This window comes from Phasianus colchicus, chromosome 2, assembly GCF_987193195.1.
Source record: "Phasianus colchicus chromosome 2, bPhaCol1.hap1.1, whole genome shotgun sequence".
Taxonomy (NCBI): domain Eukaryota; kingdom Metazoa; phylum Chordata; class Aves; order Galliformes; family Phasianidae; genus Phasianus; species Phasianus colchicus.
In genome coordinates this window covers 38,087,761-38,159,216 of record NC_143437.1, presented here as the reverse complement: position 1 = coordinate 38,159,216, position 71,456 = coordinate 38,087,761, and the positions used below count along the sequence as shown (strand labels likewise).

Here is a 71,456-nt window from a genome sequence, read left to right as displayed (position 1 = left end):
GATCTGTGAGCAGACTCTCCAGGGTGGGGCTTATTTTTCCTTAAAAATGAGTGGGATGCAGTGGCCAGATGCACAGTCTAGCTGGTGCTATGGGTTTGGGACTTGTCTAGCCAAACAAGGGAAGAAGAAAAGGGAATTTAAACACACCTCTCTGCCCTTTTCTAAGCATGTGCTGAAAGGTGTGAAGGTACAGCTGCGTCATTCCTTCCTGCTGTGTGCTCCGAGCATGCATTCTCAGCAGTAGTTCACAGAAGTGAACCTTGTTCCCCAAGCAGAGGAGCTTTGCCACAGGGTGCTGGGGTATCTGATTAGTAGACTTGTTCACCTCAGGGAGCAGCTTTGCCAGGTGAGCCCTCCAAGCAAAGAGCTATAACCCCTGGTTAGCACTGAGCCTGCGATCCCTCCCTCGCTTTCTGCTGGATTAATTGCTAGAAAGGTTGTGCAGCTGCATGGCAGCCCAGCACCCCATCTGGTTGGCCATACCTCTGCATTTCTGTTCTCTGAAACAGTGTTTCTGACCTGATTCTAGGGGCACGAGCCCCTCTTCCCAGAGTTGCCTTTAATCCAGGCTGGCTGCATGCTGCCTGCTGTCAGCGGCCCTTTTGTGCCTCCACGAGTGTTTGCTGGTGCAGGGCTGAGTGACTCAGCCTGCGCCCCTGCCCTGAGCACTGGAGAGCTGGGAGGGGCTGCAGAGTGCCTGGCTGCAGATCTCATCCTTCCCTTTTCTCATTTCAGCAAAACCGTTGCAGATTTCACGGAGCTTTCCATCACAGGCAAACAAAGAGGAAATTGATTCAGAGCGAGAGCATTAACATCACCAAATAGTAAAGGCATTGCCTAATGCTATCAAGCAAGCTTCCTCTACTGCAGAAGCAGAGGTGGGCAGAGTGAAGCTAAGGAAGTAAGGGGACAGTGGCTGGGTGAGGGCAAGGATCCTCAGCAAAGAAAACCCAGAGGATAAAAGGCAAAAAGAACAAAAGGACAGGTGTTGGGGAAATACGACTGAGCAGATGCAGTACTTATCTGCTTTTGCATCAAATAAAATTCCTATGTGTAAACAAAAAGCAATGAGTAACATCAAGTGAAGGGCCAACATGTGGGAAGTAGTTGTGCTGGTGTAATAAAAGGGCCGGTTTTAAACCATTTTGGTTAGAGCCCTGCACATGTGAGCTGCTGATGGAAGAAAAAGGCCTGGCTTTATGGCTTCCAAGGAAGGATGGCAAACACTGGGGCTTCCCAGTGCAAAGTGCTGATCCGTACGATAGTAAACTTCCATTTGTTCAAACATCGGTGACGAGTCAGCACTGTACTGGCTGCCTTTATGTAGGATAAGGCAAGGTCTGTCTTCCAACAGGTGGTTTAATGCCAGCAAAACAAGAACAACAACAAAACATCTAGAGCCAGAATAAGCACACGTACATCATTTTGGCTCTTAGTAGAAATGTAACTGGGAATTCACAAATAATCTCAATTAGTCTTGTCCTGGGTACTGCCACTGTCTAATTTTCACTTACATCAAGACTATTTTAGTCTAATTGGCTATTAAAATATATGTCAACGTGAAAGTTTCTAGCTCTTCTGCAGCAGTGTAACTCATTTTCCAGAGCAATGCAAATGCCAAGAGGAATGGTTCCCACCAGCCTCGGAGCGCTGACACACTCACTCAGCAAGCACCTGCCCTGGCCTCAGGTACCTTCCAGCCTCCCACGGGTTTGTTACTGCAAGGGGTGTGCTCACCTGTCTGCTCACCTACCGTCATCTGGGGTTTAAACTAGAGCACCTGACCCAGTATTTCAGATGACAGTGCGGTGACTCAGAGACATCTTAGCATGATGGAAGGAGCTCCTGCCCCAGCACCTGCCCTGCCACACTGCTGGGACACACGCACCCTTTGTATCACACTGCTGCTGCAGGGCAGCTGGACCTGTGTGGGGTACCTCTGCCACTAAGCCTTCACCAGTGTCTCTGCACATATTGTCTCATCCCCCTTAGAGTTACCCACACTGTGACCAACAGACCCAAGCATCCTCTGAATTGTCCTTCTGGGGCAAAAGGAGTATGGATATCCACATTTTATACCACTGGCTTGGTGCAAAGGAGCATGTAGATAGGGAGACATGAGCCCCACACGTCCTGCAGCTTCTTGAGGTTTTGCTTGCTCCTTCTCTCTGGCAGGCACATCAGACTGGCCTTTGATCACCAGAGATCAAGAGTATTTCCACCCATACAAGGTAAGTCTGTTGGTTGCACAGACAGCTCAGAGGAAATGGAGCTCCTGAGAAGACCTGATTTGGGGTGCATCAGTACGAGCATTTCAAGTGTTAGAGGACTGTCTGGATTTTAAATGTCTTTCATGCAGCACACTGCTCCAAAAAACTCTCTACCTTAGGCTAGTCCTCAGGCTTGAATATTAATGAAGGCATTTCCCTACATGAGCAACATGTACTATCTCATGTCTTATGCCTGCCTCGAATTTAAAGTGTGCAAGTGCAAGTAAGTCTCATGTCAGGTCACCTGCAACTACAGATAACCGCAGATAAGTGCTATGGGTAATGCTGCTCTGCTGGGATGAGCTCAGAAGTGGTTTCCAGCACTTCTTTCCCTTAAGCAATGAGCTGATCTGGGCTGAAGGCTGTTGCCCTCCTAAGCTACAAGACTGAAGGCTGGCCTGCCACGTGTGCTGGTACCTTTGCAATGCCCCTAGAGGTATAGTTATCCAGGACCTGCCATGGCAGTGGGGCTGAGATTGTGTTGGACACTACCAAAACTGTGACTGCTGCAACCAGCCTATGTCTCTGAGGATGCAAAGTGTGACTGCTTGAACAAACAGCAGTGGGGCTGCTCATCTCACTCTTTCCACACTGATGGCTTATTTTTGACCATGAGAATAGAGTTTCCCAAAAGAACTGAATTGTCACATGCAACAGGATATGAAATACAAGTTGCAGATTTCTGCAGTAGCTGCTTTTTCCCAAATCTCTACCACTACCATATCTCAAATCCTTTGAAAGGACATGTTTAGTGTCACTGCATTGCTCTGGATATCTGTCATATGTGGGGCAGAAAGCAGCACAAGATGGGACAGTGAGTGTTAGCCGGTGTCTGTGAGCAGATCTGCCTCTTATTCCTTAAATGCTGGTGATGCGGTGCTCTCCCTCTCAAAGCCCCTCTTACAAACCTCTCCATCACTTTCTGCATTTCTGCTCTTTGCAGGCACTTTCATCATTAGCAAGCCTCTGCTGTCCGTGGCTGTGTCTGCACTGTGAACTGTCTTTCAGAGATGTGTAAGGAAACCTGAGGCTTCTTGAAAGCATTCTTGCCCTTTCCTATCCCTGTGAAGTTGGTTATCAGTTCTACAAATTCTTACATACAGAAAATGCACTTGCCTGCAGCAGAGGAGGTAAGAAAACACTAATGGTGAGCAAACTGACCTGAGGGGGAACATTTCCAGTTCTTCTGTGGTGTTTTCCCTGCTCATTAAAGCCCCTCCTTGGGCCTAGGGCTGTGTTTGATGGCAGATGATAACGACTCCAGAAGTGTGTCCCATTGCCTGGAGGCTGCTGCTGTGGGATCCTCTCTGCACAGCACAAGCAATATCCCAGCTTCCAATAAGGAAGAGGCCAGCCTTGTGTTTCAGCATGATTCATCTCTGGTGGAGAAACCAGGCTTCCTTCTGCTAAGCTCCCCCTCTGTGGCCTTTTCCGTAGTTTTGCACGAGCTCAAAGGCATTGCAACAAAAGCACTGGGGAGAAGTTGCAGTGTGGATTTGTCATATACCAAAACCCACATTTCTCCTGTATCTCTCCAGCTTCTCAGGAAACTGGTATCCTGGAAAGAAACCAAGTTGAACATAATCTTATCTGTCAGCCTATTTATTTTAAACCCAAACAGGTTCCTTGATCCTCTCCAACTGAAAACACCCCTTGGGATGGTAGCAGCTGGTGTGGGCACAGGAGATCAGTGCTTTTCTGGCTAGAGCCGCCTTTGGTGATGCCATCTCCCCATGCAGAGGACAGAACGGATGCTGCTGTGCTGCTGCCTGCATCGGTTGGACTTTGGTTGGCAGGGCATTGTAAAATGACTCAATGGGGATCAGAAAGTGGTAGGATCAAACAAAAATCGCTTTGAAGCTGCTGTCAGTTGGCAAAAGAATAATTTAAAATTAAACCAGTTCTGAAACTATCTACCACAAGCGGTTACAAGCCTCGGTGTTGTAAAACTGGGCTGTTTCCTCTTTTCCTCACAACGATGATGTCCTTGATTCCTCCTTAGGCTTCTTTGGCAATTCTTGCACAGTAATAAAAAGGCATGACACAGCATATGTTTTGCGGCTCACCTTGCCAAACAAAATTACAACGTTAGTATAGCTTCTTCGCCTTTGCATAATTAACTCTACAAAGGAGATAGAGAGAGGGTAAGCATCTGTGCCAAGACAAAAGCAAAAACAAGAAGTACGGAAGTCTGTTTTAAAGTCATCTCTGTTCAAAGCAATTCTTTTAAAAATGACTTATCTTGAAACTGTTGCAGACAATTAGGGAAAGTCATACAGTTTCTAAATGTCTGTTATGTTTTACGTCTGCAGCTACATTGCTAAGATTCAAAAAAAAAAGAAGTCATTGCCTCTTTGAGAGCTCATGAAAGTTGTACAGGAGCACATCTTCTGTGCAACATGTGCTGGGGCCGAGAGGAAACAGTCTGCCCAGGAGTCACTGCCCACTCTTCAGGCTCAGCTGGCATCATTCTCATGTTTAATAGTGTTCAGGACAGTCTCTCTGTTGAACTGAACTACACAGCTGCCACAAGGGGAACTTGGTGCAGGTGGAGAGGTAAGTGGGGTGAGAAGTGGGCCAGGTCCTGCCATCTATCCCACTGCCTTACTGTCATCCTTGTGTCTTGAAAGCACAGCACTTGGGCATTCCAAGCAAAGGAAGGGATCTCCGGATACACAGGATGATGAAAGGGAAAAAGGGAAACCCTTCACTCTATGGATCCACCAACCCTGTTTCAGAAAAAAGGCACAAAGCTACCACAAGAAGCCCACTGTGCTTTTACCTAAACTAGTGTTAATAGTTGAATTAGGATTCAAGCAGCCTGAATAGTTCTAATATAGACCATTAAAGAGCAAATCCTTTTTCCACTAATGCCAAAGGCAAGACTCCCAGCAAAAAAGTCTGGCCCCAAGTTTCTGGCAAGTCCCCAGGCAATCCAACTAAGAAAAGAAGAAAAACAAAACAAAAACAAAAACAAACAAACAAAAACAAAACAAACAAACAAAAAAAAAAAGAAGAAAAAAGAGGCAAAATAAAAGGAAAAAGGGAAAATAGAAAAGAAAGAGATGAGGAACATTTTACAACCAGCTGTGGCAGCTGGCAGCAGGTCATCCAGGTAGAGCAGGGATCCTGCATGTCTGCTCAGTCTCCCTTACTTTTAGGCAGCCTCCAGACATGAAACCTTGTCATGCTCTGCTATCACATCCAGTGCAATGCCCCACTTGCACAGTGTTGTTCAGTCACAAAGATGTTGTCTGTCTGCTCAAAGTTCTCACAGAGACCTTTGCACAATGTCACCGCAGTCAAAACTTGTTTATTAAATGCTCATTTAGCAGAAATGAGGTCACATCACTTAATGGCTATTAAGATGTTAATGCATTAAACACACTAAAATATTGCCTGTTTATCCTAACCCTCATTTATCTAAATCACCTTTGCATTCATTGTGATGAGTGAGATTTGACTGTGTCTGCTAATTATGTAAGAGTTGAGCTAGCACCAGTTGGTCTTACTATTGCACCCAAGCACCTTGGTAACAAACATCACCATACACAATAAACTGGAGCTATTCCTAGATAACGATGACAAGAGAAATCCCCACATACAGTAGAAAAAAGTAAGTCAATGCCCGAAGAACAGCAAGAGGAAGTCTCTGCCTGGAAGGAACCATGACTGAAGCTGTGAAGTGTCATCCAAAATCATTGATCCCTATTGGTAAGCCAACCTATATCAATAGCACCATTCTGTGGCACAAACAATCCCACAAATCCCATGTAACGTGGAGTGAGAAACACCTTCATTTGTGTGCCACTGCCCCATGGTCCCCACACCCTTGTCTGTGGACAAGTCTGAGGGAACATCTCCATGGCCCAAGCCCAAGCCCTGGTGCAGTAAGTCGGGGTGCCTCCAGGCATCAGCATCCCTCTCAGGGTGGGCACCATTCATTTTATGGTGGTGCATGCTCAGCAGCCATAGTGCTGAACTCTGCTGCAGGGCTGAGCCCAGCTCTTTCTGCCTACGGAGATGAATGCACCGTTGGCTCCGAGCTGCAACTAATAGATTAAAGCTCCCAATAAATCAAGAGTTTTGCAAAAGCCTGAATGACTGATTTCACAAGGTGATTAGAATTATCAAGGGAAAACATTTCAAGTGCTCAATAATTTACACTAACCACCTGTACTTTTAAAATAACTTTCCCCATTCCCCTCCCTTAACTTTAAGGGATTCTTGCCATGTTCTTCAAGCCATTTCCTTCCTTCCCTTCAGCTCTGATTGCTGCGGAACACTCTTAATAAAGAATGTACCATATCACTGGAGATTGTTCTGGGGATGAAAAATGCAATGTGATTTATTATAACATGGCTTATGCAGGCAGCTGATCTTAGCCTGCACTCTGCATCCTTCCAAAATGAAAACAATTTGCAATGTAATATTGTGAAATTGGGTTTATATTCCAGTTTGTATTTTATGATTCTTATCCTTAAGAAAGCGTTTTCAAATGCATTTTCTGTTAGTTAGATTTTTCCATGCCTGCTTTTCGCTTTGAACAGTGCTAGCAAATTCATGCCATGGTTTGAAAGGCTTTATGCGTAAATTTGGAACTCGTATCACACCCTACTGAGCAGTGGGGACTGTTCATTTATTTGTTTATTAAGTAGGAGTTATTTTCTCTCCAGCATGCTATAAAGTCAGCTCTTTGACCTCATTCCTCAATGTGGACAAGAACTGAATTCCTGGAATAAAGAAAAAAATTGAGAAAATGCACTCCCATTTTGACAAAAATAACTGAAGAGATCCTTCCAACTCAAAAAAGCATTCAGGAAAAAATGTGGGACATACATATCCTTCACAGGTTGTCAACCTTCCATTGGAAGCAGAAGATCCGTAACAATTCATGCCACAGAGGTTTGCTGCCAGGTGGCGGAGGACAAAGTTCACTCTGGAGTGGTTTGCTGGCGGGGCAGCTGAGCAGTGGGTGGAAGTGCCAGGAGGGGAGGCAAAGAGAAGATGGAAGGCAGAGAACTGAGGTGTGCAGAGGTGGCTGGGAGGAAACATCACAGCCCCATCTCTGAGAAGGGCCAGGATGATGGCTTAGGAAAATGCAGGCACAAAGGGCAGTTGGGCAGTGGTACAACTAAGTGTTTAGTTGTTAAGAGTCCCGAAGGACTTTTTATGCAGGAATTTCCCTAACTGCATTTTAAGTCTGGTTATACATTGACAAGAAAAATGACCCACGGTGAGGTGTCCGCACAGCCTGCTCTTTCACTTTGATAGCCCCAGGCTTCTGTGCCATGAGAAGCAGTGGGTTAACATGCCACCTGCACCCTGTCTGTGCCACTCAGGACAGATCTCAGGACTGCCTGAGTTTATTTTTATTTTCTAATATTTCAACTAAAGAAAATATCCATTAGCTGATCTATGATAGAAAAAGTAAAAGAAGTATCCGTGCACGTGCTCTACACAAATAACTTACTTGAGAAACCCCTCATACACCTCTGCTTTATTGATTTATTTTCCAATGGTGGTTTTATGGTGTTGTGATGAAGCAAAAGGTTTGACACAAAGAGGTATTTACCCAGGTACTGGTTTCCAATAGGTCAGCTTGTTAAAACATATTGGAATAGAAATGAAGAGGGAAGGGGCTAGGAAGGGAAGAAGGCAGGAAAAGCTGGACAGTTCAGGGCGCAAAGAAAACAGCCACATTGCCATTAGACAAAGAAATAGCATGCAAATAGTGGGGTGAAGACCCACTTCGCATAGGGACTCCCATTCATGATTATATGGTAGATAAAAGTTCAGTGAAACAGAAGCACACCAGCTACATTCACTTGGAGACTGTTGGCACCATGTTGTTGACTGCAGCTTCTCTTGCAGATGCAAACATCTTTGCTGCTGCGACACAACCTGGGGTGTCCTTCCAGCTCCTACAAAAGTGCCAAGAGCATGACAACTGGGGTCCAACATACTGCTTTTGGTCAGCTCTCACCAAAGCCAACAGGAGCTTTGAGTTAGGCCACAGCTAGATGCAGGGCTTTGAGCAAGCAGGTATTTTCTGATGGGCAACGGAAAGCCTATCAGTTACAACATGTTTTTGCCTGAGGTGAATTACTTTTAATAGGTATTTTGTTTTAGGAAGCTTGAAATGATGAGGTGGTGCTGCTACTTTTGATTTTACTTCAGGAAAGATGAACTGTACTTTAAGGGGATTCTCTGCTTGGCAGCAGTGTAACTTCTTTTAACCCAAATACCGTTTGGTTAACTTAAGTCTGCCAGTTGCCTAAGCCTCTAGGTATGTTCTTAAAAAATAAATAATTACCCATCCACGTCCTCATGGGGATGTCTCTCAGATCTTCCCGCAGCTTTCTTCACAGCTTGTTTGGAGCATTAAAAGTCTGACCCAAATTCCAAGAGCACCATCTGAAGAGTTCTCCAGCAGATGCCGTGGATGCTCAGTTAGATTATGACACTACCACAGCAGGCCGTAAATTTGTTTTTCTTCTTTTCTTCTTTTCTTTTGGAATGATTCAAAGAGGAATCATTGTATGTCATATCAAACTTCAACTTCAAGATAAAGAGATCAGACTGTCTACAAGAATACCAGCTATTGTTATATCACCATAGTTCTTCTGTAACATTTTCTTCTCATGAGGTGATATCAAGTACATAGAGAGGAGTAAGTTATAAAGCTGTACTAATGTGATTGTTTGGGATGTTAAAACAAAGTTGACAATTCCTTTATAAACCATCCCAGCTTCTGGGCAAACATCCCTGGAAGCTTCAGGAGTTCTCTTTGGTCCTGGCTGCCCCATAAAGAAACATCATTTATGCTGAATTAATTAGCTGCCACTTAACCCTGGCGCCAAGAGTTGATGTCATGAAGCAAAACAAAATGGAGCTAATGAAATCAATAACACCATTAAAATAACTCTCAGCAGAGTTACTGACTGCCGTGCTGACTGTGCTCATGGACCAATCGCTTAGCACGTAAAGGGACTTCTGCAAGAACATGTTCAAGCTATGAATGGCAGCCAAAAGCCAACTTGACATCAGACTGCTCAGGTGGGCTTTTCCTGGACTGCACAAGGAGATTGCATGGGCACAGCCCTGGCCTGGAGGAGTCAGATTGGATTGGATGGATGGCAATAAGGAGTAGAGGGCAAGGAGCTCCTAAAGCAAATTTCTAAGTGGGAGTTTTAAGCAGGAAGATACATTTAGGTAGAGCTTTTCTACTATTAATTCAGCTAGAGTAAGATATTACCAGGAACAATGCACACCATGCACAGGAAGAAGCTGACTGGGAAAGATTAATCTGGCCCTGAAGGCCTAGAGTGTCTTGGTTGGCTGCTGAGAAGCTGAAGCCCTGTTCAACAGCACTTAAAGAACATGGAACATGGTGAGCTCTGGCTCAGTGAGGGTTTCTTGATGCTGTGTTTGCAGGCCTGAACCCCCATCATTGGAAACACACTGTAATGTCAGTTCGTAATTGAATGAAAGATCTAACTGCATGCTTCTTACACAGAATTTCCAAATGTTTGCAAAGTCTAAGCCCCCTCGTTGTGCAAAGATATAATAGACACCATCAGAAAGTCTTAAGACAGACAAACAGCAATGGTAAGTCTTGCACTGCTGAAGTTTTACACAAATAACAATGTTTCCATCGCTGTCAGCCAACCGTCCTGAGTTTAATGACAAGTTCATAGAAGGGGGCAGATAATTGTGAGCGTTAATATTAGTTTTTCCTGACACAACTAAGTGCTAAATATGTGGGGGCGTATCTGTTTAGCTCTGTGCTGGTGCTCTTTCTGTGCTCTTCCCTGAGCTGACCGCAGCTGTCATCTCTTTAACTTAGCTTCTAGTGACTAGATGCTCTGCAGTATTCGATTCTGACTTATACAGGAAACTTGGGTCTGCGGGCAAAGGTGAAAAGCAGCTGGGGTGAGAGTGACCTTCAAGTCTGGCAAATCTGAGGCAGAAAGGACATTTGAAGAGTTAATGGTGCTCTAAGGAAGTTGTGTGGAAGGCACAGTCACAGAAGAAATAGTAAAGAGCTACTTGTGAACTCCTTGGTAGCAGGGAAACTTAGCACAAGCCCTAGAGGAGGCCCACAAGGTACAAAGTGATTAAATAATGAGCTCTTCATTAGTTTCAGATGTGCAGAGGAAGCAGACAGAAAGTCAAACTAGGTCATGTTACTAAGAGGAGGAATGAAATGAAAAAGATATAGGTGATGCAACAAGCAGTGGGCGTGACGTTTATGTACTTGAAGTAAAAGCAGGGCCAAAGAAAGAGCTGAGTTTCACGAGGAGGAGTTACTCAGTGACGATGCCGAAGACACAAATGGTTGTTACTTTCTTCCTTTGGTCTCTACTCAAAGGTGCCCAAGAGAGCAAGCAGCTTAATTTCGATTCCTGGAAAATGCTGGAAGTGGAAATTGGGTAAGCTGTTTTCCAGCACCTAGATGACAGCAAGCAGATGAGGAACAGCAAGCGCTGATTTGACAAAAACAAATCACATCCAATCAATCTAATTTCCTTCTATAGTAGGTCTTAGATCTTGATTTTAGTAAAGCTTTTGCTATTGTCTCACCTGACACTTTCATAAACTAAGTAAAGAAACGTGGTTTAGAAGAAACTGCTATTAGAGGAGTGTACAGCTGGTTGGAAAACCAGACTAAAAGCAGTTATAAATGCTTCACTGTCAAACTGGTGGTACGTATCAAATGAAGTCTGAAGCCATCTGTTTTGTGTCTGACAGTGTACGGTATTTTCATTAATATCTTTGAAGAAATGAGAGGAGGGAACACAAATTAGCACAGGACACCGTGGAGAACAAGCGCTTTGGAGAACAGGATGAGAATGCAAAACAATCTTGACAAATTGGAGGAATGCTGGGGAAAACAAACGCCATTGAGCAGGAACAAAACAGAGCTCTGCAGTTGCGTAGGCGTCATCAAGTACTAAAAGACGGCTGGGAAACAACCGGCACAGCAGCAGTTCTGCAGAAGATCTAGGGATGACAGCTTAACATGAATGAGCACGGTCACGCTGCAGTAAAAAATGAAAGTGTTGTAATGAGGTGTACAAACAGAAGTTCAATCTGCAAGAAACAGGAAATAATTCTTTCCCGGTTGTCTATGCTGTGAAGACTTCATTTGAACTGTGCAGTTTTGGCCACTGCAGTTCTGGGAGATGGTGAGCTTATAGCAGAAAGATCAAAGGAGAGCAATAGTAGTTAGTGGTCCAGAAAAGGTGCCAAGGGAAAGGCTGAACAGTCAAAACCCAGAAGAATGTCGATAAGACTTTTCTACCTAAGTGTAGAGGCGAGGAAGACATAGCAGTGGTCATCTTATAAATCAAGAAGGGAGTAACTTCAGTCCCAACTCCATTTGGGGGTACGAGAGTAACAGCCTTAAGTTAGAGGAGAGGAGCTACATTAAAAATACCTTCCAAGAGCAAGGACAGGTAAGCACTGCAGTATGCTGCCTGGAGAGCTGTAGAGTTCCCACTGTTCTGAGAGTGCAATAAGCATTAGTCAGTTGGTCCTGCCTGGGGCCTGGGGAGGAGCAGATGGGCAGCCATCCTCCTAGCCCCACCTCTTAAAATTTCCAAGACTGGATAAGCCTGAGGATTCAACTCAGCCTGCAGTTGAACACCTAAAACATGGGAGACCATTCCACACTGAGGACAACTGAATCAATCAGAGTAATTGTATCTTTAGTTAATGAAGTAGCTTTGGTTAGAAAAAGAGGACAATAGGAAGACATAAAACCAGCATGAATTGATTCAGCTTAATAAAATGAGGTGGTTTTATTATTTGCTTGTAGCCATCTTGGTGTTATTCCCCTGACAGAAGTGACGTCTCATACAAGCTTTTGGGAATCTGTTGTTAAGGGTTTCCTCTTGCAGCTTACATAGCAATACCATAGCTATGCATAAATATCCACAAACTCACGCTGTCTCCTCTCTTACCTTGATGGTAACCTCCTCTCTAATCTCCTGGTCTGTCAAATGTTTCCTGTTGGCTGCTGTGGACATCCTTGATTGTGCCTCAGTGCATCTGTTAGCTGTGACAGCCACAACTAACACAACTCCCTGCCTTCCCCTAGGTACCTAGAAATGCAGCTCTGTCATCTTCCTGTTCATGTTTAGCCTGCCCCTTGAAGTCCCCCAGGCTTTCATATCATGCAGGTTTGTGTCCCTCTCTACTCATTAACCTCTTCCCCTCTAGCCTCATCCTTTCTCTTTGCTACATTAGACTTCTGCACTTCATCACATCAAATCTGCAGCTGACGTTTCCTTGGCTGCCCACAGACCTAACACTCAGTGCAAGAAAGGGGAACTCCATCTCAGTTGAAGTGAAACGCAAAAAGGGAACTCTGGTAGTCCTCAGCAATTCCATCTGAATCCTATCTCGAGTCTAGAGGTATTTCCTTTCTCTCTTCATGAGATTCATTCACTTCTCCTTTCTCATGACCCAGTCTCCTACTTGTACAGCAGAATTGATGGCTCAGATGGTGCCTTCTGACCTTAAATGCCTGAAGGTTAACTAAGAGTGGGGGCTCATGGCACAAGTAAGAGCACAGCATATTTTTAAAGAAATGCCTTGGACGTGCTCATGCACTGCCATAAAACATAGCAGCTTGGCTAGGTTCATTTGTTTTACCACTTCTTGTCTTCTTGCTAACTCTCTGTACTTCTCTGACATGAAGTTCATCAGTGCACTGACACAGCGACATAGTTATGTATGCCAGGCACATAAAACACTGCCTAGCCATATTTTTGTTAGAAGAGATGTCACACGTGTGCCACATGTTAGTGTGGCTGATGGTGTCTCCCCGGAGCTGGGTTTCATCACATCAGCAGGGAACTGGGCTGGTAGTGGACCTGGACCAGCAGATAGACAGGGACATGGATGAAGAACATCTTGTAAGGTTGATCTCTCGGAGGGGGAGGGGGGGAGGGGAGGAGAAGTTAGGATCCAATTCATTATACAGCAGCTGGGAGTCCCCTGTGCAGCTCTATGTCTGTAGAGGTGGATGTAGATGCGAGTTGCAGCTTGGAGCACAAGCATTTGAAGGTGAGGGTAGATCTCATCACTGTATGAGGATGATATTTGTCTCTAACTGCACACAAAGGACATTTCATCTTTCCTCCCAGCTCATCCACTTCCCCTCCCATAAAGGACATAAAAAGAAACCAAACAAGAAGAGCAGCCAATAGAAACTATCACATGTTTGGGGAAAGCTCGCAGTACAAATATTTCAAACCAGAACTGCCTGAGATGACCTTACAAGCAAAATAGACAACACCTACGTATTGCGATGGAAATGACAAAGCAGGGAAATTGTTGCAGACACAGCACAAATGGACACTAGCTGCAGATTACACAGATTAGCAGAGCATTACAAATTGTACAAAGGAAACGCACAATTTTTCTTTTCAGTATTAATAAAAGACACCTGAAATCAGCAGTACCAATGATTCCTTTTCTGAATTTCAGGCAATATGTTGGACAGCTACATGTTTCTCACTGGCATCAAGCAGCCTTGCTTTTACTGCAAGAGAAGAAAGAAATTCCATCAACGTCAGAGGCACCATGCAGCCATCTCTCTGTACTCATTCCTGAAATGATCTGAAATCTAACAGAAAGCATTTTATTGACAACTACTATGCCTGTTAGCTTTCATACGTTTTCAGGTCTTCTCAAAAGGAGCTGGTTCAGGACCTCTTCCAGACGGACATGTTCATCAGCCCACCCCAACTGACCATTGGAAGCTTTGCAGTGATGCCCACTTGCAGGGCTGCAGTCCCCCTGGGCATGAGGCCACTTATGGCCAAGAGCTCAGGCAGGAAAGCCAGGGCAAACAATCAGGAGGCAGTGCAGAGGCTGGCAGCCCCCCCAGCTGCTTGTGCTGCCTGGCGCCTCATGACTGCCTGTGTGCCATCCTCAAGTGAGAGTCTGGAGAGTGGGGCGATGCGCCTTGCGGTAATTTCTGCAGTGTTGCAGGCCAGGAAGCACCAGCAGAAGAGATGTTATGACAGTGCAAACAGTTACCTCCGCTGCAGGCATGATAGGAAGTGACACTGCAAACAGAAATGTAACCTGTCAAGGCCACAGCTACATGCTTGGGTAGATGAGCTTGTCGTTTGGCCAAGAGCAGTGCCACAGCTCCCTGCTTCCCAGTGCTTGAAGGCATCTGCATACAAGAAAGCCACCCCAAAGCTCCAACCTTTCCATATGAGTAAGGCTAAAGGACAGTGTTTCTGCTTCCTGGCAGCAGTCTGTGTGTGTGCATGTCAGCACTAATTACAGCCAGCAGGATGGTGTGTTTCAGATGTAAAAGCCTTCAGTGCCAGCACGGACCTTGCAGTGCTGCAATGGAAAATATTAAGAGAGGATTACCAGAAGGCCCAGGAGAAATAAAATCACAGCAAAAGGAAATTATACTGAGGAGCACAACATTTGACTTACAACTGTTGTGGTCTGAAACATAAATCCACACAGTACCAAGTGTCTGGAAAACTGAACACCAACTGTAATGAAAATAATCATTTTGCTAAAGTATTCTTTACGGAGGGTAACACTTAAAGACATGTGTTAAGACATTAACGTAAAATCTATGGATGCTGGCCCAGCACTGGAAGGACTTCTAAGATGAGTGCACATGAATGTGCTTTTTGAGATGGCAAGCCCCGCCAGGGTGAGATCCCATATACCTCTGCCACTGGGGAGAAGAGGAAAATGTGCCTTGCTTCTGCCATGAAACTGATGGAGAAGGAAGTGCTAAGCTACATCTTCCCTTCTGCATGCTGCTAGGGCATCCAGATGACAGCAGAGCCAGCCAGAAGGTGCAAATATCTGAAGCAGAAGGCAGTGGATTAGAGATGGTTTTGGAGGCCACTGGGGAGACAAGAAATGGAAAATGAAGAAAACAGAAGCCATGTCAGAGAGAATAACAAGTTCCAGAAAATGAGAGAAAAAAACAGGGGATTAAAAGAAGATGGAGGAAGGAAGGAAAGAGCTATCTAGAAAAAGAAGTGTGGAAAGAGTCAAGACAGAAGCAGCTGAAAGCAGAAAATTCAAAGAAAAAGGCAAATTATATTCAGGCTCTTTAGAGAAGAAACCATTTTCATTATCTATGACCAACAGGGTCCTGGTATTTACTAGGTATAGACATAAAAGATTTGTAGAAGAATTAAGAATTTGTAGAAGGTTAAAGATGTACAAAATGAAAACTTGGATTAGTATAAAATCCTGTGGACATGAAGAGCATTTTGAAGGCAGGAGATATGGCTTGTGAGACAGGCATCCCTTGTCCCAGGAGGTGACTACAACCACCTCTTCTGGAGCCAGGCCTCCTCAAGTATGGCCAGCAGAGCACCCATGAGGAGCATGCATCTGGCAGAAGGCCCTGAAAAACAGAGGACATCCCACCAGGGCTGACCAGTACTCATACAGAACCGAAGCTGGGATCGAGCCCCTGCCAATGCCTAACCTATGACAAGGGCCAGCTGTGGCCTGGCAAGACCATGGCAATACTCTGTGAACAGGGGTCTGCTACAGACATGAGAATCAAGAACCTTGGCTCATCATTACAAGGGCAGCATCCCCAGGTGGCCAGGGGTGGTGGAGGAGGACCCTTGAGATGGGAAGGCTAACACTGAGCTCTTTTGTACAGCATTCACCTCATCAGCACTGTGACAGCAGCTGGTGTGGTGGAAACCACTTGCAGTTAACCTCCAAATCAAATGGAAACATAATGACAACACTGAAGACCATGAAGTCAAAGACCACACCAAACTACTCAAGTGGTTCAAATGCACTGAAACCATATAATGGCTGAGCAATTGAAATACCAAAGGAGTATGTATGAATGTGACCAAAGAAGGTAAAAAAAATGTGCTGTTTCAGATGGAGGAAACTCTCTGTTAGGCAACTGAGCTAGTTAACAGCACATACAACATTACATGTACACTAGGAAAGAGTGTGGTCTGGGCATTGCCACAGTTCAAGAAAGAGCCCTCTCATGTATTTCCCAGGAGCCTGGATGGTTACTTCATGTGTGAGAATGTCAAGCTGTGACCTGCAGGAAAAGAGAGGGCACAAGGGAACCAGATGGCTGAATGACCCCACTGCTGTTCCCAGAAGAAGCAGGAGCAGGCAAGGATGGATCTGGTGGCTGGAAGGAAAAGTGAGCCCTAGGCAGGTCCCTCCATGCTCTGGGTCTCTACTGTTCCCTCTCCCACCAGCCCCCTTCTCTCCTCCGAGCCAGCTTCCCACCACACCAGACTGCCCAACTCCCACTCCCCCACCATCTCATCCACCACAGCTGCAATTTTCCAACCCTAGTAAGAAACAGAAGTATCAGCATAGCATATGCTTGTGCTTGCTGAGGGACGGGAGCAGAAACCTTCCCACCTCTCGGTAGTGCCTCCAGCTGCTGCCTTGCTTTGCCTTCCCAGTCTGCCACATTTTTTATGTACCACATGGCTGCTTTGGCACAACTCAAGTGAGTGTGGGGAGCAGCAGTGGCTTGTGGTGGCCATGGTGGCTCATACTGGCTCTCCAGCCAAGACAGACAGGGGATGCCCCATAAGCAAATGCTGATAACCCCAGCTCAAGTGCTACTCTGGCCACCACCACTGCCACGAAGCCTCTACGTCTGTCTTACACACAGGTTCTGTGCATGACTGATGTAACACACAGGCTCTCATGCAGTGATGAATTTTCCCACACAAGCACTCCCCTCCACCTCTCTACAGAGCAGGAGGCTAGCTTCTGCCCTTCACTTCAAATCCTTGGTTTATGAAATTGTAGGAAAACCCTGAGACAGCGGATTGAGACTGACACCAGGGAGAGAGTTACTCATTCCCATGGCTGGTACTTCTCCCTACCAGCCCACACAGAATCAAAGCATCTCTGTAAGCCTCAGCAGACGCCTGACCTGTCCTATAGGTGGTGGAAACTTGTAGTATATGGTGTAAAATGCCTACAGGAAGGTGTTTGTAACAGGGACAATGGCTAGTGCATATACCTGCCCCAAGGCAGGTTCTGTTGTTTTTCCACTACCACAGAAGTGATGTAACACTGGTTTTATTACAGTGTTGGAATCCAGCAGTGTTTTGCACCTGGGAGGCTGCATCTGACACCCACCTGTGAGGCATCAGTCCCTGAGGACTGGGGCTCTGCTTTGGTTTTGTGGTCACTGCTGCTAGCACAAGAAAATGGACAGGGCAAAAAAAAAACAACAAGATATAAAAAGCAGTCAAAGCACTGCTGAAAAAATACCAAACAGTTGTAACTCTTAGGACTAACCTTTGGTGTCAGAAGAGGCAATGCCTCTGTTTCGAAAGGATGAGCCATTTTGTGGGTATAGCAGCTATGCACTTCATAATCCCTTCCATATTTGGCTTTACTGGCTTATTGTGCAGAGCTATTAGAATCAGGATCATCTCTTATGAAGCTGTTAATGGGATGCAAATTGCATGAAAATTTCTCCGCATCAATAGAAAACAACCTAGCAATAAGTTATTGCATAAAAATCTGCATAAAAATCTGCTACAAAAGAAATACTTTGAAAGAAGCAAAAATCCTGCGTGACTAAGGAGGAAATATGCTTTAGAAAGTGCAAATGAGCACTGGTTTTAGAGGTAAAGGTGACCTACCACAAAAGTTTCTCAGATCCCAAAGAACAGATGTGCCCTAGCTACCCAGGTATAGTGAAACAGTGCTTCACACAACACCATGGCTACAGCCAGGTTAAAAAAAATGCAATGAATGTTTTATGCACTGAAAGATGCAAGTTCAGGCTGACCAAACCTGCATCTGTGCTGAATTCAGCAAAGAGCTGTGGTCAAAATATGTACATTTGAAAAAAATGAAAAGTCTAAGCAGCTCACTGCATGTGATACACTCCTACTTTTCATGCTGCCATGATGTTTTGAGAGTAGAATTGGGCTTTCAGTAAGCTAGAAACACCTAAAACTTGCATGAAGTGTTGATCAGTAAGTTAAGAGAAAGTCTGTTACATTGCTTTGCTGTTTGTTTTTCCTTTTTGGTGTTGACATCAATGTGACTGTGATTTCAGCTGTGGTTTCCAGAGAGCACTGCAGCACGCCTGCGGCTGGAAGGAGCCTATTCTTTTGCTGCTGTTCAGCCCATGCCACCTAGCACAACCATGGGGCATCGCTACTTCTCCCACGTGGCATACAGCCCTCTCCCACAAGCAGCAGAGCCTCCAGCACTGCCATGTACCATCAGTCTCCCACATTATGCCACAGAAATTCTCTTTGGTCTCTTGTTTTAATGTACAGCACCAGAGCAGTGGGAAATACCAGACCACACAGTACCCTGCGACCTGTCCCAGTAGAATTGAGCTGCCTTTGGTACACCTGCTCTGCAAAACCTAGAGGACAGAAGAGAAAAGCCGCAATGCTGAGATTCCTTTTTCTGCCCAAATTCCCTACATGCAACAAGAGCCAGGGGACTGCAGCCTGGGATGCTGCTCTGTCTCAAGCCCAAGGGGCCAGGCTTTTCCTGAAATAACATCCACCTCTTGCTTTGCTGCCTGCTGGGCTCAGCTGATGCACATGGAGGAACCTAAATAAAGAAACACAGAGCTCAGAGCCCAGGCTTTTCCTCTCTGCTATCTGCATTCTTTTGCATTCATTAAAAAACAAACAAGCCTGTTTCCTGATACCAGGGAGGAAAATCACAGGGTCGTGGTTTTTTTGTTTCAGTTGCAATGGCTCAGATATTCTAGGGAGAAGCACCTCTATGGGATTTACACATGGAGATGAGAGTGGTTGGTAACAGACATCAGAACAAGCAACAAATGTCTCCATCCCTCAGGGATGGGAGGAGGGAGAGGGATGGGAAAAGCCAAAAGTGTGGGCATTGCTCTATCAACCAGATGCCAGAGGGAGAACTGGACTATTCCCAGTCTCGCCCAGAGGTCTGCCAGGGGTGGCATTGATTGGAAAGGCAGAGGAACATGGCCTTGTATTTTTGCAGCAAGGATTGGCTTTCTGAAGGAGAGCTAAAAGAAACAACAGCTTCCCAGTGAGCACAGAAATTGAGAGAAAATAGTAGAAAATGTCTCCAGATTACAGGGGTATAAAGATAGCCCTGGAAGCGGCTACGCTCCTTGGCGCAGAGTCGCCAGTGCCGGGAAGTGCCTCACATCCTGTTCTTTGTATTGTTCTCCCAACTTGTCTGGTGGCTGGGAAAGTTTCTTCCAGCAATTTACCCCGTCCTCACCCTGCAGCTGGCCGGCCTGCCACTATTGATTCACTTCCCCAGGCATTTCTCTTACTGTCATGCTCTTGTGGCATCAAAGCAGCCTCTGCGCCCGGGGAGGGGGGTGGCCGCAGCCCTCACTGCCAAAGGAAACTTTTCCTGCATACCAACATTTTTTAACCGCAGGGAATTGCGGCCACGGGAGTGTGGGTAAATGAATGCTCAGCTGAGGGACAGGTGGATTTAGGAGGCATTACTGCTGCTTTATGTGAGAGGAGATGCATTTCAGTGCCCAGCGCTGCTCCATTATATATAAGGCTGTTTTCTCTGCCTCTGAGCACAAAATCAAACTCGCAGCACAAAGAGCCATGGGTTTAGATATATAATTGGATCAAATTGTGTGTAATGACCTTGGTCTGGTCTATTGTGCCTTTGTTTTCCACTGCAGCTTGCACCAGAGCAGGTACCATGTTTACATTGCAGTCAGGGTGACCTGACTCCCAGCCATCCTGGATTCATTCTTCGGCTAATGGAAAGAGTTTCTTTGCTCTGGAAAGAGTGGGTTCTTTGGACAAGGCTGCTGTTCAGCCTCAGGTTGGCTGTGCCAGCGCTGAACAAACCTTCTGGCTGCATACTCTGTGCTCAGCCCGGCAGAACGAGACTGCAGAGAGCTGTGGATGATTGCTCATATATTGAGATGAGTACGGGTGATGGGTTGGTGGACTGGAGGGTTACCAGAGTGGTATGCAAGCACAGAGCTCGAACCCCAAGGTTACAATTAAATCTCACCTGAGGCTGGCTGCATAAGTAAAGCAAGTTGTGTTTAACTGCAGGAAAGAACATCATGTAATGGAAATCTAATTGTGTTGAACAGTACCCAACATAAAGGTTATGGCTTATGGATTAACAGCAGGAACTTAACGCTATGAACTGGGAATTTGTCTGGAACCAGCACAAGGGAAAAAGGTGATTAATGACTTGGGGTACCCATGGGATGCAGTTATGGCAAGACAAGCATGCTTCCAGGATGCACTAGAAAGTATGTCCAGCAGAAGAAGTGAAATACCTAGACGATAGGATGGATCACTGGCATATAGTAGAACTGGCCCATATGATGTGACAGCCATCTCCAAAAAGCAGACTCAGGGATGTTCACATACAGAGGAACATGCTGGAACACTGAGGGCCGTGGGTGGCCTCCCAGAGGGCCAGAAACAAAGATCACCCTTTCGTAAGGGAGAGAGCTACCTGAGCTGAATAACAGTTTTCACACAGTATGTCACAAGAGAAGCTGGACTTGCTCACAGTTGTGATGCAAATGGTTTCTCTTGGGCAGAGGAGTTCTGATGTAGCCCAACAGTCAGAGCACAGGTACAAAATCCATAGCAAGCTTTGTGACAGTCAGGTCAGACCAGGACAAGAACACTGTGAGGCAGTGTGTGATGGGAGAAGCCATCCTTCTCCTGTGAGACTAGAGGAAAAAAACAGAATCTTAATGGAAAATGTGCATAGCCATTTGAGCCAGTAAAGAAAATTTCCCTGCTAATGTGCCACAGGAACTCTTCAAGCACAAGAGGTAGCCAGCCTTTGATCTCATGCCCTTAATGCACTCTGTAAAAGATACAATGGCTCCAAATCCTCTCTTGCGTTATTGCTTGGTTGGCTTAAAGGCACGCCACACTGCCAAGGGCATCTCCTGATGGCTATGAGAGAAAAGGAAGAGTGAAAGAAAATGAATGATTTCATGGCAAAGTCCATCAAGCTCTGTGGTGGGCAGGCAGGGTGCAGGCAGAGCACAGAGGTGACCTTGTATGGCACATTTAAAAACACCAGATGCCACCACACATCCCACTGCGCCGGCTTCACGCTCCCTTCTTTGTCACAACCCGACACATCCCCTACAGCATGATAGAAACTGTAAGTAATTTAAAAGCACAACTAATTACCTCAGAGAGCTATTTAAGTACCCATACCTACAGCAGCCGCAGGACACTTCCCAACGCTACAGGCATCCAGAAGTGTAATTCAGAGCAAACCATCACACTGGAGGAGGCCCGTGAGTGCACAGTGCCAAGGGAACCCGCACATTTACGATTTGCTGCTACAGCCACTGGGACGCAGAGCAAGGAGCCTGCATCTCCAAAGACCAGAAAGCCAGTTGCTGCCTCAGCCTCCTGATAACCCAAGGAAGAAGCCACATCTGCACAGCTTTTGTTAAATGTCTCGAGTGCTTCATTTTGCAGGAGCTGGGAGGAAGCAGGGAGAGGCGAGAGCTGGGGGCCGTGAGTGAGGCATGGCGGCCAGCACAGCCTGCAGTGCCTCCTGCCAGCAGCCCCTGCACGGGGAGGTCAGCGCCAGCAGTCACCACAATTGGAGTCTTGTGTCAGACGTGTGAGAAAACTCTCCCTTTCCTGTCGCACGCTGCTGCCACCACAGCTGCGGGCCCCCTCAGACCTGAATAAACAGAGCCGCGCTGCTGCCAAGGAGCATCCAGATGTGCGCAGGGTGACTCAGGATTTACTGGCACTTCATATGTGAGATCAGATTCAAGCCAGGACGGTGCTGTTTGGTAAATTAGCTTTTTACAATCTAATTTCCTTACTTTAGCTCTTTTTTCCCCCAGCGTCTTGAAAGGAAAGAAAAAAATGATCCAAGATGCCAGCGTCTCAGACCGCTTTAAAGGGCCTCTGTGAGGTGTCTGCCCTCTGACTCGCCTTCCTCACTGCAAAACTTCCCCAGCACTGTGATTTAATACACACACCACAACAAGCTGGCAGTTATACCGGTATTCATGCAAGGTGACTGTGAAGATGCTGTCGTGCAAGCAGAATAAGGTCCTCTTTAGCAAATAGGTCTGTGTGCAAGCTCAGAGATGAGCTGAAATGATGCAGCTTTTCCAGGGGACTGTGGAAATCACAGCACAGCCGGGCTGTGAGCTGTGCTTCTCTGCCTCCAGGACCCACAGCGGGACTGGCAGTATTCACATGTACCAGGAGGCCTTGGCTAAGCTATGGAAGGCAGCTTCAGGAGAGCACCAGAGTGTGGCTTTTTGACCGAAGGCACACTGCATCTGTCTGGTTTACTGGTCTTCTGATGTAGACCTAGCTTGGAGGGTTGTGGGATCCTCCTGTGAAGTGAGATTTTTATAGCACAGCCATATTTTGCAACAAGCCTCCAGCCTGCCTAGGATCCCCCTGTCAAGTTCCATTTTTCAGGCTCTTTGTGCAAAAATGATACTTAATGGAGGAACCTTACTGGTGTGTGCTCAGGCAAGGGGGAAAGAAGACGCAACATGCAATCCATAAATAGAGACACTTTAGAGGCTCTTTAAACATTCACGCTTTTTGCATAATTGATGACTTTCCATAATAGATATGGATGATAAACAGCCTTAAATAAAATGAAAATTTATCAGTGTCATATCATTTATCAGCATTATGTTAAATTGGAAAGTATGGGGAAAATATTACCATGTACTCGAATGAAATCAGTGAAAGGGAGAATAATCTGGGGGCTGCATCATTGCATTCATCAAGGCTTTTAATGAGACAGCCAACAGCTAAGAAGCTGCACTGAGACATGGGAGACAAGCAGAATTTGGAGCATCCAAATACAAACACTTGGGCTCAAAGAGGGCAAGGGAATGGATGAAATGTAAGGTCCATGCAGCCCCTTGGACCTTAACATCTGGCAGCATATTCACTCTGTGGGCCATACTGTGAAGGGTGAGGGGAAGCAGAGGGCAGGCTCATTCATATCCATGGTATGTCGCTGCATATCCACAGCGGGTCATGGGGAACAATCTCTATGGCTTTGAAAGGTCAGAAGCAAGTTGGCTCTCCAGACCATTCAGTGCACACCTTCCCTATATAGGTACCTGCAGCTAACCAAATCCCACTGTGCTGTGGGGAAGATAGGCACTTTCAGCAAGAGTTTGGTCCCATTTGGTATATAAGTGAGGCATGCTTTGTGGGATGACTGCTCCTGCTCATGCCCTGCAAGCAGAAATAGGACAATGCTTGGACTATGATTTTCAAACTTCGTCAATCAGCCTGGATGAATCCCACCTCTGGGAAAGGCAGGGCTTTCTCAAGGGATTTTAAGTCACTCCTAATTACTTCAAAGTGTGAAGGCTCCCGTGTCAAGGAAGGAAGCAAATTTTCTTCATGATGATGGCCATAGGTATCACGAGGCACTTCAACTTCTCCAACGCAAACTGATGAAGAATCTTCCATGCCCTGCAACTTCTCATTCCCCATGATTTTTCAAAAATAATTGACAGAGGCTGAGAAGGTCAGTGTATTCTCTCAGGGTCCACTCTACTGCAGCATGCTTGTGTAGATAGTTTGATTTTTCCAAGTATTCCCCCATCAGCTCTTTGCTATCTGTGTTGACAAGGTCAGTGAAAAGACAGAACAACCAACCAACCAAAACAAAGCCAACAAAAAAAAGAAAATTCAGTGTTTTTTACTTGCCTGCAGCATTTTTAAACCTGTGGATAGAAAGCAAGGCTTTCTTGTCACTTGGAATTCACACAGTATTTGTGAAGTGAGAGGAAAGTGCTTCCTATGGCCAAAGATGAAGCCAGCCTGCAAGAGGAGAGCCAGTGAGCTGTTTCTTCAGGACCTGCTAGCAGAGAGGCTGCTTCAGGCTGCTGGACATGCCTGCTGTTGGGACCACTCTTCCCCACTGACTCTGGCAGAGCTATTTCGGCTAACACAAGGCTCGGAGCCGGGGACCTCTGCTGAGGCCAGCACTGGCTCCTATTGCTCAGCCCCAGCACAGACTGGAGCTGGTGTCACCAGGAATATAAGTGATTTATACCTACAGTGAGCTGGAGCTACTACCAGCAGTCAGTACGGCTTAAACAGAGAGCAAATCAACCCAGAGAAACTTCTGCTGCTCTTGATGTCTCCTTTTTTTTTTTTCTTTCTTAAATTTGCAAAGCCTGTCCATGATCTCTGTTGGACTTTGCTGCTCCTCCCACAGCCCATGAGGCATCCTGCTGACTGCACTGTGGTGGGATCAGTGCCAGCAGGTCCTCGGGCAGGGCTGGGGCCAGGAGGACAAAGCAGCTAGTCCAGCAGGCCTGGCTCCCAGCAACAGCACAGGGCTCTTGTGCAATCTTCCTTGAAACAAGTTCAATTTGGCTGGGAGTGAAGCATTTGCGCATGGCCTGGAAGCTGGATCAAGTACTATAAACAAAAGGAAACAAAAAGAGGGAGAGCACAGTGTCCTGCTGTGAGGGGTTTGGCCAGAGGAGCAACATCTGACCCTGGCCAAGACATGCTGAGCCACAAGTGCCCGGAAGATGAGGAGATGTGGCATGGGGAGCACTAGGGCTGGGACTTCTTCTGGGTAGGGGTGCACAGATGGAAGAGCTCAGGGCCCATCGTGGAGCATTCTGCACCAAAGAGCTGCAAGAATGCAGAGAATGGGAATTGGGTGAGGAGGCATGGAGAGAATCAGACTACGTCCACAGAAATGCATCCTCCAGGGCAAATTCAAGCTGGCTGGTGGGGAACATGGGACCTCCTGCACCTTCATACAAGGTGCTGAGGAGGACACCAGGTGTGATCCAGCTGCAGGTTGCAGCTTTCATGCAGCACAGGGGTTGTTCAGGCCATTTCTGTGAAAGAAAGGAAACTGCTGCCTGCTAGGTGTTCTCACATGTGAAACTTAGGCCTGCCCTGGTATTCTGACTGCACAAGAAGCCTTTGCATCCCCATCTCAGGCACATGGGCACCAGACATTCTCCAAGTGCACTGGTGGTGCTGGTGAGGAGCGAGACTGAGCTCACCCAGGCCTGGCAGTTTGCCATCCTGGAGCTGCACAGAGAAGTTCCTACACCCAAACCTCTTGCCTGACCCTTTACAGGGACCATGGCCAAGGAAAAGACTCTCTGTGGCCAGGGTGTTTCTGTGTCTCAGCAGTCCTACTTGGCCAGGACAGCCCCTGTGGGCCTTTAGTAGTCAGCATTAAATAGAGCATCCTTCCAGCTGCATTCTTCTGTGCCAGCCACTGAGCTCAGGCTTGCTGGCCCAAAGCTGGAGAACCACAGAACTGTCATGAAGCCACCACCACATCTCCCTGGCTTGGTCAAACTGTCTGGACATACACTGGGCCTACATGTCCCACAGGGCCTCACCACACAGTGGGAGGGCCTCTGCACCCAGAGTTGCTTTGGAGCCTGGGTGGCTGAGGGCGGCAGAGGGGACAGCAGGTCACCACAGCTGGGGTGTTGGGAGGCAGAGCCACAGCTGGAGAAGGGCTGCCGGAGCCAAACAAGGTGAGCTGCACTTCTGAACAGCAAAGTGCATTAGATAGTGTTCGAGTCTCCCATAGGAAGCCCCATCACTTGAATCATTGGAAACTAGGCTGGACAAAATGCTGGATAGTGTCCAGGAGAGGATAACTCCTCATCAGCAAGGAGAGAGATGAATAAGATGAATACCTGGTCCTCTTCCATCTGCATGAATATATCTAATGCACTCGTGTTTTTTTTTTTCATGCCTTTCCTGTGCTATCAGCGCATCTCAGCACAGAGTGGGAGATGAACAAGAGCCCAGCAGGGAGCATGCTGCCATTCCCTTTGGCGCAGAAGCAGGGAGCAAAGCTCTGCAAGTGCCCCTGGAATTAATTTCCCAGGAAAGTACCCCTGCAGCTTGCCTCCTGCCCAGGGATCCTGCAAGCACCCCATCCTGGGAAGCTCAAAGGGCAGTTCCCATCCTGAGAAAACCACTCACAGCATCTCTCCTGACAGCTGATTCTGTAATTATTTGGTTGCAATTAATTGCTAATTAATTCCTGAGTTCTGTTATTTGCAGGTGGGCAGGGGGGGCATGGCTGCTGGCAGACAGTGTGCCCGCCTGATAGAAGCATGCACCTCCACACGGGGAAGGGAGCTACCGAATGATGTAGGCCATTGCCTGGTTAACCATTAACAACTCATAAAATCCCAGGTCCCTGCACAAGAGGCAGAGTCATCCCAGGGCTGTTAGAAAATCCTATTTCTCGCCAGTTATGAAACAGAGGTTTTGAAGTGCTGCCAACTTCAATGTGGAGCTCTGGGAGTGGAACACTTGCTGCACTGCAAGCCTCTTACATAAAGCTTTCCTAGCAGCCCCTGCTTGTCATGCAGTGTGTCCTTCTGTCCATCCATGCACCAAAAAGCCTGAGTGACTCAACTCAGAGCCAGAGCAGCCATCTGTCCCCGTGCCCCCACAGCTCTTCAAGGCCAAAAGCAGAAGTAGGCAAAGGCTGCGTGCACCAGCATGGCTGCCAGCAGTTGGGTCCACCCCAAGAGCCAGCAGGCACACCTATGTGCCTGGTTCCCAGAGTGGGAGCTTTCCACCACTGACTCATCCCTTGTGTAGAGCACACTATTCTTGCCAGGCCGCTTCCAGGGCTTGCTTGGGTGCAGTGATAAGAGGAAACACGCATCACATCCTGCAGTCCATGCCAAGGGAAACAGGAGCACTGCAGCTGAGGAAGCAAGCCTGGGGTAGAGGGGACGTGGTGGGAGGTGGGCCACGGTGAGAGGCAGTGGGAAGGGCGGGAAGGATGGGTCGGCTGTTGCCTAAATTCCCCAGAGGTGGCACTCCTGGGGCTCCCGCAGTGCTGGGGAGTAGAGCACTGCTGTGCTGTTCAGCTGGCAAAGAGACAGCGAAGAGTGGAAAATGCCCCACAGATGTCTAGAAGCAAAAAAAAAACCCAACAACTAGACTATGAGGGATGAAATGCAGTCTCTCCCTGCCATGGCCAGCAGCAACTAACAGCTCTACTAAGCCCAGCGGTTTGCCAGCAGAACAGCAAGCAGGGCAGGCACCACCCCAGAGCCCAGGGACCCACAGTGGGCAGGGTGGGAGTCCTGGCACCCCTTAGCCCCAGGTCGTTTTGGGGTGCTGGGGTTGTTGCCCGCTCCCGGGCCCTTTAAATGGGTGCCCGTGCCAAGGCGCTTTCTCGGCGGAGTTTCATAAGGAAGCACATGACGAGGGCAGTTGGAAACCACAGCTCTGCGAGCGCTGATTACAGCCTACTGAGGAAAATGAGATTTTTATCTTGCAGGAATTCAATTATGAAAAAGAAAAAAAAAATACAGCGCATCTGGCTTCATCTGCTTGAGCTCGCTGCACTTTGGGGGTTTTCATTTAACATTACCTAAAACATTGTGCTCTGTGGCGTGTGTGCATTTTTCTTTTTTCCTGTTAAAAAAAAAAAATACAACAACAACAACAACAAAAAAAACCCAACAAAGTCACCCTGCTGGCAGCTGAATGCAGCAGGGATGATGTCATTGGAACAGTTGGAGGAGAAAAGAGAAAAACAAGTCTGTGTGTGCTAATCCTGTTTGCTGCCCTGAAGGGGATGGAAGGCGGCCAAGGCGAGGAGTTCTGGGAAGCCATATAGGGGTGCCAAGCCCGCGCCGCCGCCAGCGCAGGGAACTGACATCTTTGTTCTCTGCAGCTGGGCAGCCCGCCAGCGGCCTCATTTCGGCGCTGCGGCATGATTACACTGGACATCTGCCAGCTGAGCGCTCTGAGCCCCTTTTCTTCCCCGCGAGCTTTTTTTGCCAAACAGCCAGCAGTTGCCATGGCAGTGGAAAGTAAAGCGAAAAATACTAACGCGCACGTATAGATAGAGGGGAAGATAAAACAACAACAACAAAGCAGAGGCACGCCTTGCTCCAGATGTGCCACATGCGCAGATATAAAAAGCAAGCAAAGCTATTAGTCAAAGAGCTGGAGACAGAGAGGAAAGGGCAGTAAGAGCCGAGAGGTGACGTGAGGATAAAGCGAGGAGCACCGCGGGCACAGCACCAGCACGGCCAGTGGGCAGCGGTGGGCAGCCAGGGCTCTCCTGCTGCGCTGAGGGAAGCGGACTTTAAAAGAGAGCAACATGGTGGCACTTTCACTATCGTCTGCCTGCTCAGCTCTCTTTTATGTTGTGTATGCTGAAAAAAAAAAAAAAAAATACAGCAGCTGTTTTGAAGATGAGAAAGGGGTTATTTATAAGCTCTGCATAGCGGAGGGAAGCGGCAGCTGAGATCTGGTTGCTCTACGAGGTGGAAAATCCTGTTTCAGCCCCTGGCCCAGGCCAAGCCGTGCTATTTCAAGCTGTGCCCCAAACGGTTAACGAGCAACCACCCAGCAGTCCCATGTCTATAATGAGTATTTCATTTAAATAGGCAAGTGCTGCCAGGTCCCGATGGGCAGATTTACACACAGAACAGGAGAGGTGTGGTCCCAGCTCGCTTTCTTTTTCCACCAAGGGAGGCACGGGGTAGTTTCATTTTACAAGGCAGCTATGTACAAAAAGTTCACTGCCCAGAGAGCTGGAGTTCAGCTGACTATTTATAACAGGATTTCTTCTCCCTGTAACCGCCCTGAAAGGCCAATGGCGACAGTGCCTGCAGCCAGCCCAAGGAAGCAGACAGGGCCATGGGCACCCACCCTGTCCCATCCTCCTCTCTCAGTGCAACTTTTGGCAGCTCCATGGGTGGCTCAGCCACATGGAGCATGATGGGCCTGGAAGCCACAGGGATGGGGCTCTCACCTGCCTCCTCGCTACCTTCCTGCATAGCTACTCGACTACAGTTCACTTGAGTTTCCCGTTTGTAAAAATGAGGATGATTTTCCCTACTTATCTCAGAGATGGGCTAAGCATCTTAAATCATTAATGACTGCAAAGTGCTTTAATTTCCTCAGATGGAAGCTCTTACTGATGTGCAAAGTATTATTAGGATTATTATTGCTAATAAACAGGAAAGGCAGAGCAGTTGTATTTCTTGCTAAGGCTTCAGCCTAGAACACAGAGCCTGTTCTGGTTTCTGATGGGAGTGGAGGCCTAATACCTAGCGGTCCAGAAGGATGTCCCCAGTTTTGTAGAGAAACTGAGGCTCAGAGTAAGTCACAGACTTCTTTAGGCATTTTGCTGAGCTAAGACAAAGTTTAGTTTAGTGGATATGGTGGTAAAGTGTTGACAGTTTGACTAGATGATCGGAGAGGTCTTTTCTAACCTTAACGACCCCATGATTCTAAGAAAAGACTTATCTCTCAACAGCACCCCTGCAGAGTGATGCCCCCCAGGGCCAGAGCCAGCCTGCACCACCCTGGGATAGCCAGGCATCAGTCACACAGAAAATCATGCAGGGCACGTTGTTGGTGACTTTTCTGAGGTTACATCACAAGCTGCAGGTGGTACAGCAGCCCCCCACTCCTTGGTGCTCTGGCCAGGTGTGTGGAATGCTGCAGAAACTCACCTGACCTCTCACTGCTTCTCAGCCCCTACCTAAGTGGTAATGCTGGGTTGTGTGTTGTTTGGTGACAAGTGGATTGTAACCTACCAAAAGCTTTGCCAGCACATTTTAATATATTAGAACCTGGCTGTAAAATAAGAAATTTCAGGGAGGGGGATTAACGTTACTCAGTTCTGTCCAAGTTAATAAAATATGGTCTGAGTTACTGCCAGGCTACTCAATTCATTTCTATTCAAAGTGGCTGGGCAATTTCACTGAGGTTGGCTCAGGGGGAAGCAGAGTCAGCTCTGGCTTTGTCAGCTCCTGTGTGTCACCTTCCCAGCTGGCAACAACGGCCATGTCCCCAGGGGGCCCTGAGAGCAATCAGAGGGGTGCCCCCTCCAGCAAAGCAGCATGCACTGGGGACAGGGAGCGGCATTGGATGGAGCAGGAGGGAGACTGGGCTGGGGCATGTGCTGCTATGGATGGCAACAGAGGAGGTCTGCTTGTGGTTGCCATTCCTTCATGCCAGACTAGGATGGCAGGGTTGCCACCGGCCCTTCTCCTGCACCTTCACATTTTGCCATCTCACACCACAGCTTTAAGCGGAAGGGACAGTTTCCCATATCCTCAGAATCCTCCAGCTGATTATTTCCCACCTTCTCTCTAGACCCACTTTGATGCCTTTGCTATCTGCATGACAGCACTGAAGACTCACAGGCACTGTGCTGGCTGGCACCAGAACCAGCATGCAGGGGGACTGCTGCCTGCACTCTGAATCACCAGAAGGCTCCAGAGCTTTAAATGGGAAGCAGAACACGCTGCTGTCTAGATAGACAAATGAAACTTCAACCAGCTCTCTAGCTTTGGAAACAAGCTCTGAATCACTCTGAGGGCAAGATGCCAGGGGTGGCTCCGCTCTAATCCTGGCTCCACTGTTCGCTCGCTGTGTGGCCTTCAGAAGAGCTCCTAGGAGTAAACACTGCTCCTTCCTCCTCCTTCCTGTCAGCATCCCCTCTGTTCCCGCATCCTCACGCCCCAGCTCAGAGCAGCACCCCACTGCTGGCTGTGCACTTCGGGCTGGAGGTGGGAAATGCTCCCCTCAGTCTGTCATAGCATGCTCACCAGCTTTCTGCTCCTTTCCCTCTTCCTGGGCCTCCCATGGACAGTGCTTCGGGTGAGCAAAATCACCAGAGGTGCTGAGTGCAGAGGCTGGCAACTGCCAAATGAGGTTGCAGTTAACATCTTCTGAGCTCAGACATGAAGGTCCTGGTGCTGCATTCATAAAAGCCCAGCGTCCTAGGTAAACCGAGCGCATTAATATTTATTTTAAGAAGCTTGGAATCGTGATTTAATACTGGAGAAAGGGCTATTCTTACGCTGTGTTAACTGAGCTTATTCTAATACAATATTTCCTAACTTCAGACATGGCAACCTAGTAAGCTCCATTACCACGCTAATACTATATAAAAATGATCCTTTATTATAAATCATACCGTACACCAAAAAGGATATAAATAGAGCCCCAATGCGGCATTGGCATGCCTCATATTTCTCTTGGTTCACATTAAATGAGCCACTAAATTACAGTGTCCTTCTTTGTAATATCATCCTCCAAAGCCAAGCATTTTGTGCATTACACAGGGCTGTTCTAACAAGAGAAATTAGTATGGCTGGTTTAATTCAGCCAGGCCTGCCATGCGTGTTATAGGAGAGGGTGCTAAAACAGGCCAAAATGAGCAATTTCATTGTCCTTTCAAAAACTCCTCACTCGGAACGTGCAGTAAGAGTGGGAGCACTCTCAGGGCTGACAGATTGTTCCTGAGGGGTGTGGGGCCTGGCACCCCAAGCCCCAGCAGCAGAGAGGTGAGGGCAGAGGCAAGGACTTGGGTTGCAGCTTTCCCTGGGTATCACCTGCTGAAATGGGGAGAGATTTTCTCTACAGGATCAGTGCCTGTTCATAAAGCAGCCCAGGCTTGTCTGCTATAGACAGTGCTATAAAAATGCAAACGCTGATTTTCTGTACGCCAAAACATAAATACAGCACTCATATTGGGGGATCGAGCTTGAGACCTGTCTCTAACAGAGCTATCTAACCGCACTAGAGAAGAAAACCTTTCCACAGTCCTAGTAGCTGTACATGCCTTCAGGGACACTTAAAGTAATTCAGGTCAAAAATGTAGGTTGTTTTATTTAGCAGACAAAGCGGTGGGGAAAGGAAGGAGAGAAAAGGAGGAAACAGGCTGTTGCAAAAATACACTCCCCACAAAGGGCTTTTCAGGATTTCCCCCCAGATTTAGGCGATGTTTCCCTGCAGGCTCACAAGGCCCAAGCTCTGCTGTAGGGGCTGGACTGCCGCCGGAGGGCCGGGCCACACTCAGGCAGCCATTTTGGAGCAGCTCTCTTAGAGGGGCTACCTCTCCTCCTGGCTGCAGCCCAGGAGGCACAGCAAGCTGGGGGGAGCAGGCCCAGTACAAAGCTACCCAAGCATGGGCTTTCTGCAGAGCATACAGAGCTGGAGCAGTTCCAGGAGATTTCATAGCAAATTGTCTGCCACAAGGAGATGCATTCCCTTATGCGTGTGGAGAGGCTGCAGGCTCTGCTTCCTGTGAGCAGGGCTTGCAAAGCAAACCATACCATGAACCATCCATGAAAACTGAAGGTTTCTATTACCTACAGTATGCCCCATGATGGTGTGAGATACTGTGAAAATGGCAAGCAGCCTTGTGGAAGTGAAATACAACCTCTACAGTGCAACTCTTGGCACCGTACCCCCTCAGAAAAATTCTCAAGCAAATGAGAGTTGTGCAAGCTATGAAACACCCAGCTGAGTTGAGAAAGTGTTGACCCTTTGGCAGGGGGAGCAGAGCCCGCTACTAGGGAGGCAGGAGGGGCACGCAGGAGGCCACAGGCTGGCACTCTCTGCCTGCACTGAGGCTGGCAAGGAGCCATGGAAAAATCAGCAGAGTAGGGACAAAGTGAGGGGACAGCCTCTACAAGGGAGAAGATACCTTGCTATTGTTTCTCCTTTCTTGTAGTCCCAAAGCTGCACCTTTCCACCATCCTTGAAAACTCCTGAACTTGAGAACTTCTCACGCATCTATCAATGCTCCTTCCTTCACTTGGCCCCCATGCTCGTGCAGTTCTGTGCCATCAGAGAGCCACTAATTTTGAGGCATGGATTTAAAACTGATCTTGCACAAGAGATACACCAGCAGGTACTCCTGAATTTCTAACCAGTTCAAACAGGGAATTCTGAAATCTGACATATTTAGTGATTCCCTGGGCAGAGCAGGCCATGACCTGCCTGGTGTGGACTGCAACGCCAGCTCCCATAGAGGCTGGAAAATATCAGCTGGCCCATGACAGTGATGAAGAGCCACAAAGGGAAAATGGGTGGTGCTTGGATCTTGTAATTCAATACAAGACCAACTCTGTCATTTAAGAAACATTTACTAAAAAAGAAAAAGAAAGAAGAAGAAAGGAGGATGACATTCCATTTGTCACAAGAAGACAGTGATGTACTTCAGGATCCCTGGTCAAAGGTTAAAATGAAGAACACTACTAGTTAAGGTGGGGGTGAGCTAGCATCTTTTACCAGCCTGATTTTTGTCTGTTTTTAAAAATCTGCATGCAAAAATGGAAAGCTAGCTACAGCACTGATAAAGGCAGTCTGGTCTCAGCATGGAGTTCTGGGTCAGATTTGAAGTAAATCAAATTTAACGCCTTAAAAATAGCAGTATTCACTAAAGCCCAAGAAGTGTCAGTGATTTTTTTTTTCTTCTTTGCAACCAAAAAGACAAACAGAAGAGAGAAGGAACAGGAGACAGATTAAAACAGCTTTAATTTTAGGACTCTTCTCATCAAGAGGCAATATGTGACACCAAAAATTAGTCCAATTAAAGATGTTTATAACCTAAAGTTGCTTAATTAGCACCTCTAGAAGTTTCCCAACATTTTCTCCACCAGCTTCCCCTCTCCTGATGAGCACAGTGTAAGCTGCCACAGAGGAGGAGAAAGGTGGCAGGACTTGGTTAGAGGTGTTCTGGTTGTACTCTCTGGCTATACCTGGATCTCAGTTCCATGGGAATCCATCATCTTCCTAGCAAACCTCTACTGATGGAGGGGCTTAATGTGCTTCCAGAATGAAACAGACACTGAACAAAGGTTAGGGAAGCAAAGCTAACAATAGGGATAATACAGTGGGTTTTTGCTGCTGGCACCCTTCTGCAGGTGCAAGCCCCCACCCCATGGGGCTGCAGCAAGTGGGCCCCCATTGCACATGCACTAGCTGGAGGACTGCCCAAACACAGCCTCTACCCCACAGGCAACGAGACAAGAATGAGATCCAACATGCTTTGTCACTCCAGGCTAAGTGGCTCTTGCAAGCAACCAGGGGCTTTCCCCTGGCCCTGCTCCTGAGCTGGCTTTCTCCTTTATGCGAAGTTTTCCACCAGCATCATGACACTGCTCACAAGATGAGTCTGGCTGCAGGCTGTTCAACCTGCATGCTGCACCCATGTCATTCTGGTCCTGGGTTTTCCCCATGTACAGGTAGATGAAGAAAACACAAAAGCATTCCTCGCCACTCTCCCCCTTCCATCTATTTTACAGCACTTACAATTTTACAGACTTAGCAAATTAGAGACAGAATGAGATATGGCTCATTAGGACTGTGTATACTGCTTCCTGAAACTCAAACCCAAAATGATGCCTTCCTCAGCATCTACCTGTGCCAGCACGAGAAATGCTCGATTTACACCAGCTGGGGATTGCCAGAGGAGGAGCCCTGCTGAGATCAGTTCCCAGGCTCTGTGCTTCTGTTGCCATGGGAATATATTCATTGCTTTCACAGTAGTTTGGGGAGCACAGAGTTCAGGAAAAACAACACAAAGAACAACACTGATCTTCCAACAACACCAGTTTTAAAGATGTAGAGTGAGAATACCTCATCTTCCTGATGGAACGTCCATCTAAAATAGGATGAAGAATTTGAAAAAAAAAATAAAATTAAAAAATGGAATGGCCCTGCTAGATCAAATGAAAGGCTCACTCATCACTCTCTTTCTAATATCTTTTGTCTTATATGGATTGCTTCATGCACATGGGATTTCTGAGTTGTGTTCTGAAGTCTTAAAAGTAGTAAATAATGATCTACTCATTCGTTACCTCTTTCTGTTTACAGGCAATGCTATATCTACACAAGTTATGGTGCCAGACCATTAGACATCAAAGGCTCCACAGTGCAGGCATCCTACAAAGAAGAAGTCAGCACGATTTTTCCAGGAGCTCACTTCACTATTCCAACAATAATAATGACTTGTGCCTTTGATCCAGATTGCCAAAGCACTTTGTTCTCTGATTGAGAAATTACACATAAAATAGGATTCAATTTGCCCATCACTGGCACAGGCTGGGAGAGTCAGACTCTAATAATATTTAGCAGCTTAAAAAAACAACAGTTTATCTACATTAAATCAAAGAGATAATGTAAAGTTCAGAGAATTAAATGTATGATCGCCTAATAGTAGCTAATGGTGCTAACAATGTGAAAAGTTATGTAGGATCTTAAATAATGGTGAGTGTCCAGGACATCACAGAGAGTCCCAAGAAGTGGCAGAGAGCATTAGTACTCACCTTGGAAAAGCATGAATTCACCTGAGCTGGATCATCCCCATTTGATATGCAGCAACCTGCAGCTTAGTTCCACCAGGGACATGCCAGTAGGGCAGTGCTAGTGAGACTTTGGCCCTGATGACTGGAAGCCCTCCAAGTTGCCTCCAAAAGCCTGAGACAAGGAAATGTGGAAGAAAGAATTAAAACTAAGCTGACAAGGAGGAACCAAAGATCAATAAAACAAAATGGATCTAAATAAAGTAATTACAGCACAATAAATAGGGAGTGCAGATCTTTTTGATTACTGCTGAGCCTTCAGATCTCCTGGAAGTCCACGTCTCACCTTGGAAATCACAGCTGTGGCAACACTGACTGGGGAGAATGAAAGGTTACAGTGGCTTCTGATAACCAAGCCCAGGACTGTCTTGTAACCTCACAGCTTTATATTTCCTCTGCATTAATCCTCACCAGTTAGTAACAAATTAGCATAGACCAGACTCAAGGCAAGGATATTAAATAAGGAAACTTGAGAGAAAAGGAATGAGTCTGTTCTCAGCAGAGAGGCAGCCTCACGTCCTCAAGAAGTCACAGGGCAGAGACTAAAGACTTTGGCCTTCCTGGTAATCACATCATGACAAAGACAGTTCCTTCGGAGGGCCCCTTTGAAATATAAATTAACTTAATCTTTATGATCTTGACAAATAAGCGATACTAGAGTGTTTTGACTGTGACACAGACGTAGAGGCTATATCTACGTCAGCAAAATAAAGAAGCATAGAAGCAACACTGGTCAGTTTGCAGTAGGTTTTACTTGCAGATGGTTCTCACTCAGAGCCACAGCCTGAGCATCCACCACAAGTTGGAGCACCTTAGGTTCTCATGGGGATCTTCTCTCCCAGCATGCCCCCAAGGGGAGACCAGTTGGCCACACCCTGCGCCTCATCAAACTGCAATTATCTGGCGCAACCAGGACAACTGTTTTTCTCATCCAGATGAAAATGCTAGTGAGAGGCACCTTATCTGTCCAGGCCCCATCCCTTTCACAGCAGCTGATAACTAAACCTGCTCTGCCTTCCCAGCCCCAGCTTCACTCCCCTCCTTCCCTTAAACCATGCTCACGCACTGGCTGGTTGCAAGGTTTAATGGGCAACAAAGAAGCAGAGCAGTAGTTTCTAGGATTTGCACAGGAGAGCAAATATCCAAAGGCAGAATAACTGTGGCAACTGAAGCAAAATCTGTCTCAGCTGTACATTACTGAGGATGTGGTCACTGGTTCTAGACCAATGCAAACCTCTGCAGCACACACAGACCAAGCAAGAGCTGTGCCCTGCAACAGCAGGGTTTTCCTCAAGTATTTGGCCTTAAGCCTCTGTAAATAACATCATTGCAAATAGCAGCTACGCTTTGGGTTTAAACTAATCAAGCTGCACTGAAAAAACCATTTTGCTGCAAGATTTGAGAGATCACCAGTCTGCAGGCCGAACAGTAGCTCCTATTTCACTGTACGCCGTTGTTCTCTTCTGGAAATGGTAACTTTAAAATGAGACAAATATTATTGTCAATCCTTTTGACTTTCACTTCTGATGATCTTAGCATTCAGTTAATGTACTTCTCCCACAAATCCACACCGCCTCCCAAAGAGCCAAGAGTGCTTGTGGTCCCCTTCCCAGCTGCCGAAACTCCCCAGCTGCCTCCCAATTACCCCTGTAATGTGATTCTGTGTCCAACACACAGTCCTGCAGAACACTAAAAAATCTAAGGACATAACATAAACGATCAAATTAAGGAGCACAAGGGGTGCTGAAGCAACTACATTGCTAATTTTTCTGTTTAATTCACTGATTACAGCTATTTTTGATCCCAAACTGCTATATAATAAAACGCTACACTTGAGAGCAGCTGAATGTCAGAAATTCATTGTTTAAGGTCAGCATGAGACCATTACAATCATCAAGTGTAACCTATTGCGTAAGGGATTCAGGGAATCTTGCCAGTCATTTCTGAAGCAGACCCAGGACTTCCCTTTGAGCTGCCATGTATCTGGTAGAAAGCCACCTCTTCTTGGCTGGAAGACTGAAAGATCTGGAGGGTCTACCAGGGTGCTAGAAAAGACATTTCTCTGGTTAACTATTCTCCTAGAAGAAGTGCAAATTTTTTCGGTCTGCACATGTCTTTCTCTACTTCTAACCACTGAATTGCTCAACGTTTTTCTCTAAATTGAAGTCCCCAGTTAGAAATCTCTTTTCTACCACAGCTCTTTTTTGCTGATATCAAGCAACCTTATAACTTCTAAATTACATAAAATATATCAGTCCTCTGAAATCTCTCACCATAGGAAAGACTTTGTAGACCTCCCACAGTCTTGTGTTTCCCCTCTGAATGCTTTCGTTTAGCCCAGCTTTCCTTGGAAACTGGGGATCTGTACATAAAGCCCAGCTCTTCCTCAAAGATCATCAGACTATCAGAATAGAAAGTCAGCATCCTGAATGCAGGATTGCCTTTGGTAATGGTGTGCTCCTGGATATAAACAGAGGAGACCATGCTTTAATTACTTTGTCCTAGCCCTTCATTCAGGTTGACTAGAGTAGCTGGGCAAATGGAGAAAGCCACCTCGCTGGGGGGAGATGAAAGAAGTCGGTGCATTTACGTGGGTAGCAGCTCATGTTGCCTTCAGCTGTTACAAATAGGCACAGGATGAGCCTTTTGCTCCTTCCTTTTCTTTCTATCAGCACACGAATGTGCCTGCCTGGCTGGAAGAGGCTGGCTCTGGCCAGTTGCTCAGAATATTTCCCCCTTCTACTTGATTGCACAAAGGCAGGCCATCAACTGAAACATCCCATAACACCACAGAAGCAGGGTCTTCTATGCCTATCTGTGGCAAATCCAGCTCTGGTGCCATACACAGTATTGAGGAGGAATGGCAAGAAGATGGTAATTAACAGAATAAAAAGCCTAAGCACAGACTGGAGGAATGGCTCTGGAGGCTGAATGTCCGACTGGCTAGATGACAAGGAGAAAGGTTTCTAGCCGCCAGACCTGTTCCATCCATCCCTATTCGTAATGCTGACTGATCTCAATGTGTCTTTCATTGAGCCTGAAATTGCAGAAGGACCCCTTGGTTAAAGTGGGAGATTTGAGTTTCTTCCCACCGAGTCCCACAGCCCAACATGAAGCAGCAGGTAGGGTATTGCTGACTCAGCCTTTCTGGGTTGCGCTCATTCTGCGGGACTACTATCATCAGAACAGGCTGAGAGATTTTATTTTCATAGCTTTTTAACCTTTTCCTTCCCAAAACAGTGTTTTTATTTATTTTGGCACTATGACTATTTTGAAGAGAGGATTGATTTGGATTTGTTAAAGCATTTTTCTCCCATAATCCCATTAAGTCCGTCGCTAATTCTTTCCAGGGCTCCCTTCTGAAGAGCTATTTCCTCTTGGATTCATTAACTTTCTGTGGATTGGGGGATTAATGAGGCAGATTCCGCTCTCATTTTCATCACTGTAAGCCCAAAACAACTTTAGCTGTTTTCTGGAACAGACTTACATTTTACTGGTGTAAATGAGGTCAGAATTTGGCTTGTGGCACTTAATTCTGCTAAGAGACAAAGAGAAAACAAGAAGTATACACAGGTTGGGAAAGTCTATTTGGAAGAGGGTGAAGCCTGCAATTTCATTGAAAGTCTTGTTTTCTACACTTTTCCATTAAGAGGATTTGCTTATGAGCATCATGGATATTCCCACGTAACCCAGCAGACTGGTAAGAGAGATCTGAGGGAAACGAGTTCCAGAACAAATGCTTTCAAGAGTGCTGAGATTTTTTGCAGAAAAAATAAAACAACACAATGGCAAAAACATGAAGTCGTACCAGTGCAAAGGAAGGTTAAGAAACAGTGCAAAGTGAGCTTGCCAAGTCATTAAATCTGCAGTGGCCTCACAGACAAGGAGGAAGCCAACAGAAAACTGAGATGTGCAAATGACTAAGGACGGGCACAAATGTTTAGCACATACAAGTAAGGATAAAGTTGAGCACATACAAGTAAGGATAAAGTTGAGAAAGGCATGCAAAGGAGGCATAACTAGAACAGAAAGGGAAGATGATCAGAGTATTCCAGCTCTAAAGCAGTAGTCAAAGGACGGGTAAGGAAAGTATTGCTTTGGCACCACTGCAGAAGAGCCCTGGGAAGGGGCTGGCCTAGGAGGGGCCATCATGAGCCACAAGGCTCCTTACAGAGCAGCTCCCTGCCTGGCTGCAGAAAGGGGAAATGAGGAGCAAGGCAGTTATTATGGCCAGTCAGCTCAATTTCGGTTCCTGGAAAAGCACTGGAACAAATAATTAAGCTAACTAATCATCAGCACCTAGGAAACAACAAAGAGAAGAGGAACAGCCAGTGCTGATTTGCCAGGAGCAAATCATATCAAATTGACCTAATTTCATCGTGCAACAGGGCTTGCAGATAGAGGCAAAGCAGAAGTCTTACATCTTGACTTTGGTTGGAGCTTTGGTACTGCTTCACCTCACGTTACAAGAAGGAAGCCAAGGAAACGTGACCTTGACAGTCCCTCTGAGGGAAGGAGGCAAAGCTGGTAGGAAGACTGTACTCAGAAAGGTGTCGCTGGCAAAATATAAGGAGGAATGGGTAGGGTTCAACAGGGCTCCAGCCTGCTCCCATTTCATTCACTGTTTTTTTATTAACCAGTGGATGATATAATAACAAGCATCCTTATTAAGTATGCAGATGGCACCAAGCTGAGATGAGCTACAAGGATGTGAGAGAACAGGATTAGAATTAAAAATCATCTTGATGTGACAGATGAAAGGTCTGAAAAATAGGATGTAATTCAATAAGGAGGGAAGCAAAGCTGTGCCTAGATATAGGTACAATCAGCTGCAGTAGGACAAAACAAGAGACAACCTGTTGGGCAGATGTGGAGCAGTACAGCAACTCAGAAATCTGAAATGAACAACCAAAAAAAAAAGGCCTTTTTGTCTCAGACAGACATTACCATCCCAGGGCATACTGAGGGGCTGAGTCTGTGAAGCACACAGCTGAACCCTCCACATTACCCAGCACTGGGGCAACATTTATCTCAGGAGAATCCAGAAGAAAGTAGGATCAAATGTCTGGGAAACAGGACTTCTGATGAAAGATTTGTTCTATGGAGGTTGTTTACCCCAGCAAGAAGACTGGGTGAGACGCAACAATATTCAACAGTGCAAAGCATAAATCCAGAAAAAGAGGGAATAAGCTGTGCTCCAAATGTATCCACTCTGAGGGATGCAAGAAACAACAGGCTTGAGTTGCAGCATGAGAGATTAAGGTTAGATGCTTGGGAAAAGCCAAAGTGCTAGAACAGTGACTGCCTGGGAAGGATGCGAGACCTGTCCCCTTGCAGGCATTTAACAGCAGGCTGAAAACGTCAGGAATATTTCTGAAACCAACCTCTTGAGGTCCTTCCTAGCCATGTTTTTCTCTGATTCTGTGATGAATTATGTTAAATGAATATAAATTACCCCACACAGGGACACTGACATTCAGTCTCAGTGATGAATAGCAATCAACAACAAACTGTCACATTGCAGGGAGACATCCAGTAGGGTTATTACTAGAAACTGGTGTTAGCCTAAGTTTTATTTACCATCTTCATTAATGATCTAGAAAAAGCATTAGACAGTGCATTTATTAAAACTGCAGTTGATACTACATTGGGGAGGAGATGCAATCACTGGCAAGGAGTGGAATGTAATACAAAAGGACAAAAAAAAGTGGGACCTGGGGAGAAAATGACCTAGATCGAAGGACACACAGACTAATATGTCCAGGGAAGACATATTCCAAAATTAAGACACCCTATGGGAGGAGGAGACCCAAATGCAGTGAAAGACTTTGCAGGGTTAGCACACAGGAAACTGGATATGAGTTTACAATTTGTCACGTCAACAGAAAAGGTTTCAGGACAATTTTGGGCTGCATGATATATCCCACGGAAGAGACATAAGTAACCATCTCATCACTCTTGTGCAGTCTTTCCTTCTGGATACCTCCTGGGTAGAGCAGCCATCAGACTGAAGGAGAAAACTGGCCTACGTGGAAAAAAATTACACAGGTACACATTGGCAAAGTAACACCATGCCATGCTTCTGAAATGTAGATAAGCATGTCAGAAAAGGTGCCCTTTCTTTCAGGTACATTTAAGACAGAAAAATCAAGCGCTGTATTGATGTAAGAAACTTTATCCTAGCATTGCTTGTTTTGAGTGGTTAAAAGCCAGTTTCAAACTAAGACATCCATCAGTTTTTACCAAGGACAGCCAAGGGGAAAATTTTGGACTATAATAAGTCCAAAACATCCCAAAGATATTGAGATAAATGGACTTTTCTTGCATGAAAAAGGTAGGACTCAAAAACTAGCAGGGAAAAAAAAAAAAAAAAGTAAAAAGGCAGCTAAAATTCAGGGCAGGATTCCTGAGTACTTTTAATAGCAAGTCACCCGACAACTTCCTGAGCAGCAAGCACCTTTCAGCTAAAACTGGCACAGAGAGAACAGGAGAAAATAAACTGCAGAAAACAGCCCTGCAGCAAGACAAGGATCAGCCCATTCTCCTGGGCTCGCACACCGGGATGGAGCTGTGCAAGAGCCAAGGTATCAACCCCAGCACCTGCCTCAGCATTTGCAACCTGACAGACAAGAGCCTGGGGGAAGGCTATTTCCACCACTTGGCTGTGAAAAAATTTAATAGCAGGTTTACTTTTTGTAACTACTCCAAAACCAATCCTGCATGACCCCAAGTCCTGCCTGTGGCTGTCCCTGAGCAGATGCAGTAGCAAGCACAACATCCAGTGGCAGGTAGACACGTGCTGATGACTGAGCTGCATAACCAAATGGATGTGGTGAGCTGGGTCAGTCCAAAGGGGACAAATCAAGAGAAGAGGAGAAGCTATTTTCAGGTTTCTGAAGAGGTATTCCTAATAAAAAGAAAGATGAAAAACTGGGCTTGACAGAGTCCTCTAGAGACAAAGTAAAGGTGAGGGTGTTTTTTTTTTTTTTTCTAACTTGGGATTTTGAGCTTTTACACTTTTTGTCCAGTTTGCTTTGGAGATTGAGGTCAAAGAGCGCAATCGCGTTTGTCCCAGCTGATGCTGGAGTGTGCAGGCTTTGAACAATGAGACTTTGTTCTTCTGCCAAATGCAGCAGTGCCTGTGCTGTTGCTCAGGAAAAAGGAGGAACAAACACATTAAGAAGTCACCAAAAATCAATTGATGGCTCACTTCAAGGAGTGCAGCAGCATACTGTTAAAATGAATGAGTTCACCTGGCATAGAACACCACAAAGAGTAGAGATCTTCAGAAAGACACCCTGTAGTTCCCCCCCCGATCCTGCAACATGGAGAGGATGACCTTCAAAATGTCCCTGGGATCAAGCAGGTCTCTCCAACACTTTGCAGATCCCTCTTGCCCATAGCTTTCAGAAGGAGTTGGTGGGCACCACAGCAGGATGCTCCTTGGCTTTGAGGAGCAGCAATTAGGTAGCTCTCCAGCAGAAGACTTGGCACATGGCTCAGCAGCAAGGCCAACAGGCAGTTACTACCAGCTGCAGGGAGATGTGAGCTAGCAGCTTGTGCCACAGGGGAAGGGGCCCTGCTCCTCACTCTCAGCCCATCAGTGACAGGGAGAAAATTAATCCAGGAAGAAACTCAGGAGGAAAATAGGCAAGCGGAATAAGCACAGCAGGCTGGGAGAGAAAATTTACTGAACCTACATCCTTGATTTTAATGAGGTCTCTAATAGCAGGGTTAACCCGGTAGAATTTGTTATCTCCCAGAAAATGTGGGACTCTTGCAGAGACGTTCCCCTTACTTGCTTAGCAATGAGAACCAAGGGACCATCAGTATGAACACAACTAATATAAAGCTGAGCAGATGTTACCTTAAACTCTTCTTCAGCTCACAGGGGAGGATTTAGTGATATGAAACCACAGGAGTGGCCCAGGTGGGAAAGATTATTTCACTGGTGTATGAGCTCTTATAGGAGTTAGGGGAGAGGGCTGGTGGTGTTTGATATGCTGGGACCAATTATACCAAAAGATACAGAACACAGTGAGGTGGAAGTTTAGGGGTGGGTGGGAAAGTAGGTTAACTCTACACAGATGTGCTTAAGATGAGAGAAGAAAAAAAGAGGCAGAAGGATAAAGAGGAAAGGAGCCCGATGTGGCTACCATGAGGTCAGAGCAAGAACCACACAAGCTATCCCATTGCCACCCAGTAACCACCACATGCTGGTGCTCATGGTGTGGGAACAGTGGAAACAAAGGATGAGCTCTTCAGCTCTTCAATTCTCCTGCCTCATTTTGCAGAATTGCCACATGCTGAAATAGCAAATGATGTATGAAATGAAAAATCACCCCCCAACCAGTGCATATAGATGATGCAGAGTGTATTTGGCCATTACTTCCTTGCAGTCATATTTATCTACATTAATGCCTTGCTCAGAGGTAGCTGGAAATACCCAGAATGTGAGTGGCAAGGGGATCAGAAGAGAGGTCATGGAGAAAGGCAAGTTGGCAAGGCAGGCACTTAAGGCAGCAGATACAAAGCCTTTCCTTTATAAATCATCAGCTCAGTTCTGGTCTGAGTCATTAGCTGCCACAAAGCAGCATTCTGGCACCCAGAGAAAAAGGGTTGCCTGCAAAGAACAAATCCAGTTAGTAGCAGCTTTGGAGTATCCACTGCCATTTGGAGGCTATTTGGTGTCCCTGCATGGAGCAATCTGGAAGCTTAGCTCAGCACCCAGTGGGAAGGTATCCTCGAGATTCAACCACTGGGCACAGAGCAGGGGGACCCTGCCTTGGGATAGCCCCACATCACCAAGAGCATGCAGCTTTGGCTTCTGTTCTTCTGGGGAAGCCTTTTCAAGTTTAAATGGAGAAAGACAGCCTCTCCTACGGGGTTTTTATGTCACTCTATTCAATAGGATATTAGGATAATAGGAAGATTATTGCTAACTCAGAAATCCTGTACCCCCATAAAATACATGCAGATTTTTTATTTTTAAAGTATTGTAGACTTTATAGTAATTTATTTTGCATCCTGTTGAACTGCCTAGGAGGCTTCCCTCAGGATGGAGTTTGTGGCCTTGTCCCTTTACAGATGGTAGTGCTCACTCCATGCTTCAGTCTAAATGCAAACCATTTCACCTTTTGCTGCCTGCTGCTCCAGGCTGCTATCCACTCCCATACTGCAGGCTGCACCAAGCTTAGCCCAAGGCAGAAGGGGCTGTCTGCTAAGGCAGAGCAACTGTTTGGAGGGTGCAGTCTGGAGATAAGCATTTGAATCCTGTGTTGTTTTTTATTTTATTTTGTTTTTCTTCAGAAATGGTAACTGTCTCCTGTTGGAGCCCACAGACCTGGCAGAGCAGGCACAGCAACACAAAGCAGGTTGTGCAACACCTGAGCGTGCTCACCATGTGCCTCTGCCACCTAACATTCTGCGCTGACCTGGCAAGGACAGAAGAGCAAGAGATTGGAAAGGCACAGTTAAAGAGAAGAAAATACCAGGCTTGTTTCCAGTTTGTGAGAGATTTCAGAGCCCCTGCACAAGAGGACATGGATAAATTCAACCCTACTCTAAAGAGCAGGAAGAGTTTTGTGAAGTGATCCACTGTAGGAGATCTTGAACAGCAAAAGGGCTGGGGGAAGGTCAGCTCTCTTAGGGTGCCCTGCTCTTCATTCAGGTGGGTTTAGCTGTTTTGTTCCCAATAAGTGTCTAGGAATCCCTTCATCTTTCTGTACACAGAAAGCACAAGGCTGGAGAACGCAGGTCTCGTTACCACACCAAAACCCAAAAGCTGCAGCACTTGCTGGCAGACCAGAACTCTAGCTATCCCTGGAAGCATGCCCATAGGCTCAGCATGCTCTCCGTTTGTAATCTCCATGCATAAGACTGAGTTTCTTAAGGTGTTTGCCTTCTCAACATCACTGTTTAGCAGAGAGCATTGAGTACTGCTGACTCACTGATCTCTGAATGAAGGACTACATACAGAGAGGTCTTTGCAGACCAGGGGCAGAGCACCTGAATGCCTCTTGCACGCCCCTTATCCTCACTGCACTGCTTGCAAGACAGACCTGCCTAAGTCAGCAGAAGCAATGTACAGTCAGTCAAGGGCACAACTGGGCCTGGCCTTAGCAAAAAGGGGTATGTAGGAGTTCAAAGCCACTTAAACCAAGATAACAGAATGCCTCAACACTAGCAGCTAGAAACCAAGCTCAGTTTGATCCATCTGTCTTCTCTTACGTACATTGTTACCCCCCCCACTGCCAGAACAAAGGAACTGGAAACTACTGATAACTACCTTTGCCCTCTTTCCACATCTTCGGCATTCTTATCTTTTCAGCTTTGTAGGAGACTGTGGGTACACTTGACCTTCAGATAGCGGGGAGTCAAGAGGAACTGCAAATATTCATCCCATGGACAAGATTTGGTCCTCTGCCTAATACCTGAGGCACTTTGTGTTGTCTCTCAGTGATAATGCACTTACACCACACCAAAATATATTTCAGGATAACATTAAAGATATGATCCACAGAAACTCAGCCATCAAAAATAATGACTGGGAGGTCTGGAAATTTCATCTACTTCGTGACCAGGGCTTTTAGATAAGCAGATGCTCTAAAATGGCTAGTGTCAAAGCCTACTCAAACTCCAGTTCATCCAGGACAGGACATAGGAAGTATTACCTAGCCCGATGGAACTCACCAGCCAAAGCCTAGGATATTCTCAAATCTGGGATAGCGCTACAGAGCTTGCAGTTATCCCCACCCATGCTAACCTGGGAGACCACACTGACCTTCTGTTCATCTCCCATCAATCCTACAGCTTTTCAGCTGATAATTAAGTACACAATACTGCTGAACAGGAACATCTGGCATTAACAATAGGAATTCAACTAGAAGGGAACAAAGTAAGAATTCTGCATTTTTATGTACCAGGTCACGGTACAATTGTGTAGGATACACATCCAAGACTTGCTTACATTCTACATAAATTCTATACAAGCCCCATGGATCTGTGCGACTGTCTAGAAAAGGAAACCACCAGGAGCAAGTTTAAATTTTTCACAAAACCAGCACTGAAGACAACTCGTATGTACTCAGCTGAAGTCACTTGGTGGGAATCCCACTGGCACACAGGGCTCAGAGCCTGGTCCTGGCACTGCGCCTTGCCCTGCCACTCCTGCAGTGCAGCCATATCAGGTAGCATGGCTTGTGGGTGCCTGTCCAGGCAATGTGGCATGACCAAAGTATGTTTTAATCTCCTAACTCCTAAGCTTTAAGTCATTTATGTAATGTGGAAACTTATAATTGAGTCTTTTTTGAAGAGATATCCTTGTGCAACATACAATTCTTTTTTCCACTAAGCTGATGAAAACCATTGAGACTGCTTAGACTGTATCTCTGCACCTTTGCCCTGGAAGCTCCTCACATGCTCTTCACTGGGTTTCAACAAAGACATTCTCAAAGAACGAACATTTTTCAGAGATTCTGTAAGTACTAGAATTTATGAGGTCTCTTCCGCACCTAAAGTATGACTTCAAAATTTTACTGGAGCTCAGTGAATGGAGAGAGCTTGCTAAGAGAGCTAGATAATAAAACATTAGCACTTGATTCAGTCTTCACCCTTCTACAAACTTCTAAAACATTCTTAGGACCAAGTTTTCCTTTCAGGTTAATTGGAAGTGATCTGGCCATGCTTTAGGTCAGACAGGGAGAGTGAGCACATGGCCAAGCCTTTTACCTCACGGTCTGAAATCTGGAGCCTTCAGGAAACCCAGAAACGAACAATCTCTGCAAAAGGAAGGAAAGCACTTGCCTGGCACCTCACTGTGCCATGCAGGTGAGAACAACCCTAGAGTGAAAAGAGGCTGTGGGACATGCTTAGCCCACCTGGTGGAAATGTGTGCTGCAGGTGTGAAAGCACACAGCCCATGCTGCTCACTGGTCATGCCTAGATGCCTCAGTCATTTATGATACACTTCAGTAAGGTGTCCAGAGGCCCTGGGTGACTAGAAAACACAAGCAAACCTTATTTATCAATTCTATCTCCTCCTTTCTTCCCAAATGATACTAGATCACCAGCAGAGAGGAGAAAGCAGGAATCTGGGAAGACTTAATGAGACAGAAAAGCTTGAGTTTGCTGTGGATCACCTGTTCCTTGGTTGCTTAGAATCCTATAGCTGCAGCTGTGGCTTCCTGTGGCCCAAAGAACAAGGCACACTGAACAAGCAGTGAGGACAGCCCACCTTGCTGTTCCAGCAAGCCCAGGAGCTGTGTTCAGGGACACTAGTTTTTAGGTGATGGAGAGAACTCCCAGCATTACATTGTTTCTGCACAATTGCTTTCGCTTTGCACTTCGGTTGACTTGGGCACTGAGAAGAGATGAGCAAGGCTGATTAAGAAGCACACACTACCACCACCCTTTCCTTCCCAGCTCCACTGTTACAGTGCAGTGCTCTATAAAAAGCACCAGGAGTAACCATGGGAGCAGCAGTCTCCCAGCTTTTGCCACCAGATCTGTTTCAGTGCTGCCTCTCACTATACACTTGCACAGAGATCTGAACCAGGACCCCATGGCCCTGCAGGTCAAGCCAGAGCACAGACTGCAGAACCCTGCCTCCCAGCTTCCCATGCATCTCTGCTCAGGGTGAAACCCTAGACAGCTGCAGAGGGCTGCAGTCATCTTCCTGAGAGGCTTTTAAACATGAACAGCAAGACTGAGCTGAATACTGGCCACACAGCACCAGCTCTATCAGCCCCAGGGGCAGCACAAGCAGAGGTGGGCTTATGCAGACTGCAGCCCAGGCAGAATGGGCTCCAGCCTTGAGGTCCTGCAAATCTATACTCTTTGGACTCACTGACTTTGGGAGATCACCGAACAGCACAGCCCCTTCTTTGTTTCATCCATTTAAATGCCTATAAACCAAGTGCTTGTTCTTCCTTAAGGTCCCTTGTGGTTTCATGAAAACACCGGATGCTGCAGAATGCTGAGGCATGAAAGGTTCCTCTCTTTGTTTTGTCCACCCTGTTCAGCAGCCACAGTAAAAAGAAACTATCAAATAAAGTGCTTGCAAATACCTGGCCCAACAGCTCCACTGATTGGAGAGTTCTCCACTTATTCATAGTCTGAACCAAGCTCAGGAAACAGCTGTGCAAGTTTCCCAACTCTGCCCTTGCCAGCACTCACAGAGGATGATCTGGAGAGGCCACCTCATCATCAGCTTCTCCCCCTAATCCAGGCGTTAGCAGCAAAGGGCACTCTGCCCACCAGGCTCCTGTGTGGGGCTCTGTGGGAGGGGGACACAATGCTGTGGGGAGAGGGCTGGAGCAGCACAGCATATCAGGCATGAGACAACACATCACCGTGTGGAAAACATTTCCAACACTGCAAGCAGCTCTGTGGGTGAGGGTGAAAGCTTTTCATCGCTGAAACCTTAGGTTCCTGTTTACCAAACATTTGTTCATTCTTTGTACGTTTGAGTGAATGAGGAAATGAACCACAAGGCTGAGCACAAATGCCAAAACCTTGCTTAAGCATGTAAATCACCCTCATACAACTTTCTGTGCCTCCTTGAAGGAGAAAAAACAAATCCCTCTCCTCAGATTTGTCACTTCACAGGAGGCTCTGCCACTTCCTGATTCAGCCCTGGCCACACTTCATCTAAAGAAGCTTGCAAGCCTCCAGTTTTGTTTCCCAAGGAAGGAAACCTTCCTGCATCCTAGGTCTGTTTGTTATACCTGGCGTGATTTCCTCACCCATCCATCCCCCCAGCACTTCACACTCCTCTTTCTCATTACAGGGCATCTTCTTAACTATCTCTTTATAGTAACTGAGTGATCAGAACCAAGCAGACCATTTGAAATCAAGACAAAGCTATCCATGCAACCCTCATGAAAATCTCCAAGACAGCAATCAGAGCCCTTGATTTTGTCACATGCTGCCCTGAAGTAGCTTGGCCACCCTCTGGTGGGGTTAAATAGTGGTCTGGAAATACAAGTCCTTTGTGTGGTAGTCTGATCCATGCCTATTCTTCCAGAGGCAGTGAGAACACTGGTATCCAGCCCAGGCTGGGCCACAAGCCAGTCCCACACTGAAAACAGAGGTGCTTCAAACCCACCCTGGTGCTAAAGAAAACCAGCTCTGGCAGAGTGATCAGGTTCATGCCACATGCACATACCCTGTGTGGCCACACAAGTGAAGGGCAGGGGAGATGGCCTTCATCCAGAAGCACTGTCTCTAGTTATGATATTTGTGTTGCTATCCTTGCCCCAATGGAATTTTCTCACTGCTGTCAGCAGGTTACCACTGCAGTCACTCACTTAGGGTCTGGCTCTCTCTGCTAGCACTCATTCATCTAGACTGAAGTCCTTTAGGTTCTGGGAGACCCCATGAGTCTCTGAAAGGGTATGTCTGCTTGACCTGGGAACACTGCTTCTATCATAGGCCTTGCAGTTGAAATTTCAAATTTGGTCCAAAGCAATAAGCAAGGCTCTTCCCTCATGTACAAATAAACGCAGTAAAAATGATGTTACATAGCAACTATCCACAGACAAAACCAGTACTCGGTCCATCTCTTCCCAGCACTGGGGACAGCAAACAGTGTTGTGATGGCACTGCAGGAGTGACAATTTACCCACTGTTTGTGGTGTCTGGTTTTGTGGGCAGGATCTTCCACAAGGCAGCAAGCATTGTTGCAGCACAATCAAGGTCTAGCATCAGCAGCCCAAGCATCTTCCTCCAACTTTATCACAAGCATGCCCTAGTACTAAAAATTATCTGGGTTGTCCACATCCACTTCCACGACCTCCCCCTCACTGCAAGCCTGCCACTGCTCTGCATGCAGAAACCTCTACTCTGGATGAAGAACAGCTTGGTGGAAGGCAGTGCCACAGCAGAGCTGTCACAGTAATTTCTCTGGATCTACCCACAAACATCCATGTGAAAAACAAAATGGCAAGGCTGACACTGCTAGAGAATTGCACCTCAGTTCAGACCAAATATTCATCCTTGGTTTGTGCTGAAGGCCTTCAAAACTGAGGGCTCACTGTCACAGTCTCTGCCTCCTGTTTTATTTTAGAAGGTGTTGCCCTGTATAAGTAACTTTATGAAGTACGTCACTAGCAGGTCACTTGGCTATGTAGACCAAACCCACCGTCCTACAGCCTCCTTTGCACTTTCATTAAATCTAAAATCATTTATTATATAACACAGTTCAGAGACTTCTTGGCTGAATAATACTACTGAATTAAAAATACAGGACAACCTGCCACTGTCTTCGCAAGAAAAAAAAACAACCAAAACTGGAACACCCGTAGGCTGGGTCTGGCTCCACAGAGACACAGTGTTTCTGCAAAATGGCTGTGAGCTGAATAAGCATTCTGGGTATTAATATTCAAATCAGAGCACCCCATACAGCTTATGAAACACCTCTTCATGTGGATTAAAGACCTGCTCTCACGGCAGCGAGCTTCTCACTACAACTGGAGCCACCAGGCTCATTACCACAGCACACTTACTGGAGGCAAAAATGGGAAGGCTTTCCTTTCCATTAGCCTCCCTCACTAACTACTATGATTTCAGCCTCATACCTGCCTTCAGGATGACAAGTCCCAGAAGTGTGAATCCAGACATCAGCACTGCACAGCCAGCCTGAGTGACCTCTGGTTCAAGGTGAGGATCCCACATGAGATTACTGTAGGCTGCAGTGGGCTGAAAACAGCAATGGCTGTGCCCAAGTAAGGACAGCAGTGCCTTTCCAAGAGCCATGTCAGCTGACCTGGCTTACACCCCTGTGCTGCTGTTTACTAACACTGACTGCTGTTCACTTCCCAGGCACATCCTGCTGACCAGTTCAGTGTGCTGCCATCCCCCTAGCAATGTTGTATGCATTGTGCACCTAATTGCACTTGGAGAAGGAACTCAGTGAAGGGCAATGAATCAACTTTCTCAAGATATCTTAAGTGAAAGTCACATTTTTGCTTCTGATCAAACATAGTTAAAAGCACTGCACACACACATAGAAGTTTGATTTAGTAGCAGTTCCTTGTTTCAGTAAAGCATCATCTAACACTGCAGGGCAGTGTCATCTGTCCATGTCCTGCTGCTGAAAAGCAAATGCCTCACTGTGCTACCACTCAATACACAAGAAACAATGCAACACACCCCCTGAATGCAGCTCCGACTTCGCTCCAGATGGAAAGCAAAGGTTTTGGCCAGTTCCAGTATATCTGTCCCTTTTTGAGAAAACGTTTCCCTAAATGGGCCAAAAACGCCTCTTACAGCATGAGCTTTAAAGGATACATTTATAAGTAAGGCACATACGAACAGGGTGACCAGCTGCTCTACTTTCAGAGGTGCTGTCCTAGTTCTCAGGAAGCCAATCTGCATTGCACCTCCCATAGAGGAGAGAGGCCAAATGTCCTACTTTCTGCTCTTGGTAGCCTATTTGTCCTACCATGAGAAAGTGAGATGTGTGATGGCACACACAAGAAGAAACCCTCTGCATTGCGTGCCTGCGCAGAAGGCGAGCAGAGATTTGAAAGGCCCAGACCCTTTCAGGCTGTGTTTCAGGATCCTTCTGCTCCAGCTCAGTCTCTTGCCTTGCAGCTATGTCATGGTGCAGCAAGCACTAATAAAAAGAGGTCTCTGTGTCCTCTGATGTCACTCTGAAATCTCACCTTGTTAATATAGGCAGTGCACTGCTCTGTCTCAGCTGGTGCGAACATGTTAGCAGTGTGCTCTGATTCAGTGAGACAACTACATTTACACTTCGGACTGTGCCTGTTCAGCAGGGCAGCAAAGGACACTCCTGAAGATGTTTATAACTCTATTAGGCATGCACTAAAACTTAAGCATGCATTTAAGTGCTTGACCAGACTGATGCTGATGAAAAAAGCCTGGTATTCAGAGGACTAAGCTTTGAACCTAGCACATTTCTGACCATGAGCTCCAGAAAAAAAAAAAATCTTTAAACACAAAGAGCTTCTTACAGAATGCTTGGCAAGCATATAGGCTGGCAAGTGATATAATCTGTAAAGTTCCTGTGCCCAAGCAGAGATAGAGCAGCTGCTTGAAAACCCAGGCCTCAGCAAGGTGATAGGTGAGCACAGCTCCTTTCTGCATTGTCAGCATTAAGTTTTATCCTGCCAATGTGCACTGAGTTAAAAGAGCAGCCCTAAATTAGAACCACTGCCTGTTTTTCCTGCAGCATTTTCTGTCAGACTCAGCTGCCCTCTGCTCCTCAGTAACGCAGCTATGGAAAGAGACCTGGGTGAGCTTCACAACTACTTGGGTTACTTTAGCACCAGAATTGCCCTGTCACTTCTGTAGGCAGTTGGAGGTGGATGGAGACCAAGACCTCTCTTCAGACATCCACGAAAGCATTGGTACAAGAAGGTCAGAACTTGGGCTTCTCAGGGCCATGCCAGGTTTCATATAAGGCACACAGATTCCTCTTTTCCACAATATCCTGTTCCCTCAGCGCTAGTGATGATATTCACAGGTCCTCCTAGATTTTCTGAAGTCCAAACACTGTATATCTGAGTTTCCTGCTCTTACGCGAGTTTAATCTCAGCAGACAAAGCTGACCTGACAGATCAGATTTGGTCTTTTGCACCCTCAGTTTCACACCTCTCAGCTCACAAGCTGCTTTGCATTTCTCTCCACTCTGCGGTCTCAAACTCTGTAAACTTTGACCAGAGTTTTGATCATAGGGCATAAGGGATTTTGGTGCAGAAACAAGAATTGGCCCATCCTTGATTCACAGCACCATCTCTGTTTCCCAATAACAGTTACTCTCCTCTATTAAAAAAAAAAAAAATGAATGCACTTTCCAAGACAATGTATTGCCCTCTATATTTTGACATTTTGATTTTAGTTGACGCATAATTTAACTTCACAGAAAATAAAGAATTTGAAAATAGAAACAATGCTTACAATTAAAGGGGAAAAAAAAAGACGACTTGCATTTGCTTCTGGGTATACTTGACCTTCCCTACACTTTCTGCACAGACAGTAGCAGTAGGTTTAGCCATCCCTATGCTGTAGCCACAAATAACTGAGAATTAGAAAATCAACATCCAATACTGGGTGAGCCTTTTGATGCTACTTCCATATGACAGCCTACCAAGAATCCCACACCAACATGTCGCTAGTGTAGAGCATGCCCTGACTGGAGATGGAAATATGCAGCAGACAAAGTCCACTAGTAGAAGGACATTTTCAAGACACTTTGCTGGCCCTCAGGCTGACTCTGCAACATACTATGCACACCAGGTTTGTAGCACACCTGCAGCTTCCTCAAAGCATCTGCTGAGGCTCCTGATAAAATGACACATCTGGTGTTAGATCCCTGGCTCCTTTGGGAAGAAGAAAGCATCCCCAGAAATTCAGCCTTTACAGCAAAAACACAAAGCAAGAAGTTTTTTTTTTTTTTTTTTTTTTTTTGCAATAGAAGCTGGATGCCAGCAGGGAAACAGCTGCTGGCTGCAACAGGAGTTTGGGTTACAGACTGGAGAGGGGGACATGCAAGGCCAACCAAGGAGAGGGCATGGCCTCACCTGGCAACCTGAGAGAAGGGGCAGCCACTAGACAGCCCCAGCTAGCAAAAGTTGCAGCCAATGCCTGTGGCTCTGCGTTGGGATAGCAATGACTGGGGCTGTTATTTGCTTTAGAGGATGCATCTCTGGCACCTGGCGTACAATGTGCTGCTGACTTCCCTTGTGATGATCCCATAATTTCTTCCCCTTCAGTGTTATTGTCCCAGTTTCCAAGAAGCAGACAGAAGGATTTGCTCTTCTGGAGCAAGATAATTTCTCCCGAGGAAAGAAATGACTGGAGACAGACGCGGGAAATTCTTCACTTGTCTATTCTTATTTACAGCATAGTTCCTGTTATTACCTTGAACCAAAATAGCACAAGAGCAAGGCTGCGGCCAAGTTTCCTTCGCCTCTCCCTGGCAACCTGTCAAAGCCAGCCCTGGCTGCTGCCTCCTGCTGCCCCCTTCCCATGGAAGTGGGACTGAAGCAGTCTCACACCATGTCCCCTGATCAGCTCAGGCCAAACAGCACTGACAACTCTCAGCAAGCTCCATCTACACCTCAGGGTGCCAGTTGATAGAAGAAGGGACACTGGTGCTGATGGCAATGGGACTGTCACAACAAGTGCAAGCTGTCCCTACAGTCCTCCCCCAAGAGTGGTCGAGTTCATATTCCCCAGCAGAAGCCAGCTGTGGTGATAGCTCTGCCAAAGAGTAATGCAGATTATACTAGTGTACTAGTAAAGATAATGCAGAAAAAGTAAAGACATGCTGTCTCCGTGGGTAAAAGCCCCCACAACAAGAGGCACTCAGGTTCCCAACAAGGTTACTCTACACCCACAGGGGCAGTGGGGGAAGAGCAAGGAGCAATGTCTGAGTTATGAGTTAAAATCTTTTGGATGGGGCAAAATCATAGGCCAGTTTTATATGCCTCTCCTTTAAGAAGCCACTGGTTGTTTTCACAGCAAGTCTGAGTTTTGGACATCTTTAAAGCCATTGCATTTCATCTGCAGGAAAAAAGTAAAGTCAACTGCTTCTCATCTCCTCCCCAGAAAGGACATACACGTAGGACAAGCTTTTCAAAGCTCCTCCAAGAATTAAGCACCCAGCTCCTGTTGACCATCAATGGGATGTGTGCACCCCAAGTCCCTTGAGCTGCTCTGGAAATCTTGTCCTTTGATGTAATTTCAAAGGCTTCAAAGCTAAGCTTCATCTCTTTGAGATGGGAAGAACAGAAGGGGTGCAGGAGTCTTAAAGCAGCTCACTGCAAAACCCTCTGCTTGTCCTACCAGGGTGTGGAGGATCCATGTGGGGCATGGAATGGCTCACACAAATGTCACTCATGCTCATCCCTGCCCCACGGCCAGGAAGGGAAGCACAGGCAGCCTGCTCCTCTGCTCACAGTCAAGAGCAGGACTGGATTCTCCAGGCTCTTTCTTGCCTGCACATCTCCCCAACCTCCTGTTCTCCCTGACACCAACCAGAAAACCCTCTCTGAAACATTTCAGCTGCAGAGATAGGAAGCTGCTGCTACGAGCATCATGAGAATACACAGCTGGACAGGGTCTCTGCAAATCCTCCTTGTAAGGGAAAGAATTATCATCGTACCTTGTGGAGGATCAGAGAACCCAGCCTTCAGCCACTCTCTCTTATAAGGAGATGCTGGGTTTTAATACATGCAAACTGTAAAGTTTTTTCCTGTGATTATGGTATCCATAGCAGTGGATTCTCTGAAGTCTAGTAAGATGTGCTCATTTTCCTCAAGTGCGTTGTTGTAACACTGAAGTCAGCCCTCAGCACCATGAGTACCAAATAAATCCACAGAGGAAAAGAAAAAAAAATAATCACTCTTCAACAGTTCCACTACTTACTGAGCACCTTTCTCCCTCCAAAACAGATCAGACAACCACAATGAAAAGTTGTGTTGTGCAGCTTGCCTGGGGATGGAAGAAACAGCTGGGAGCATATTAAAATGCACCACTTTTAATTGCTATAAGAACTGCTATAGGCTAAACCAGAACACCACAACAGTCTCCTTTTCTCCCCTTGGAAATACTTCCTACTCATTACTTATCTGACTTTAGATAGGCAAAAGCTACCGTGAGAAGCTCTGGATACCCAAACACACAACTAGCGTCAGAACTGCCCTCAGCCAGGCACAATGCTCTGCCTGGGGTGAAAAACCTACCCACAGGGCAGGCTCACAAAGGCTGCCTGGAGTCCACCCCCTGATTTGCCCCCCTTCCCACTCAGCTCCATGATGTCATTTTTGCAAAGCATAGAGCAGGTACCTGGTTCTGTTTCAAGTGCTGTATCACTGCTGTGCTGATAAGGGTGATTTATTCTGATTACAGTACCCAGGCACTGTAGTCAAGCAGGCAGCTCTGATGCAGGGCAAAACAAGAACCAGTGAAGGTCACCTCCTCCACATGAACTTGCAAGTCTGTGAGAGAGCTTGCACAAATACCTTGGAAATGTAAATACCATCCTACAACTCACTAACGACCTCCATGAATCAAGAGGGGGCCCTTGTTTACCTTATGAAAACTTCCCGAAATAGCACAGCAAACAGAAGTGCTGCTTGTGCCTCCAGGGCCCATTAGAGCTTTGCTGTCCCACTGTGCTCCCTTTCTTCCTGCTCCATCCCTCAGAGCCTGGGCTGCACCTCTCCAGCAACACTACCAGCTTCTAACACTTTCCTACATTACAAAGAACGAGGGAAAAAGCCTGCATGAGAACCTCAGGGAGGCAGGGGCTGGTCACTTCTAACCAGGGTTGGAAGGGACCTCAAGGATCATGAATCTCCAACCCCCCACCACATGCAGGGACACCAACCTCCACATTTAATACTAGACCAGGCTGCTCAGGGCCCCATCCAATCTGGCCTTGAACACCTCCAGGGATGGGGCCTCCACAACCTCTCTGGTCAGCCTGTTCCAGTACCTCACCACTCTCTCTGTAAAGAAATTTCCCCCTGACATCCAACCTAAATCCCCCCTTCCTCAACTTAAAACCATTTCCCCTCATCCTGCTGTTATCTACCCGTTCAAAGAATTGATTCCCCTCCCTTCTGTAGGTTCCCTTTAGGTATTGAAATGCTGCACTGAGGTCACCCTGCAGCCTTCTTTTTTCCAGGCTGAACAAGCCCAGCTCCCTCAGCCTGTCTTCATAGGGGAGGCACTCCAGTCCCCACCACTGCCTTCCATTGCTTCTACGCAGCACATTCACATAGGGCACAGCTGCCACCACCTCCCAGATCAGGGACACTGGTATCCCACAGACCAGGACCAACGCTTCCCTCCAGCTGTGGGGTTCTGCCCTGATGCCATCACCCACCATGTTCTCCTGCAGCCCAGAAATTCTGCTGAAGGCAATGGGAGAACTTGGGAAATCCTCCTGGAACAGGCTGCTGAGGGAGATGGCAGGGTCACCATCTTGAAGGTGTCCAAGAAAAAGTTAGATGTGGCACTGAGGGACATGGTCTAGAGCAGCCACAGCATGCACACAGGCTGATGGTTGGACTGGATCTGGGTTCTGCTCGTATACAGCTTCATGAAGAACAGCATCCTTCATGAGACAGGAGGAGAGCTGGCTGACATTTCTCAGCTGGCACTTGAAAATAAATTCAGCCAGAAGTTGTCTTCTGAAACATTTTGGGTGGAATAAAATGGTGCCATCTTCCCCCCCCCCACCCCGCTTTTTATAGAAAGTTTGGGTTTTTTTTAAAATATTTCTTACTCCTCCATTTCTTCAGCTCAAGAAAAAACACACTAAAACTTTATAACTACTATAGGGCAATAAGTTTGGGATTAGCGATGCTAACCATACCGTAATATTTTACTCTGCATTACTTCTTTCTGTGAGAAGCCTGAACTGGTTTCAAACTTATCAAGCAACACTAAGGCAAACAGGTACCACTTCTTGGGCATCTTTTTAACTGAGAGATCTTAAACACTGCCAAAATCCAGGTGGGTGGAGGATGGTTTAGGTCACTGTGGGGACAAGCACAGGGACAGAGAGTGGAGTCCGACATGGCCAGGGGGTTGCAGATAGCAGGGCAGTGGAGCTGCAGAGCACATACAGCAAGTGCAGATGCCTCAGCACAGGCAGTGCAGAGGCAGCCCCGTGCCCTCCTCCCAAATCTTGCTCTGGAGGTTCACTCAGAGCTGCAGAAACTAAAGGTGTGAGAAGCAAAGGAAGCCCAGAAGAAAAAGAAGCTGCACTTCCAAAGGGTGGCAACCATAAAGGACTAATGGAAAGAACAGCAGGTCTCTTGACATGCATCATAATGACACACTGGCTGCATCCAGTATTCTGGGAGCAGAAATTTGCTGATTCAGCAGTGGGGCTTCTGGAGTGACGGCAGCTGAATTTGCTCTCAGCCTTTGTCAATTCATCCCTGTAACTGAACAGACATGTTGTTAGCAAGCTGTCACATCTCCAACCTGACTAGTGATTTCTGAGGCATCCCATCCCTTCAGCTGTTTGCCACTGGCTCACACTCCCTCAGGTACAGACATTTTTCCTGCCACAGAGCACTCCTTTCCTCCTCTCCAGCCCAGCTGGCTGTGCAGCATCACATTGCAGAAACCCTTATGCAGCACCAGGAGAAAACAGCTGGGGAAAGGTTGCCATGTCACAAGCCCTCCTCCACGCAGACTACAGACTGATACCATCAGTTCTCAGTATCTGGGGGTACTGAGGGCAAAGAAGGAAAAATGAAAGAATATAAATATGTATAAATAAGCCTGACGGAATATTGTGCTTTCATACCTTTTGGAAAAAAAAAAAATCAAGTTGAAGATGCAGTATGATGTTATAAACAAAAATAATCATTGTGCAGCATCCTTTATAATGTCTCTGAAAGAGTTTTGCCTTCTTTTTTTTTTTTTAAGCATAGCACATTTAATCTGCAACTCAGATAAGGCACCCACAGATAATCAAGAGGTGACTGTGAAAAATCTTTTTTTGAACGACAGCTTTAAAAGTTCACGCGTATTTCTTATGACAAATCCCCTAATTATCACTTCCATCAGCAAACTACTAACACATATGCCGGGCACCACTGAGCAGGAGGAAAAACCCAAGCAGGAAGCACCAAGATGATAAAAAGCCCAAATTCTAAGAAGCACTACAAAAGGCAAGTGGTCAGCTCAGACAAAGATGGGATTTTTAACTTGACATCTAGACTACGTAATGCTGGCAGTGCTGTATAACAGAGTTTACAGAAGCGGCCCCAACATTCCTGTGTCACAACCTCAGGACAGCAGCCAGGGAAGGAGCAGAGCAGCTCCTTCACAGCTCACCATCAACCACGCACAGCAAAACTTGGCCTATGTTCACCCTGGCAGCTCTTGTTCGCCCAGAGACATACATGAACATGGCCCTAGAGGAAAAGCAAACCACATTTTCCAGCTCTCCCTTGACAAGTGGCCTGCTTTATGCACAGTGTGCAGGTAATGGCGGTGGCAGTTAACCCCCAGAAGTGGAGCTGACTTACAGAGACTGTTCAGGTTTCAGTAGCACTCAGTCTAGCCGGTCATTAACCCACAGTCACTCACAAAATTCAGATCCAGATCTGATGAAGACTTGAGATGCACCCTGTATTGCAACACAGGGCTTGGCTGCTCTATCCATTACAAAAACGTGCATCTCCAAAATGCAGCGTTTTACCCAAGACTGGATTTCTGGCTCTTCCTTGAATACAGTTCATTTATTTACTTGTAGACTAGTCAGAGCATCTGTTTCAAAAAAGGATGGAAAGGCCCATTCAGATCAGATATGATTCATCCTGACTCCTTAAATAAGAAAGCATCACCTGGAACCCTCACCACTTTGTCATGCACTGGTAGCGGCAGTTAAGACAGGAGAGGTAACAGCAGTAAAGCCTACCTAAACATCCAACCCCCTCTTCATCTCAGATCTAATCCTGAGCAGATCACAGATGTTAACACAAAGCCCTGCCAAGGCAGTTTCTCACTAGTAGAAGAGCCCAGCTTGGACACACGTCCCCAGATTGCATCTCCAAGGGAGAGGCCCAGGGGCAGCCATCCAGCTAGCACAGCCTGAGCTCACCCCTGGCCGTGTGCCGGTGATTCACCAGGATTGAAGCTGCTCTCTGGGATTAGTCCTTTGCTCTGGCAGCTCTACCAACACTAGCCATAGGTGCCCACACAGAAGTCCCAGTGGTCTGTGGAGCATGGGAAGCACTGGAGATGGACACCGGCCAACAGGAGAACATGAAGGAGTCAGATTACAGAGGCAATGCTAAAAATGCTATTTTTGTCCCTGCGTTTCATAAGGGAGGCTCAAACCCAAGCATGGTGTTTTTCCTCCTTGAGTCACTGGGATCACTTTCAATAAGCCATGTGTTAGCATCCACAAAGGCAGGGCAGCTTTTCAGCTCCTGCTTCTGGCAGGAGGGAGTGAGCAGAGTGGGTGCAGCAAGGCAGCATGACAGCTGAAACTGTGCCCAAGGCATTAACTTTCCAGAGGTGCTGCCATCACTGCAGATGTTACAAAGCTGCTCTGGGCCAGTAAAACAGTGATGGTGACTCAGGCCAGACAGCTGACCCATACTCACTGCTTGGGTGCCTTTGTGAGGAACACCGCACAGAGGCACTGAGCAGATACCAAGGGACCCCAGCACAGAAGCCCGTTTCCACGTTTTCAAGCACTGGCTGAAGCTGGCTCCATCACAAGGGCCTCCAAATACTCAAAAGTTCCAAAGGTCTCAGCCTGCCAATGACCCAGTAAAGCAAATTATGATTTGGAAGCAAAATATTTACATAGGAGAGTGGGTAAAGTGCAGCAAGTTTTATGAAATACACTGCAAAACTCCATATGCAGATACCATGTACCTGGAAAGCTCTTTGGTGTGCTTGTAACAGAGGCCTGTAGAAAATCCTAAAATGAAGGGGCCTGCTAACCAAGCACCAGCAAGATTTTATGGATACCAAGTCAGAAAGGAAAGGCTGCTTCTTGCTGTAACTCATTTACTTTTCCTCTTCATGGCAATGCCTTTCTTGTTTTGGAGATCAGTTTGCTTTTGCCAGATGGAATCAAAGTCACTACTGTGAGTTCAGCTTTTTTTCTTGTTTCTTGGAAAGCACCAGTCAGTACCATGTCAAGAAAAACAAACAGAGAGGTTTGCTTAGGATCTATTTAAAGCACTTCAGCAGTGGTAGCTCCAATAACAACCCCAGGGCCAGCATTGATGCTTATGACAGAACTGGGGCTACTGTGCACAAGAAGGGCAAGAACACTGGAGAGAACATGCTGTCTGGTGGGCTTTCACACTAAGACAGTCTTTACATTTTCCTCTTTTGCCAAAGAGGTCAAAGTCATGGACAGAAAACTTGGTGCGAGATAAATGTTTCAGAAAGGGTCAGATTCAAATGGAAAATTCTCAGCAGCCAAGGAAGAGAAGCAGTCTACCTAGAAAAAGTGAAAATCCCTGTGAGAAGACCATACTGGCTTTGCTCCATTCACTGAGCAGGCATGGAAACAGTCCCAAAATGATGCAGAGGATGCCTAAGCTGAAAAGCTCAGATTTGGTGTTGCACAATCCAAGCAGGAGGGCACAGCTCCAGCATCCAGAAGGCTGCTACTTGCAGTCAGTGGCCATATAGGAGAAGCCTTGCAGCTCAACTTCTGCAAGCTGACACAAGGTCCACCGACACTGCTCTTAGTACTGTGGGCAGAAACCAGCCAGGAAGTGGTCATGATGAGCCTGGGGCCTGCTGAAGGCCCTGTCCCTCCTGCATGTACCCTGGCTGAAAAGCATAGGTAACCACACACCTGAGAGCCCTGCCCCAGCAAGTGCTGGTAACACCCCTTTACACTACAAGAGCATCAGGAGGCTAATGTCATTAGCATCTGAAAACACTAATGCTCTCTGTGTGGAGCATTATTAAACAACTGTGCAGAGCAGCCAACCATCCTCTACTTTTGTTAATATAGGGTATTCTACTAGTATCTACCCTCAGGTACTGGTAACAACTATGCTTACAACAGGGTATTTGCTACCACCTCAGCCTGCTGCAGAGATGCTGACCATAGCTCTAAAAGAATCTCAGATACAGCTCTTCCATGTGGAATCTGGTGCTGTCTCACTCACAAGCATGCCAGTGCTCACCTCCTTCCTCTGTGGCTCTTTTCTGTAAAAGAGACATTCATAACCCTGAGCTCCTTAGCAGCAGACCTAATCCAGCAAGTATCCAAGACATTCAGGAAAAGAGAATTTCATAGCATTGGAATTTTTCCATGCCAGCACTTTTTCATCCTAAGATAAATGGCTTTTACTTGCACGGCTAAAGGCTCTATTATTTTCAAAATACTTCTCAGCTTCAAAGCAGCAATGGAAATTGGCTGTACACCTGGCTGGCTGATCCAGTCTGGATTCGGACAAACAGCAAAAGGAGTCTTTATTCTCTGCAGTAGTGAGCAGTAGTTTGCCGGGCCGCAGACAAGCAGGCAGGAGGGCTGATGTACAAAGGCTAGCACATAATTAATCACAGGGTGCACAAGCAGGGCTTGAGTAAGTGGCGAGAGAGGAAGAAGTGGGGAGGAAGCACCCTGCTTGGGAGAGCTGGGAACTGCGTTTGTATTCCCACACAGGGCTTCACGTATGCATGCCAAACAACTTGCCCAAAGACCACGCAAGAGCAGAGAGCAGCCTCAAGTCTCTGCGGGCCTTCTGGGAAGTCCTAGGGGTGCCTGGAGCTACCCATGCTGTAGCTCCAGGCCTTTGCTGTGGTACACAGCAGGAGGAGCCAGCAGGCCTGTGCCAAGCAGGCAGGTTTCCACCAAGTAGATTAGCACAGAGCTCTGCTTTGATGGCCCCTTCCAGAAGCAGGCTGCGCTCACTCCTGGGACACTCTGCTCCCTGCCTCCGTCACTACAGTCCCTGCAGCCACTGCCAGCCACACTGCTTGCAGGAGCTTGCGCAATGCCTGGCCACGCTACACCTGACCCCAGCTGGGGTTGTTGCTCTCGCTTTTGAGAGCCATGGTCATAAAAAGAGAAGGGATTTGCTGGCCAAGGAGCAGCCCAGCCTCGCTGACGCAGTGCAGGCTCCCAAGGTCAATGGTTGCAGCTCCATGCTGGGGGAGGACACGCAATACCTAATGTGGAAATGTTTGTATTTGGAGCAATATATAGTTACATCCAGCCACTAGCAGCTGCAGAGGCTGTTTACTGTAGCGCACAGTCCCAGGCCTATTAGCTCCATGCCTAACAGGGACCAGACTCAGAGAAGAATGACTGTGAAGCCGGACGTTGTAGTTATATCTTTGCCAAGATCCCAACAATACTTTTCCTGATAAGTCTGGCACAGAAACAATCATTTAAAGAGCTGAAAAACATAACATCCACAGCCTATCCCTCCAGCCAGAAAGGGAGTTGTATAGGGCTCACAGCCTAATCTTCCACAGCCCCAGTGCTTCCCTCCTTTCACAAACAGCTGGCAATTCATTTCCTGAAGGCCTGCATGTAAGCATTTAACAGGGACACAGCACCTCTGCAGCCACACTTGGCTACCTGCACACATTCTGCCCATGTGGTGCCATCTTCTGTACAAGACCCCATTCAAGAGCACCTGAGGTCCCGAGAAGAATTTTTTCCCCCCACCCCAGCACACACAGAGACCCTCAGCAATGGGGAAAGAATCAGCTGCAACATCACAGCCCGCATCCATGCAATACCCCATAAACCAGCTGCTAAGTTAAAAAACAAAAGCAGTACTCATTAGCTGTTTTCCAGGGACCCAGAGAACACTATCTTTTTGGCTAGGAGAACTCAACATCAACACTGGGAACCACAAAACTCTGCTGGTTCACATAGTTCCTGACCTTGGCTAGCAGATAAAGCTGCGCAGTCTGCTTTTGTTTTGCAGGTACCAGGTGTTGTTGAAGGTCAGTGCTGAGGAAAGGGTTCTCCCACAGTCAGAAGGTTATAGAGATTTTTTTTTATGCAACATAAGCTTGTCGATGATTAACAGTTTTCTTTCAGTTAACTGCAAAGTTAATAGTTATTCAAAGCGCTCTATTGTAATGGGAGTGGAGATTGGGAGACGTACTGCATTAACCATTAATCTTGGACTGTGCTAGAAAAAATAAATTGGGGTATGGCACATAGGTATGATTAATTCTGCTTGCAAAGGGAGAAGGTGTCAGTGTGTGCTTTGGGCAGGAGTGTTCCCTCCTGACAGCAGACTGCCAAGCACAGGCAACGATGTGCCACTGGGCAGGCTGTCCTCCATGTTCAGTGCTGTGCTTTCAGCTGCCTTCCAGCTGAAACAATGTTCTGTTTCAAAATTCACATAGTTCATCCTCACTTCTCTCCAAGATCTCTAAACTTTAAGGAGTGGGTGAGGTTGATTTTTTTTTTTTTTTTTTTTGGAAAAGAAAGAAAGAAAAGCCAAATGTGTAATTTGAGACTGTGAAAGAGAGCTGCTGACAGGGAAGCAACTCCCCACTTGTACCACTTCAGTGAGTAGGTCTAGAGAGACAAAAGGATGGTTTCCCAAAAAGCTGGGTCTCTGTAAAGTCCCTCTTGCCTTGGCCATGATTGCTGTGCACTTCCCCTGCCCAGGGCTCACCAGTACCCCCCACCTTCACCCTGTGCCAAAATTGCTTTTCCTTTTGTCATCCCAGTCCTGCTGACATACACCACCCCACTGCAGCAGGCACAGAGGCTCATGGAGTTTGATGCCATCAGGTTTATTTTCTGCTCACCCACACACCTTCAGAGACCAAGGAGAGCATCAGAGGCAGGTTCAAGAGGCATGGTTCATATTCCCTGTCCCCCCAGTGCAAAGATGTTTGGTTCTGAGTTTTGATTTCTGCTATGGGAGGAACAGAAGACAGCTGCAAGATCTGAGGCTGGATTTATCTCCCTCTTCCCCACCCCCTCCCCTCCAGCCACAGCCTGCCAAAAGCCCCCTTCCTGCTCCAACCAAGAACTTTGACCCTAGCCATATTGCAGGCCTGAATGACTGGATTCCTGAGGCTGAATCAGAGCCTTTCAGAAGCCAAATCCCTCCTCCAGCTCAGCTGTACCTACGCACGCCTGCACAGTTGTTTTTCTTCAGAGTCAGAGTTTCCTCGTCCCAGCTAGAAGTGGAAGTGTTAAGCTATTGTGAGTGGCTGCTTGTTTTTATGAATACTATCTCAGCAATGGGTGTTTCTGTGAAACATGCTAAGTCTCCAGTTGTTTAAGTCATCACACATTTCCCAATGTTTTCTGCACTCATCTGAAGGCAATGCCAATGTAATGTGTTCCTTACAAGAAAATTGGGTCAGTGTACAAGAAAATGCTTCTCTCTTCCTGCTCACAGCCTTCTTCACATCACACCAATCAACAGATGTGCCACCAGAGAGATGCAGCTCTGCAACCCAACAGTGCAAAAGAATGAGTGCACATCACTTCCTCCAGTAGCCACAGTGCACAGCATTAGCAAGGCCTGCTACTGCAGCCCATGCCCAACAGTAGAAATGGTGTGCCCCAGGCAACCTGCCAAAACACAGGAAAGAAGGGGAGAGGTTGACAGGACAGAAGAGAGTGTCCCATCTTGCCCCATTCAAAGAAAAGCAGTCAATAGCAGCCTGCAAAAGCCAGGGCTGCAGGAACAGCCTGAGTATATTTGCCTTTGAGAAAGAGTTAAGAAAAAATGAAATCATAAACAAAGATATACATTATGGCATCTCTACAATGGCACTGTAACTGCTAGGCTCTAGGGAACAGTTGATCTACAACTTGGCTACCCTACCCCAAGATAACTGAGAGCAGCAGCCAAAGGGTTCCATTCTTCCAGACATCCCTGCCCCAAGCATCTCCCTGCACAGCCATCAGCAACGATTGACCCACAAAGGTCTTCAGGATAAATCTTCCATGCTGGTGCATGCTCTCCATGTTCACAGGCCAAGCTGCATTCCATCTGGATGTGCATCACTACTGGGTGCACTGCAACAGAAGCACACCACAGCATGGGGCATCACACCCAGGGAGCCTCATAACAGCACTCAGCCCAGCTGTGGGACCAAATTGTAACAGGGCCCTATAAAAACAATGCTCCCACATGAAAAGTTCCAGCAAGAACCAAACATCTGGCAGAAAGCACATTCTGGAGGAGACTAGAAACAGAAGCAGGCTTAAAGGGGCCAAATACCATCTGGCTGATGGCAGAAGCAAGGGTCCAGGCTGCTTTCTTGCAGTAGCAGCTGTAGCACTTCCTCTACATATATGCAGAAGGCACCTGGACATGGTATCTGAAGGGGCAATATGTAAGACCATGTCACAACCAGGAGGAAAGGAAAAGTGTTACAGCTCCAAAAGCAAGCATGTTGTGAGTTATGGCAAAGTTTCACCGAGACTGAGGCATTGACCCCAGTCTAAGCCATTAACTATCCTGCAACTGTATCTGACAAAGCCCAGTCATGCTGTATTTGCATCTCTTCCCCACTTCCCAATCCTGCCACTTCCATTTACTGGCAGAAGTTGCATGAGAAGCCATAAATTTACTGGAAGCGAAGGTGCAGCAGTAATAACAAGTCATCACGCACAGAACAGCTGCATGCAAAGCTTCCCTCCAGCTCCCACATACTGAGAAAAATGCCCACCACCCCCATATCAAGATGTATCCATGCATACATTAAATTTATTTTCTCACCCTACAGTATGCAGCTGCTTCTGCCCAGGTCTCCCTCATAGCCTCCAGCCTCCCCAGACTGGCTTTCTCTTCCCTGTTCCCACTACATCTGCAGTCTCACATTAAGGTGCAGTCGCTACCATGCACAGAGCCCCTATCCCCATCTCCACAGAGTCCAATTCCTGGAGCTAGTGAGCTGCAGAGGTGAGAAGATAAGGATTTCCTCACACATGGAACCATGTGTCCCCACAGCAGCCCTAGGGCAGCTACCTGCCTGCACTGTGAGGCCCCAGCACCACCACTGCACCTGCTCTGTGGTGTTATCAGTCTCTCAGGCTGCAAAACTGGCAGTCTACTAATAGCATGAGTCATGCAGAAAGTCTCATATCCTTCTCCAGTTCAAAGTGTTTCCTAGAACTGCACTGAGAGGCCTTGAAGACTCGACTGTTTACTGAAATTAAAAATTCCCCTCCTGCTCTTGCACAGCACTGCTTGATACGTGTCTGTGTTTTGCTTTATCTCATGTCTAAAATCTCCTCAGCAGAAAATAGGTAGTGATGAGAGGGGAAATGGGAAAAGAGGAGCTGCAGCAACCAGAAAGCTCACCTATTATTACACAAAATATGGAGGCAGGAAGCAGACAGTCTTCTGTTTCACATACCCTGCATGGACAAGAAGATTGCTGAGAACTAGCAGGGCAAGGCAGGTCAAGTGCATTCAGTCCACTGAGGATGAGGAGCAGAAGAACACACTGGCATCATCTGACCTCAAAACCATGACAGAAGGGACAACTGACACAAACAGCTTCCAAATTTTGGACTCCACATCCCAAGTGGGTTAGACACATCTCCCCCCCACAGAAGGAGAGCAGAGCAAACAGGTGACAGCAGCTTGCAGTGGCACCAAGGAGCCAGGCACACACATCCCCTGGGGCCAGGTGCTAAAAGAAGCCCTGCAGGCCTGATATGCAAGTCATATTTGGAGAAAGCAGTTTCACTGCTTCCTGCTTTCCTGGGGAGTCAAGAGCTGACAATACCATACTCCAGAAACACTTATTCCTCTGGAAAAGAAAAAAGACAGAGAGAGAAAAAAAAAATCACATGTAAGCAAAAGCACAAAGATTCAGGTAGCACTGTGCCCAAAAAGATCCCTTGCTGCTCACTTGGGGCTCTTCAGATGAAGAGAAGGATGGTACATCTCCATTGCTGACCCAGAGAGAGGCACTGGGTTCACATTCTCTTATCAGGCTTACCTGCTGGCTGATTACATCAAAAAGTCCTTGCACTGAGCTCTATTAAAATGCCAGTACATGCAGTCAAGGCCACTGAAATATTTCCAAAGCCTCAAAAGTCTGACAAATTATGATATTTTGCATCAGCTCTGACCCAGTACACTGCAGGACAGACAAATTGCAGTTCCCCACAGCAGGGACCATTCCTGGAGCTGCTGACAACCCACTGTTTTCTCACTGCTGTCCTGCTCTTGATTGCAGTTTGAGATAACCCTTTAATCAACTCAAGCCTGAAGCAATCCAGTAGACAGCCCCTCATCCTCTTCTCAGCCATGTCTGCTACAGCACAGACTGCTGCCAGGGGTCGGACTGCCAGGCTCTGCTCCCATCAGCCCATGTGAATTCTGTGCAGTAGCAGCTTCAACCAGCCCAGGCCAGCACACGATGGCAGGCAGCCTCTCGAGTTTCTCTGAAGCTCACCTGTATTTGCTCTTGCTGTTAGTTCCTAAGCAGGAACAAAACAGCAGACACACCATTCAGTTTTGGTGTTGCACAACTGAGAGAAAATAGGAAAGCACCCACAGGAACTGAGCCAAGTCAATAATGGAGATTAAGCAATACATGCACCTGGCTGTCAGAAGTGCAAGCTTCTCTCTCTTTAGTAATTACAGAGCAATTATGAAGTTAACAGCAACTCCAATAAGGACATATATTTCACAATCCATCAGGAGCAGTCATACCAAGGAGATACAGCTCTGAAACTGAACTGTCCTCATCCCTGCAGGCATAATCCTCTAAATGCCAGTCTTTGGTGGGGTGGGATCTTGCAATAAGTCATAATTAAATTATTTATTAATGTAATTGAAGCTGCACTTCAGCATAACTTAAAAAAATCCTGCTTTCAAGATAGGTAACAAAAAGCAAAATAAGTGGAGCACTTGGATACTGGGTTTATGAAAGCTCAGTAAGCCTATCATTCTGCAAAACCAAAACCAGCTTAAAGCTGGATTTCAGTGCATCTGAACACATCAAAGTCTTTTCTGGATGATCAGGATGAAAAACTTCATATTCCATGCCTCTTTGTAGTGGTAAAATTGAAGTGATCTCAGTTTAGATAAACTATCCAAAGAGTAAACAAGGTACTAACCACTATAAGCTCCAGAGCAGATTCATGCCCAAGCTTCAGATAATAACTAAACTCTGGTCTGCTCTAGTTCACATCTGACTTGCACTAGCTTCCACCTTTGCTTCCAAATGTATCCACATTTCATGCCTGATCCAAGACAGTTTGCCTTGTTCTACATACCACATAGCAGTGTGAACCAGAGGTTTTTTGGTGGCACTGGCCTGCCATGGCTTACAGACAAGAGTAATGGGAACTGATTGCCTCATCACCCCTTCTCCACAGGGACCAGAGGTTATTGAGCAAGCGACTTGGGATGGCTGCTCCCACACTCAGCCTGACCTCCCACCTGTTCCAGGATGCCCCAGCACACTTGGCAGCAGGGAACAAATGAACTGAACTTCCAGGTACTGCAGACTCACATCCAGGCCATAAGCCTCCCCACTGCCATACGCTCACCCAGGAGGCAATGTTCTAGCACTAACAGCCCACTTCCCCATCTTGCAGTACACTGTGGACAAGCTCATCCACACAGCCACAAGAAAAGGGCAACCCAGTCCACACAACCACAAACAAAGCATTCAGACCTGTGGGAGGAGAGGAGATCACACAGAACATGGGATGACACTGGGTAAAGCAAGCGTTGCCAGTGTGCATAAAACCCACTAATCATCTTCTCAAAAGAACTTCCTGGGCAAGAACAACCAGCCAGGAAGCCTTCCATCAAACCTAGCATTTATCTCCTCACTATCTCTTTCTTATCTCCTTTCAGGCTTTTTTTTCATTCGAGTATTGAAACCTGTTGTGGTTTACTTTCATAAAAGCAGAGTAGAGTACTCAGTGTTTTCAGGCAGCAGGGATGTTTTACTATCTCTTGCTGCATCTACAGCAGGGCTGAAAAGGTGCTATTGTGGTTTGACAGCTAAGGTGATACATGATTCTATCGAGAGGTATCCAAATATCTAAGTGCTCTATAAGGATTAAATAATTCATTATCAGAACCTCTAGCATAAAGACAACCAGGGATTATCCCCATTCTCCAGACAAGAGCATTTTTGTAACAAGGCAAGGTAATAAGAGCTACTGAACTTAAACACAGTCACTATGAAAACCAAAAATTTGCATGTTCTAGGCAGCATTTCCACCCCTCAGTGCAGTTATTGTCCTAATGAACTGGTAGAGACTGGGTCTCAGGTTTCTGAGAACATGCAAGAGGAGTGACCTGTCATTTCAGTACACTCAGCTGTGCAGCATTCAGAGGGCCCAGAGAGCAGCAGAGGAAAAACAAGGTGGGCATGGGAAGCCCACACTTCTGTCTGTTTTCCTCTTCATCCCCCGTGACCATTAATCATCACTAAGGACTCCTACACTTTAAGTTATATATGGGGTAGTTTCCAGCAACTAGAAGTAAGGCAGTGGTTACAAATACAAATATATACATACAGTGGCACACACAGAATCACTGTCACTAATCTTCATAAACTTAACAAAGGCCACAGAACCCCAGTATGACACCACAGTAGCTTCTCCTGTTATGTCATCTTTTTGTTATGCTATATCTATGCTTAGATTATATCTCTGGGACAAAAACTACATCCTTTATACATTTCTCTGATGTACTTTTGAGATTAGAGACACCAAGTTGAAATAACTCAAGCCTCTCCAAGAGGAGTAGCTACATTTCTGCACTTAAAACGGGTCCTTGCCAGTGAGAAGCTTTAAAAGCAGCAAACTAGAAAGGAAAACAATTCATCACCTTTAAATGGCAACATTTCAGCACATTTCATATCCCGCACTGTTCCCTTAGAAGGAGCCACTTATTACAAAGGTATCAGCACAACAACAGATCAAACCAAGCAGGCTGACACAGTGGAGAGCTCAGCAACAAGACAGCACCTGCACTACTTCATTTTAAAAGACCCCCAGGCAGATACTGTGCTGGTTGAAGCATATTGGGCACTGCTGGACTGCCCCCGGTCACTGCTCTGCTCAGGAGCAGACCCAGATTCTGTCACATATCTCAGTCCTTTGCAGAGGATCCCAGTAGAGATATCTCCCAGCTCTGGGAGACTGATGCATGGCCAGCCATAGCCACTGTGTCCCCACAAAAGCCTTCAGTCACATACCCTACAGAGTCATCAAAGGCCCTAATTTAAGCACCTTATACCTAACGCTCATTTACTCACAGACTGGAAAAAGAAGTAAGAAAATAAACACTCCTACCTGTAAGCAGAGAACAATCCCTCCACATAGCAGCAGTAGCAGCAAAGAACATGCCCTACCCATTGGCCTTTTTTATAGGCAATCTAAGAAAACAAGGTGCAGCTGCCCTGATGATGTCTCCGCATCACCTGGGAGAGCCCCACATCTGCTACCTGTCCAGCCCAACAATCACTCATGCTGATTTGGTACAGATGATCAAAATGGGGCTCTCAGGCTGACCAGCAAGCCCTTTGGGTCACAAGGGGAGAACACTTCTTTCTAGGGAGAGCAGAGCATGGGATATCAG

At 46.6% G+C, this 71,456-nt stretch overlaps 1 protein-coding gene and 2 long non-coding RNA genes across 8 annotated transcripts in view; 1 reads left to right on the top strand and 2 right to left on the bottom strand.

Moving 5' to 3' along the window:
- LOC116228234 (uncharacterized) overlaps nt 1–5,563 on the top strand; it is a 17,593-nt gene extending 12,030 nt beyond the window's left edge. For 3 of the 6 annotated variants that reach the window (XR_016464208.1, XR_016464209.1, XR_016464210.1), the window contains 5 exons: nt 736–878; nt 1,605–1,689; nt 2,176–2,231; nt 3,214–3,400; nt 3,892–5,563. Coding sequence is in view for 1 of the 6 variants with exons in the window: in XM_090135411.1 (XP_089991537.1) it covers nt 1,605–1,689; nt 2,176–2,231; nt 3,214–3,288 (216 nt within the window). In the remaining 5 variants the exon portion in view is untranslated. The remainder of the gene's footprint in view (nt 1–735; nt 879–1,604; nt 1,690–2,175; nt 2,232–3,213; nt 3,401–3,891) is intronic. The other 3 variants (XR_016464211.1, XR_016464212.1, XM_090135411.1) reach the window with 1 other exon arrangement.
- Nucleotides 5,564–12,829: 7,266 nt separating this feature from the next.
- On the bottom strand, nt 12,830–20,664 carry LOC149918966 (uncharacterized). The gene is made up of 3 exons (XR_016464214.1): nt 20,575–20,664; nt 14,742–14,803; nt 12,830–14,642 (listed from the first exon to the last, which is right to left on the bottom strand). It is a non-coding gene; the product is annotated as an uncharacterized LOC149918966 (long non-coding RNA).
- Nucleotides 20,665–33,596: 12,932 nt separating this feature from the next.
- Nucleotides 33,597–51,213, bottom strand: LOC116228239 (uncharacterized). Its single transcript, XR_016464213.1, has 3 exons — nt 50,997–51,213; nt 35,383–35,533; nt 33,597–34,718 (listed from the first exon to the last, which is right to left on the bottom strand). It is a non-coding gene; the product is annotated as an uncharacterized LOC116228239 (long non-coding RNA).
- Nucleotides 51,214–71,456: the final 20,243 nt, after the last annotated feature.